Below are 71912 nucleotides of genomic sequence, written 5' to 3' on the forward strand. Positions count from 1 at the left end.
AACTTTTTCTTGTTATGATCCTTCTCCTTTCCAGAAGGCCTCTTCCTTTTCTTGTTCTTTTTCGGAGCAGCATCTTCAATGACGTTTGCCCCTTCAATCGGTGAACTCTTACGGTACCTCTTCTCAGCGATTTTGTTATCTTCCTCGATCTTGAGACGAATCACAAGATCCTCCAACTTCATTTCCTCTCTCTTGTGCTTAAGATAATTCTTGAAATCTTTCCATGAGGGCGGAAACTTCTCAATCATTGCAGCCACTTGGAACGCTTCATTCACTACCATACCTTCAGCAATAAGGTCATGGAAGATAAGTTGAAGCTCTTGAACTTGGGTTCCAACGGTTTTTCCATCCACCATTTTGTAGTCTAGGAATTTGGCAACCACAAACTTCTTCAAGCAAGCATCTTCGGTTTTGTACTTCTTTTCAAGTGCACTCCATAGTTCTTTGGAGGTCTCTACTACAGACGTTGTACAAGTCATCTTCTAAGGCACTCAAAATGTAGCCTTTGCACAAAAAATCAGCCTGTTTCCAAACCTCAGTAACCATGAACTTTTGGTTGTCAGGCATGTCGGCGGCAGGCACGGGAGGGTCCTCACTGGTGAACTTTTGCATACCAAGGGTGGTAAGCCAAAAGAACATTCTTTGCTGCCATCCTTTAAAGTTGGCACCGGTGAACTTCGTTGGTTTCTTAGCCGGTGGCACAGCGGTACGGGTTGTAGGAGTAACCGCTGGTGCAATACTCGTAGAGGGAGTTCCAGCCGCAGAGGGAGTTCCAGTCTCAATTGCCATTATTTCTTTGTCACTGTCAAATCGACAAACTGTTTTAGTTAATAAAACCAGAATGGCAATTAAATCACAAACTTAGACGATGAAGATTTTATTTCTTCAAATCGCAGTATAACTATGAACTTTGGTATTCCAACGAAGTTTTTATATCTTCGAGTCAGAATACTAATATTCATATGGAGTAGAAAACTACACAAGTTTTAATCTCCTTAAACAGAATACAGATTATAATATTATAATTAATTTCCTTAAGATTGTTGTCAAAATAATCTGTATGAGTTTAAATAAAAGTACAACACAATCTGTAAAACACTTAGTAAAAGCAGATTACAGAGAAACTGGAAAATGAACAGAAACACTGTTGGAAATATAAATAATATATTACAGAATATAATCGAGCCCACTTAGTACAAAGTGTGTCCTTAAGGAAATTATTCCCCTCACAGTACTCGAGGTTGATGGAATATCCCCTCCCAGGATAGAACGATTATCTTACCAGAATAGTAGTACTCCAAATTCTGGCAGCGGCGAACCACTCAGTGGCAGTATACCACACAGAAGAAAATTTTAAGAAGAGTAGAAGAATCGATAATTTCAGAAAATTCGTAAGTCATAATCTGAATATTAACTGGAATTTATAGCCATTAATGCACTGGTTGGGAAAAGGTTTGCAGCTTTTCAGAAAGGTTTGCAGCTTTTCAGAAAGGTTTGCAACCTTTCAGAAAATATACGTTTTAAAAATAAAACGGAGGGAAATTTAAATTAATCCGGGAAGAAACGGGTCGCAGGTCAGACACGCGGATCCGGGTCACTAACGGGTCAGGATCTAGAATTAATTAATTAATTAATTAATTAATTAATTAAATAATAATTAATTAAATTTAAAGAATTTTGGTCCAAAAAGATTATCAATCAATCAGATCATTTGACCAAATCCAAATCCAAATCCAAAGCCAAAGCCGAGCCGAGCGAGCAACGACGACGGCGCGAGGGGTCCTTGCCCCCTCAACCCTTTTAGCAACTAGAGAAGGTGTAATGTAATATATCCACCTCTTTTTTTTCCACTCTTCTTCCTATGTGGGACAGATGCTTTAACCAAAGCAAAAGGGACCTTTTACATTCCCTTCACTTTCCATCTCATCATTTCCCATTTACCAATATCAAAACCCAACATTGTTGACTTCTTTCCTTCCCGGAAGTGAGAGTCATCATGGCCATGTCAAAGAAAAGTTGAGTTTCATATGACTTGTTGTCTCCATTCTGGTTATCCACTATTACCACATCAATGATGATCACCTTTCCTCCATTCTCCTTATTTGAAATTGCTTCTTTACATTTCTTCAATATTTGATACACTCTTCGTCGCCCCAGTCATGCAATATCCACTGCTTATCATTAGTCATCAAACATATATAAACCATTAACACAAATACTTTGGTAGTTAGTGTGAAAAAAGTTATAGTGACCATATATGAAATCAATCTCTGAATAAAACAATGGTGTATATATGTATTATAAAGTTACCTTAAGCAAAATTGCATCGGCAGAAGAAATGGACTTAAACATGTCCCCTTCCACATAGATGGGATTCTGCTCCATTCACATCCTTGAATTACATGTGGCAGATCGAAGACAGTGCAATTTATTCCAGTAAATGAATCGGCAATAGCTTTACCCACAATTCCAGTGCCGCCTCCAACGTCCACGAGTGATTTCAACCCTTCGAAAATGCCCTTACAATTTTCAATCACCACACTTATAACCAAACGATCATCCCTAGCCATGGCTTCATTAAATAGACGATTAATTTTTGGTGCCTTTGCTGCATATTCAAACATGGGCTTGCCATAAGCTGTCAGAAATGGAGTACTACTGTACCCATTGTGGAACCATTGGCTGAGATAATGAAACGGATCCATTGGGATCTAGTGCTATTTGCACAAAAGGGACTAAGCTCAAAGGCTTATCTTTAAGGAGGAGACGTGACGTCGGAGTAAGTAAATAACCCTCGTCTTCTTGAGTAAAGAAGCCTGCATGAATTAGAATAGGCATGAGACAATAAACACAATCCTGACTTTTAGCGTAATTATTGCTGAAGTTGAATGTATGGTTCCATATGTGTGCCCGAGCAGCCAGTACAACTTCTCTACCTTTGTCTCCAATATCATTAGGCAATGTCATTGTGAGATTTTCTTTTTGATGCTTAAAGTTGCGCCAATGATATATATATATATATATATATATATATATATATGTATTGGATAAAATTCGTGTCCGAGCCAATTTCCACAACCGGGAGCTTAAAGGGGCCGAGAGAGCCTCCACAGCTGGCACCCACTCCCACCTACTCGGGTCATATAAATGAACCTCGATCAGAGTGCTGTGGCAGAGAAGCATGTGGGTGTATAGTCGGGTCACATCAGTCGTCCATTAGGGTTGAAAATTCTCGTTTTGGTCTCTATATAGATAGCTTATCATGTAAGCTAAGGGGATCATCACTCCATCTCTTGTAACCTATCTCCTATTTTTCTTTTTGAAGCAATACATATCCTGACTCAGTAAGGCTTAAGGCTTAACCGCTGTCTTTCAATGGTACCTAATAAACTGGCGTTAGGACTGAGAAAGGCCCCTGTTGTCCTCCAGTTGTGCCTAGTTCCGGGCCCTCTGAGCCTCTAACTTCCCCTCCAGATCGGCTTTGGTCCTTTCAGCCGCGACCTTCTCTAGGGCTTCTTCTCCAACTTAGCTTCTAGGGTCCGGATTTTCTCCGTCAGCCCAGATTCCCTCTGAACATGGCTCATGAAGTGATCCTGGTGGTCAGCCCATTTCTTCTACAGGTCGGCCAGATCGGCGTGAAACTTGACAACCTCCTCACTAAGATTTTTTCTCGCCTGCTCCGACTGAACCAACCTTGTCTCTAACTCCTCGACTGATACTAACTAGACCTCCAGGTCAGGGATACACTCCTGCAGCCTCTGGATCTCCTCTAACCTTTCACGCTCTTCGATTAGTTTGCGCTGAAGGCCTTCTATCGTCAGAAGGCTGGCCTGAAAAGAAAAATGGTACATTTAAAGTCATAAGGTGGTGTCAAAAGCTGAATAAATCCTAAAGAAGGAAAAATAGAAGTCACTACATACCTGGGCGGCCGCATGGGCACCAGTGTTCAGAAGGAAGTCAACTGACACGACGTTCATCTTCTTCATATCCTTCTCCGTGGCCAAAAGCCTCATATAACTTGTGACTCCTACCGGTAGGGAAAGCAAGTCTCACTCTTGAGAAACGGACATGGTGACTTGGCGAAAGGCTGAGGGGTTGATCACTGGGGTCGAGAAGGTATTCACCAAACCTCTTCCAAGGACTACTCGAGCATCACCGGAGCTCCTCTTACGGGCTGAGCCTTGGGGTTGAAGATTCGGCCTACTAGGAACCAATGGGGGAGGCCCCTGGGAAGATGAAGGAAGAGATGGAACAGGGTTCGAGCCCAAAGCTCCGTTTCTGGCGTTGGAGCGAAAAAAGGTGGGGGGGAGGAGGCAGACAGAGCCTGTCATCGGAGCTAATTTCATCTCCTCAAAAAGATCCTCAGTGGTGACCTCCTGAGAGGCCCTCCTTCTACGGACTAGTTCCGCGGTCGGATCCTGTTCTTCCTCGATGGCGTCAGCTTTCAAGTCTATTGCTACTAAGGGTGGCTGAGGTCCTCAAAGTTAAACTCGGACCGTCCCAGCTGGCATCAGCTTGCTTACTTCTCTTTGAGAAATGGGAGGGACCCGAAAATGCCCTCTTCGCTCGGGTTACCAGGGCATTCCATCGCCGTTGAAGTGATGCAGAAGTATCTTGTAGCACTTGTTGGACGACTACGGTCAGGTCCTCGGACACATCAGCCAAAGGACGAACGGCTTACCCCTTGGGCAGCCCGTGGTTCTTTCCCCTCCAGTTGTTCCTGTTTGAATTTTTTTTCCATACCCTGATGTTGGGGGAAGAGAAGTCAAGGATTTTTTGGACCCACCTCGGTAGATTCGATATCAAACTCAGTGTCCACGGGGCGACTGAAGAATGGGGAAGTATAAAATAAACGACCAAACATTAAAGCATAGATTGGACCTGCAGGGGGAGTTAAAAAACACTTACGTTTATGGTTCCACCGTTCAGGTATGGGAGCCTCCGGGGGCTTGACTAAATCCGCGGTGGCGCTAATGACATATCTCTCTGTCCATCCCCGATCAAAATCATCATTGATGCTCGTAATTATCACGTTCTGACCACGCCGGGACAGAAGGAGAACCCCAACCCTGAAGATCTTCGGCGAGTTGAGATGGATCGGTGAGAGAGAGTAAAATCCTCCTGAACTTGCGAAGAAAGGTACCTGAGGCACGCTCCCATTCTCCAGATCAGCGGTCCGACCTGGGCCAAACACACTTGGTATTTCCGGAAAAACTCCAAAATCAAGGGATCAATGTGGTCACTGATCCTCAAGGAGAAAGGATATGTATAAACGAAAGAATAGCCGGGTCGATAGGAAGTAATGTTCTCCTCCTTGGTCGGGATGAGCACCTCGATATCTTTTCATCCGCAGTCCCTCTTGACTTGGCTGAGGCTATCCTTGCTAATGGAGGTGCGATACACGTACGCCGGCTAGTCTCTTTCACGATCTGGTGCAGTAGAAGTACCGCGCACGGCTAGATCATTATCGGTCGACCATTTTCCGGGGATAAACATGTTTGCCTGTTTAGGGGTGGCGCTCGAAGCCGAGGCCTTCCTCTTTGACGCCTTATGTGCCGGAGGACGGTCGATTAGAACTTGTTGGATGGAGGCCTCAGAATCATTGTTTCCAGCCTCCCGGGATCGGGTGGTGGCACCCCCAGCAATAGATGAATCGAAAGACATGGTAAGCGAGGGTAAAGAAGATGATTAAGGTTTATTGATGGTATCCTAAGAAGGAAGATTGCAAGAGGTTTCTATTAAAAAAGATGGGTTCGAGAGAGAAATGACTCTTTGGAGAAGAATTGCAAGTATTTATAAAGTTGAAAGAGTAGGTGACGCGACCCTCAGTGGGGGGATGCTTTTTGGTGCGTGTTAAGTCATATCACGAAGGAAGGGTTCCGTCATCCTTGTGAAGGCGCAATCTTCCACATGAAGGCTAGACTGAGAATGGAACACGTGGCCAATAGCGTCTAATAGGAAAAGAACGCGTGCAAAGGGAAACGACGCCACCGAATGAGAGAAGAAGCGCATTAAATTCAAAATCCTGACAAGATAAGCCGCGACATTTCGAGGGTTTCCCCACGCAAAGGTTAAAACTAATGGGCTCTTCCACTTTCCCGATTCACGATTAAGGTAACCCCGGAAAGTGGGTGACTATCTATATTGGGTAAAATCAGTGTCCGAGCCAATTTCTACAACTGGGAGCTCAAAGGGGCCGAGAGAACCTCCATAGTTGGCACCCACTCCCACCTACTCGGGTCATATCAATGAACCTCGATGAGAGTGCTATGGCAGAGGAGCATGCACTACTAAAAAACTACAAACAATCGACGGACAAAAAACCGACGCACTGCGTCGGTTTGAAAAATCGACTCACTGCGTCGGTTTTTTGTATTTCTAATTTTTTTTAATTATTTTAATTAGAAAACCGACGGACAACGTCGGTTTTTTTGGCAGAATTTTAAAAATATATTTCCGCCAAAAAAAACTGACATCGCACGTCGATTTTATTTTTAAAAATAATAATTAATATAAAATCGACGGACAACATCGGTTTTATTTTTAAAAATATTTTAAATAATTTGCAATTCATTTTTTTAAAAAAATAATAATAAACAATTTTTTTTTAAAGAAACCGACGGACAGGGTTGGTTTCTTTTTTTTTTTGGGTCAAAATCTGGTCAACAGGCGGAAAAAATTGACGGACAGGGTCGGTTTTGTCCGTCGGTTTTTTTTTTTTTTTTTTTAAAATGGGAAGACGGTTTTTATTCCCATTTCTTCTCCTCTTCCCAAACAAAACTCCCCATTCCCCTAAAACCCTACCCGCCGCCCCCTCCCCTCCACCCAGCCCCGCCGCCTGCTTAGCCCGCCCCTACCTACCCCAGACCCGTTTTTAACTTAATAAATTGAGGTTAGTTTCTTTTAAACTAAGGCTTTTAAAATTATTTCATTTTAGTTTTATTTGTAGATTTTAGGCCTAATGTTAGTCTATTTAGCTTTGGTAAACATCATTTGCAATGTTATTAATGTTGAATTTGTGAAAAAATGTAAACTTTATTTGACTAGTTTACTTGTCATTTTTTTTTACTTGAGATTGTGCTATATTTTATATTATTTGTCAATGTATTTGTGTTAGCTTAGTTATCATTGTTTGTAATATTATTGATGTTGAATATGTGCAAAAATGTATACTTTAATTATTTGACTAGTTTTTTTTTTTTTTTTGGTTGGATTGTGCTTTTTGTTAGAATCCATAAGTTATTAGAATTGTTATTGATCATTCCAAATTAGAATTGGTTGAGATTGTGATTTTCAAAGTTAGAATTGTTAAGTTATAGTATTTCTATAACCTCAATACTAAAATGTAGACTTTATTTCTCTAGATTTACTTTTCAATTTTTAGAATTGGTTGAGATTGTGATTTTCAAAGTTAGAATTATTAAGTTATAATATTTCTATAACCTCAAAACTAAAATGTAGACTTTATTTGACTTGATTTACGTTTCAATTTTTAGAATTAAAATTAGAATCCATAAGTTATTAAAGTTAGAATTGTTATTGAGAATTCAAAGTTAGAATTGGTTGGGATTGTGCTTTTCAAAGTTATATTAAAGTTAGAATCCACAAGTTATTAAAGTTAGAATTGTTATTGAGAATTCAAAGTTAGAAGTAATTGGGATTGTGTTTTCTTCAGTTATATTTTAAGTTAGAATTCTTAAGTTATAATATATTTCTATAACCTCAATAATTTGTGGGTATATTTTTGTAGATAGATCGTACGTGGATGTATAATATGAATAATAGTAATCGTGTGGGTGTACATGATGAATTTGTTGAAGGTGTTGATGGGTTTATCACACATGCAATGAAACTTCACCCTTTTCAAAATGGAGGGGTAATTAGGTGTCCTTGTTCTCATTGCCGGTGTATGAAGTATTTGAAACCGGAAGCGGTTAGGGTTCATTTATATAGTCGTGGGTTTAAGCAGAAATATTATGTTTGGACTGATCATGGAGAGACTGATGGGGTCAATGGTATATTTTATAATATGGTTGTTGGTGAAAGTAGTGTGTCGCAGGAATATAGTCATGTCCAATATGATAGAGTTAATGATATGGTTAATGATGCTTTTGGCGTACAGTTTGGGTTTGAACCTAAGTAAAATTTTGAGGAACCTCCTAATGAAGAAGCAATACGCTTCTATCAAGAATTAGAAGAGACTAGTTGTCCACTTTGGGTAGGGAGTCAGTATTCTAAGTTATCTGTTGCAGTTAGAATGATTAACATCAAATCAGATTGGACTGTTACTGAAGCTGCTATGGACTCAATGATTAAGCTTGTAGGGGAACTAGTTAGTCCGGAATTCGACATACCTAAGAGTTACTATGAAGCAAAGAGATTGGTTTCCAAATTAGGATTGTCGTATGATAGAATTCATTGTTGTCCAAACGGTTGTATGTTTTTCTATAAGCAAAATGCTGATTTAAATGAATGTAAAATATATGGACATGCGCGTTATAAGCGGACACCTAGAGAGAAGATGGTTCCAATTAAGGCAATGCATTATTTACCTATTATACCTAGGTTAAAGAGGTTGTTTGCATCGCCGAGTTCTGCTCCTCACATGAGATGGCACAGCGAAAATAGAAGGCCACCTGGTGTTATGTGTCATCCATCAGATGGAGAAGCATGGAAACATTTTGATAAAACTTATCCTGATTTTGCTAGTGAACCAAGAAACATTCGTTTGGGTTTGTGTGCGGATGGTTTCACACCATACTCTGTTTCGGCTGCACCCTATTCTTGTTGGCCTGTATTTCTTACTCCATATAATCTACCGCTTGAGATGTGTATGACAAGTCCCTATATATTCCTAAATTGTGTTATCCCTGGTCTTCGTAATCCAAAAGTTTTGATTGATGTCTATCTACAACCTTTGATTGATGAGTTAAAACAATTGTGGTGTGAATCGTCAACATAACGTAATTGAATTCAAACACACAAGACAATACAATCGCTATGATCCCTTTATAATTGCACAAAATGCTAAGCAAGTGTATTATCCTCCATATCCTTTGCATAGGGATAAGGCTGATTGGTGGGTGTTTACAAAGACTAAGCCTGTGGGGAGTATTAAGGTCGATAATGCATTAGATGTGGCGTATCAAAATGATGTACCAGTTGTTCATTAAACGGTTGACACAGAGTTAGAAAATAGTTTGGAACATCCTCAACACATATTAGAAGAAGTTGATGAAGATGATGTAACTATCATAGAAAATGTTGAGGAAGAATCGACCGATGGACCTGAAACAAGCGATGAGGAAGAATCATCTGATGAAAATGAAACAAGCGAGGATGAGTGGGAGGATGACTAGTTGCATGTTAGTTTATTCTATACTTGATAATAACACAATTTTATACTTGTTAAATTTTTATTCTAATGTTACTTACTTTCTGTATGCAGATGTCATCAGGTGGTAGTGATCAAGGTAGAGGTAGAAGTAGAGGTAGAGGTAGAGCTGGAGGTACTAGTAAGAGAAAAGATAAGAGACCTATAGATCCTACAACTACTAGTAGTCAGTCCATTCCTTCCGCTCCACATATGCAGTCTACTCCACCTCTTTTTTTTTATGCCCGGCTCATCTATGCAGGCCCAGTCTGGTCAGTGGGTCTTTCAGCCGACACCACCTCAGCCGGCATCATTTACCCATCCTACTTTTATACCTACACCTATGTATTTCCCACCACGTGGCAGATCTCCTAACACATCGGCCACTTTGTCTCTTTCTCCTTCTCCAAGTGGTACACCTCCCAGTGTATCTAATTTGCGCCTTAGAGATAGCAGCTCTGAGCCTGAGTCACTACCATCCAGCCAGTCTCAGACCCATCTTCGTCCTCCTGCACCTGCACCGGCCGATCCTATACAGGCACCGGTATATCATGGTTTACAGCCGCGAGATAAAGATACGATCGGTCGGATTTTCATCGTGCCTGAGTGTCATGCCTCAAAACCCACCCTAGACGTGACCGGCATCCGACGTCATGAACAACATCGGAAGAACCTAAACAACACAACAATAATACTTGAACCCGCCAGGTTCAACATTCGCCTCCAACAGTTTATAAATTAAATGTAACAAATCGTGAATACATAAACTAAATCAGCGGAAGTCTTTAATATCATAAAAGTTAATCAAAACGTGACAACGCCCAAGAGTTAACAAAACTCAACAACTACCCACAAGAATGTATACTATGGAGCTTCTAGGATAAAGAGGTAATAGTTTGACTCATCAGGACGCAGCCCAAAAACTAATAATAAATGAACAAAATAATAGGGTGCCCCACGAATGAACGTGTGGGCTCACCAAATCAGCAACAACAGCAAGTCCTTCCTAAGCGCCTGAAGTATCAAGAACCTGCTCTCCTCCGTTACCTAACATACCATCAAAAACAACAATGGTATGCCTGAGTACTTCGTACTCAGTGAGTGCCTCGGGGACAATAAGTAATATAAAAATAAAATATAATAATACATAAAAAAATCAGTTCTGAAAAGATAGTATAAAAACTGTCATTCCACTTTATGATTCTTAATATCGTTTGTTGAACAGTTTATAAAGCCATTCCAAAATCCCGGTTTCAATTATTCTTTAAATCGATCAGGCATAAATATCAGTTCCATAATAAAGATGGATATCACAATCGCCCATATAGGCCCAACTCAATATCAACAACATTGCGTAATACACCGGAATATGGATTCACGGTGGCTACTCTTCCTCCCGAATAGCAAGGCACACTGTGCAATTCACCGGAATATGGATTCACGGTGGCTACTCTTCCTCCCGAATAGCAAGAAAATTAATACACCCCAGGTAGCGAACCCGGAAGTGGCCACTCTTCCCCCCGAATGGCAAGGAAATTAATACACTAAGATCCATAGTGGCTACTCTTCATCCCGAATAGCAAGGCAAACACAACAACAAAGTCCATGGCATAGAAGCCGATTCACAATTTGTCTCAAAGTAGTCACACCATCAATAACATTAAAGTTCATTATGTCATATCGAAAGAATAAGTCATTCCAATCAAAGTTTTGAAAACGTATAACTTCTTTACAAAAGATTTCCATGTCCCAATTCATCAATGAGAGTGTCATCACCAACTCTTAACCATCATTATTAAGCATCTCTCATAGATGAAAACATTCATAATATCTTATACATATATAGGGTTTGTTACAATCTAGGTTTAATGTGGATTTGTCCCCTCACATACATTAACCGCCATTTAGACATGAATTAGAGTTCAAGAAACATGAAAATATTACTTTTACTTTCATTCATTAAAGAATCTCGAATAAAATTTATACTTCCGACAATAGTTTCAAAAGTGATTTTCATTCAAAATATGTTTTCACAAGAGAGACATACAAATCACCTTTATAGTCAAAAATGATTTTTAAAAGAGACATACCTTAATTTGTTAAACAAGGTTTAACAAATCACTTTTCTAATGAAGAACACCCAAACCCTAGCTTGAATCACTTTGGGAAGAATTATGTTGCAAATCCTAGGTTTTGGTCACAAAAATCATGTTAAGAATCATGGGTTTGATGTTAGAAAGGGATTAGAAACTTGAATTCAACCTAGAATCATGATAAAACTTACCTTGTAGGGTTCTTGAGGCTTGGGACTTGTTCTTCCTGACTTTAGGGCAATTTTTCGTGAATGGGGTGTTGGGGAAATAAACCCCAAATCTTAAATATAACTTAAAACACGTAAACCCGACTTTTTGACCCGAACCCGACCTGTTTCGCGATGGGTCTGCGATGTGGGGCCATCGCGCAACAGTCTGCAGGTCAATACTCAGACTTGCATGATCGGCCCGCGATGCGGGTCCATCGCACGCGCCCCCACGCGCCTGAAGAAGCGACATATGTCGGTTCTGCACAGTATTCGGTAAAATGGACATAACTTCTTGTACGTAACTTTTCTTGGTCTGGGCGACCTACCGTTGGAAAGCTATTTCAAAGATCTACAAATTTTATGAAGAAAGTTTTTCCAAATTTGCAACAAATTTTCATGAAAATCGGCCAGAAAACAGACCTACCAAAACTTAGGCGAATTTAAGAGGCCTTAAGAACTTCACTAGTTGGTTTGACTTCAAAACGACCATCTTCCACCCGAATTCATCAAGAATGGATTCATATAGATATAATATCATCTTAATACTAGATTTTTACACATTCACACCTAGTTCAAGTTTACGAGGTGTTACACTGAGGGAGCTGGGTAAGATTATCTTTTATTAAGTTTTCCTAAAGTTGTTTTCATCTTAATCTTATATACGTTAAATTTTTTAACTGCAGGTTCTATCCAGATCACGAAACTACAAAAGCCTTGCTGGACGTTGTTCGGAGGCTTTATGGCGATCAGTTTTATACTTCATGGGGTGAAATCCCATATGATACTCGACAGGCTATGTTTAGAGAGTTTAACATATGCATCTTATTATACATTTCATAACTTGAATTTACTTTTATATAAATCATCTAACATTAGCTATTTGATTTGCGGATGTATTGTACATGGGATCCAATGGACAATGATAGGGTTGCTGCAAACTTTGAGAGGAAGGGGAGTGCAAGGTTGTCTGATTGGTTTTCGAGGGCTAGAAGGTATATGAGGATGCCTCAATGGCTAAACGCTGAACAGTGGGAGAAACTTAAGGCATATTGGCGAACTCCTGAGTTTATCGCCAAGTTTGAGCAGGAAAAGGCTGCCCGTGCATCCCAGAAAGGTGGCTCTTTGCACACTGCGGGTGCAAGAAGTCAGGGGCATGTGGCTAGGACAATGGTAAGTAATATTTTTAAAGTTACCTACGATCAATATATATTGAGTTATTAATTTTATCTTTAACTTTTTTTTTTTTTGCAGAAAAAAGCTACGGGACAGATACCGACTCAGGATCAGCTATTCCTAAAGACCCACACAAAAAAAAAAGCAGGAGTCGGATCCGACTGTATGGGTTGAGGACAGGGCTCGTAATTCCTATGTAAGTGATAATTTTATTATTTAAGTAATTATATATAAGTTTAATTATGATATATTCGTTATATACTAAGTTTCATTTTTTAATATACATATGCAATTTATGGATGATGTGAACCAGTACAACCAAACTCAGCCTGAGCAGCCGAGCCGTCCTCCACCAGAATTAGAGATAGATTTTTTGTGTAGAGCAGTTGGGGAAGTACAAAAGGGTAGAGCGTACGGTCTAGGCCCAAGGAACAACTTAAGTCGCCTTCGGTCAGGATTGCGAGATGAAGGGTCTTCTCGACAAGCCGAGGGAGTTAATGGTGTTCAGGTCGCAGCTATGGCGCAACAAATTGTTGAACTTAATAGGAAATTAGCTGAGACTGAGGCAAAAAGAGTTGAGGAAAGTAACTCTATGAAAGCGAACCTTGAATCGCTCATGGCACAAGTTAAAAGCTACATTGCATGTGGACAATTTGGTGTGCCCCCTCCCCCCCCCCCCCCCCCCCCCCCCGCCGACCCAGAAGATGATGATTACGTAGCCCGGACACCGGATGATCAGTTGTAGTAGTTTGGATTTAATAATGGACTTATGTTTTATGGATTTATGTTAAAACTAGTTAATGGTACTTTTGGTTGGACATTTAAATATTTTTGAACTTTGAAGGTCTATTTAGATCGTATTTGATGTGTTTAGATAGTGTTTGATGTGTTTTATTATTACTTAGGGTGATTTTATGTGTTGTAGCTCTTTTAGAATTGATTTGGAGCATTTTAATGCTACTTTTGAGCAGCTTTTGGTACTAGTTTTGGTGCTGGTTTTTGTGCAGGTGTGGCTGCAGAAAATGCAGCAATTACATGTAGGAAATTTTCCAGAAAATCGACGCCGTCCATCGGCTTTATGGAAATTAATTTTGGAAATTTTCTAGAAAACCGACGGAAAACCGACTCAATCCATCGATTTTCTGGAAATTAATTCTTAAAATTTATGAAAAAACCGATGCACTGTGTCGGTTTTTTATATAAAATAAAAAAAATTAAATAAAAAACAGACGCAGTGCGTTGGTTTTTTCATAAAATTTATATTGTTTTTATATAAGAAAAAAAATCAGAAAATTAAAAAACCGACTCAGTCCTTCGGTTTTTTTAATTTTTTTAATTTTTTTAAATTATTGGATAAAACCCGACGGACCACGTAAGCGACGCAGTCCGTCGCAAAAAACCATCGTGGTCCGTCGGTTTTCAAAAAGTGAGGCTATGTAAACCGACGGACCATAAAGGGTCAGTTTCCCATCGGTTTCATTGAAAAAAACGACGCGGTCCGTCGGTTTTCGTCGTCGATTTTTGCCAGTTTTTTAGTAGTGATGTGGGTGTACAGTGGGGTCACATCAATCTTCTGTTCGGGTTGAAAAATCTCATTTTGGTTTCTATATGGATAGCTTATCACGTAAGCTAAGAGGATCATCACTCCATCTCTTGTAACCTATCTTCTATTTTTCTCTCTGAAGCAATACATATCCGGACTCATCATTTACCTTTGAACATATATTTATCTTGCTTATTTTTACCATTTCTTAAGCTCCATTCGTTCAATCTAACTCTGGCAATCACAAACACTGACCCCGAAAGAAGAGTTTCCGGGATTGAGAGGACCCTCTTAATTAAATGAGGTCTATATTTATTCATAAGACGACAATACAAGTTCTTATATTCGAATTTCCTCAATTAACGTGGCGGTATTTAAATGGACATGAAGTCTACTGATTTTTTTTTTTAATTATAGTCTAAAACAGTCATAGATATTTTTACATTTAAAAAAATTAACATTTAAAGTTACTTATTTTAAAATAAAAAAAGTATGATATTCTTTTTTGGACAAATTATTAAAGGAAATATCTTGAGACAAAAAGCGGTACTTGCTAAAGTAGAGGTCACGTACAGTTTGTCCTGTTTCATTTTACAGTCTCTATGGACTGTATCGACATGGACTAATCCTTCTTCATCGTTTAGTCTGCCATTTCACATGCTCCTTTAGAAATATGGACTCTGGAAGGGTAATTCTGTATTTGGTTGAGAATGATGCAATTTTAGCGGTTGACAATGCATTCTACTGTAGGTCTCATACAAAATTTTGGTTTGCTTCATAATTTGCCCTTCTATACTTTTGTGTTTACTGCACAGCATCACCTATATCAGATTCCCATCCCTAAAACTTGGCATTGCACATTTGTCATGAGTGCACTTTAGGAATATGGGCTCTGGAAGGATACATAGGCCTTACCCAAAAAAAAAAAAAACTTAATTTAAACATTTTATAGTAGGACTTAACCTATTGAACACCTGAAATATATTTAATTGTGCTTATTGTACACATCACTAACATGACACAGTACGTGTGTCACACTAATTTTAAGCGCGCGACTTCTTCTCCTCTTCTTCATCTCCAGCAGACCAGCACCATCTTTGGTGGTAAGGTATATGCATGGCTGAAAAGTGTTCTTTTCAGATTTCTTTAATTTGAATTTCAAATCTTTAAGTGGTCGATTGGTACGTGGGATAAGATGGGATATCCCAGAATTAAGTTTGGGATTAACTTAATACTGTGTTTGGTTGACGGTATAAATTTATCGCTGTGATTTCTCTCTTGATCTCTTTCCTCCTTCCGAGAAATCATTCTAAAAAAAGATTACAATCGATGACACTTTTTTTTTGTTCTGGCAGCTTGGCATCTGAGTTAGTTGATTCTTTTCAGGCAGTAGGGGTGCTGGTGGGTTAGGGGCTTCTTTGGGTGGTGGGTTTTTGATGAGGTGTCAAAAGCTTATTGGTTGATTCTGGAAGTGAAACTCATGGATTTTAGAATTTTTTATGACTCCAAAAAATATGTATGATAAGTTTAGAGAACCGCATATGTACTCAACTAGTTGAATATGTACATGGTTACATATATTTGATTGTGCGACGAGGAATCATGACCAGTTTCATCTCTAATAATATGGTTCCATATCGACATTGCAATGCCAGTATGCAAGGGCGGATTTAGTCTCACCCCTTCGGCAAAAAATTATACGGTATATATAAGGTGATTTTTTTTATGTAACCACCACTGCAAGTATATGAAGACACTCGCCATAAATACTGATTCATTTATTGAGATAACATAATAATGAGATCCACCAAAAAACTCGTTAGTAGACTTCACATAGTCGTTCGATATTCACTATTCAGCCCACTCAAGGGGCCTCATCCCAATATTTGTCAAGAATTCAAAATATCTACTCCTTAAAAATTGAGTAAGATGATATACTACTCCTATTTGTGTTCTTAAGAACGGGAAACAGAAAAATGTCAAGAGCAACAAATTTTACACCTAATTAAGACTCGTTGGGATTCGAACCCTTTACACCTAATTCAACTCAATTCATGAATTCAATTTTCTCTTTAATTACTTTGTTGTCTCAGAGACTATCAGACTAAATGGACCCTAGATCTGTTAAGGGCGAGAATTACAGGCTACAGCAGAAGACAAGAAAAACAGTAAAAAACGAGATTTTGACAAATTGGAAAGTCTCGGCCAATTTACTTGTCGGACATCCTAAAATATCATACCAGAGCTTTATTTGAAGCACAGAAGCTAGCTTCAATTTGTTTACTAGTTGGCCAGTTTATGGCAGTGCATAATCATATCAGAATTTGGCTCTGCAGCGCCGTTTGCTGTTTTGCCATTAATAGTTAAGACTTGGGACAACTTATAAGGAGGCATCCAGAGAAATGACTTGGGACAACTTATATATCTTCCCGGTCTTCTATTGTATTTTGAACTTGAGTAGATTTAAGGATAAACCTCAATAATAGATCGCAACCCCAATATAGGAATTATCTTATAGTCGCTAAAGCCGGCATCAGAGAAGAGTTTTGCCCAATCTTCTTGACTTCTTTCTTTTCCGGAAGCGACAGCCATCATGAGCATGTCGATGGAAAGTTGGGTCAGCTCGTATGACTTGTGGTCTCCTTTCTGTAGGTTATGATCCATCAATACCATGTCAATGATGATTAGCCTTCCTCCATTCTCCTTACTTGGAATTGCTTCTTTACATTTCTTCAATATTTTGATACAATCTTCGTCGCTCCAGTCATGTAATATCCACTACTTGTCATTCATCAAACATAAATCATTAACATATATACAAGTACGTTTATTACTATAGTGAGAAAAGTTCAGTAACTATACATGAAACTACAAAGCTACCTTTAGTAAAATTGCATCGGCAGAAGGAATGGACTTAAACATATCTCCGGCGACATAGCTCAGGTTCTTGCTCCCTTCACATCCTTCAATTACATGGGGCAGATCGAAAACAATGCAGGCTATTTCAGGAAATGCGTGAGCAATAGCTTTAGCGACGGTTCCAGTGCCGCCTCCAACGTCCACTAATGAGTTCAATCCTTCAAAAACTCCCTTACCATTTTTAATCAACACACTCATGACCAATCGGGCATCACTAGCCATGGCTTCATTAAATAAATGGTTAAACCTAGATTCAACCCCTGCATATTCGAAAAACGGCTTGCCATGAGCCGTCTCGAACGGAGTCGAGTCACTATTCTTGAACCATTCGCTGAGTGAGTGCGATGAATCCATTATAATTGGATCTAATTGCATTTGCACAAAAGGGACCAAACTCAAAGGCTCGTCTTTAAGGAGGAGACGTGAAGTCGGAGTAAGTAAATAACCTTCTTCATCGTTAATCTTGGTTTGAATAAAGAAGCCTCCATGGACTAGAATACTCATGAGACGGTAAATACATTCCTGCCCTTTGGCTTTGTTGATTGGGAGGGCATTCACCAAATCGGAGAGCATCATTGGTCGGCCATGGCTATGGATGATATCTGGAATTCCAAGTTGAATTGCACATTTGAGAGACATGGAGCTGATGTAGTTGAATGTATGGTTCCATATATGTGCTTGAGCAGCCAGTACTTCTCTAGCTTCATCTCCAATATTATCATACGATGCCATTGTGAGATATTATCTTTGAGTTGCTTAGGGTTATGATGATGATCCAGGTGTGCATATATATTGATAAGAAGAAGGGATGATAGACCCATCTTAATCAGATCAAGAGGTCTCTAAGAAGATATGATACAGTGTGTATATATATTCTTTTAAAATTACTATTATAGGCAAAATACATAGCTTCGCTGGCGTGAGTGTGATTTACCCCCAAAAATAGGGCTGGCATAAATTACCGAAAATCGAATTACCGAACCGAACCGAGAATTTCGGTAATTTGGTATTCGGTAATTCGGTATTCGGTACGGTATTCGAGAATAAAATTTCAAAATTATAGTATTCGGGTTCGGGATCGGTAAGAGACATTAGTACCGTTCGGTATTCGATAATTTCCCGAATACCGAATTATTCACACTAATGTGTTTACTATATCTCTGTACTTCTGGTTGTGACAATGTGTTGTCCTCCATTTGAATGATTTTCATATCCAGTTGCTGTGGAGATCTTTATCTTTTTCCTCCCGTCCCCTGCCCTTCTTTTTCACTTTGTTTTCCCCTCTGTTCTGCTTGTCCCGAAACTGTGCTTCTTCAATTTGAATATAAAAGCACGTTTCTGTAGTAGAATATGCTTCGTCGTTGAATTTCAAATATGCTGGAATGTAAAGAGTTGTTTAGAAGTATACAAATCTGTTTCAATTATATTGTACCTCAACTTTTGTGTACTTTGTTTCCTTAAATGGTAAATCCCGAATACCGTATCGAAATTTACCGAACCGAAGTTTGATTTACCGAACCGAACCGAACTTTTTCGATTTGGTATTTGGTATCTACTGTCAATTACCGAATTTCAAATTACCGAACCCTGTTACACCCCGGAAAAATTTTGCGTTACCAAAAAACTGTAGACGGCTTACAATGGGCCAAAGGGCCAATACAGCGCGAACGCGCTGAACAAAAATCTGAAAATCAATTTCAGAATGAAGGTTGTGTTATAAGAAGGTAATAATGGCATATATATGACATTTGGAGACCATATGGTGTAAATTAGTTAATATGTTAATTGACGAAAAGCCATCGTTGCTGCAAGCTAAGTGGGGCCCACATGTCAAAGTTTTATAAAGGACATATGAAGATACATACGAGTAGTATATGGAAAGTTGAGCAAGTCCTAAGAAGGACCCATAAGCCAAAAAATGGGCATAAGCCCTCCAAAAGGACGATTTAAGGAAACGTTTTCGGATGATCTGACTTGAAAGGGCAAAAAGGGCATTATAAGTTTGGAATTTGGGAAAACCCCCAGAAATAAAAGTTGTAGATAATTGAAAGATATTTCTAACCATAGGTCGTGGGCCCTCATACGATATCGGGATCAAGAGTTATGACCGTTTTACTGAACGAACATCCAGTCAGAAAATTTAACCCTGCGCGAACGCGCCTAAAGGGGGCGCGAACGCGCAGAAGGAATTTATTTAACCCTGCGCGATCGCGCCAGAAGGCAGCGCGAACGCGCAGAGCATTTTTCCAGTCGTTTCTGGCAGCTTCTAAACATCATAAAAAGGGGGAAACCCCCCTCATTTTCAGATCAACACACGAAAAACACACCCCAAAACTCTCCAAAAAATCTGGAGAGTTCTCCCCAACTCCCCAAACCAAATTTTGCCCAAACCAGGTATAAAATTCCAGATTTCAGTCCGGGTAGCGTATAATTATTGGTGCAGAATCGTATAACAGTGTGTGGTGGCCTAAATTTAGCGTGGAAAAGTGGAGATTAAGCAATATTAAAGGGAGAAAGGTATGAATCTCTTGCTATTTGTGCTAATACCGGTTTATTTACGAAGAATACGCGATTAAATAATTGTATACTGAGTTAATTAGTTATGAAAGTTGGAAAACAGCGTTTGGGCTGTTTTATGAGATATTTTGGAGTTGAAAACATTATAATTGATGTTGGTATTGTTGTTGTTGCTGTTGGCTGCTGAATTAAAAATTTGGGCTAGGCATATAAACAGGGGAGATGCTGCCCGATTTTCGGCAGAATATAAAATAGTATAATTTGAATTATGGTACAAGTGTATGATGAAAAGGCTAACATTAGTGTGAATTATCTTAAATGTAGACTTACAAGCTTGGACACATAAGCGTAGCTAATAGGACGTGGAACAGGTATGTTAAGGCTCGTCCCTTTTCTTTCAAAGGCATGATCCCCAAGTCGTAATGTCTCAAATGTCTTTTTTTATATATCTTCTTTACTTGAAAAAGCTATAAGTCTATGACTCCAATGTATAAGTCTTTTCCTAAAAGTTCATAATTGTTTTTCTTTAAAATGCCCATATTTTTCGAAAACCAAGTTTTAAGAGATAGGAAGCTCTTATGACTAAGCTGATGAATATGATCTTATAATGACAACGATGAAGTCAAATATGAGAAAATGACTATGATAGATATGTTGACGATATGTTCCTACCATGAATATGACAATATGAAAACGTTAAACTATTTCTTGATATCTCAACTCTATTGTGGATAATGACTACTTTAAAGGTTCCAAGTATATGAAACGATGCCTTATGATCCGGTTCTATGTTTTTTTTATGATGACACTCTTCATTGGTAGTCTCGCCTTATATTAATTGTCCCTTCAAGGTGAGACACGACGCCCACGGCTATTCCATAATATAATCGGAGGTTACCGACCTTACGTCACCCCGATGGACTTATAGCATTTCTTGGGCTCTCCTGCATGCTGCTCACATGATATATGTCTATGGTATATGTATATGTATATGTATATGTATATGTATATGGGTAAAAGGGCCAGAGCGCTATAGACGCTGACATATGTACATGATACACGTATATGTAAATGGGAAAAAGGGGCCAGAGCGCTATAAACGCTGATATATGAACATGATACATGTATATGTATATGGGGTAAGGGAAAAGGTAAGGCGCTATAGACGCACAGCCACCTGATCAGTTGGAGTATGATACATGATATCGTCCCGCGCCCGGACGCGGGATATATGGGCGAGCCGACGTATTTCGGCGCTATGACATGATATGATATGAAATGATATGATATGATATGATATGATATGCTATGATATGATATGACCAGATAAGTATGCATGGCATCCGCCTAAGCGGCACTCATATGTACAGGTTACTCTTTTATCTTATGACATGTTCTATGTTCCATACAGTTATTATTCATGTCTTACATACTCATTACATTGCTCGTACTGACCCCCTCTTTCTTTGGGGGCTGCGTTTCATGCCGCGCAGGTACACCCAGATGAGTTGAAGCTAATATAGAAGATATTCCAGCAGAGTTGGCAAGCTCCACTTGATCCTGGAGTGCTACCGAGTCAGAGTACATGTGCTACGATGTCTGATAAATGTTAGAGACTTTGCAGACAGAGTCGTGGGTATAGGATGTCGATATTGTGAGCGGATCCACTAACCTATGTGTCATTTTATGTGATGCTATAAAGTCCATATGATCACAGATTATATTGATTGAGTACGATGAAAAAAAAATTGAAAGCTTTACTATGTTTTCCACTCCTTATTAATGCAAGAGTCTAAGGAAATTAAGTACGTAATAAGAGTCAGCGGGTTCGCTCGGCTCCGAGTATGGGGTCGGGTGCCCATCACACCCTAGTAAAGTCGGGGTGTGACAAACCCGAACTTTGAAAATACCGAACCGAATACCGAACGCTCACCCCTACCCAAAAAACGCAAGTTGAACTATAATAGACAAAATACATAGCTTAGCTAGTGTCACGACCCAACCCCGTAGGCCGTGACTAGTGCCAGAGTTGGGCACCCTAACACACTTATCCAGATCGAATCACATACAGATAACATACACGGGCACAAATATCACACGCTGCCCCAAATCATATCAAACTGGCTTAGACATATTTCAAACGCAACCATATATATATATATATATATATATATATATATATATATATATATATATATATATCAAAAGCCGACAAGGCTATCAAATGGCGCAACGGCCCAAAGCATATACGAATGCAAGCCGACAAGGCTGCTATGGCGAATAGGGTCATACAAACACACCTGTACAGAAGTAGGCACAACCCACAAATACGTCTACAGACCTCTAAACAGACCAACAGATACATATGGCGGGACAGGGCCCCGCCGTACCCCTGAATCAAATATATACATATGCAACGAACGAGGATATATACCAAAATGTAGGCTCCGAAATGATAGGAGCACTCCAAACAGCAGAAGGGGGTGTCCTAAACTGGTGGATCACCAAACTGTGCGTCTGTACCTGCGGGCATGAAACGCAGCCCCCGAAGAAAGGGGGTCAGTACGAAATATGTACTGAGTATGCAAAGCAGAAGCTACAGAAACAAATCTGAGGCATAAACAAAATAGTAGTACAGAAAATAAGTACAAATCCAATATATCAAAATGTTTAATTTAAAAAAAATATAAGTCATGCATAGGGTACAGAAGAATATGGTCGCCCGCCCGTCAATGGCGCCATAACACAGCATAACACCAGAAAGGTTTCAAATCTCCGTATCCCCGTCACATATCATAACGCAGCATAGTGCCGTACACAACATATCACCAAAATAAGTGGAACCTGGCCCTCCAACGAGTGGCTCGATAAATCATAAACACAGCATACCACCGGAGTATATCATAGTGCGCACGACAACAGAACCGGCCCGGGAACCGGCGAAAGATATAGCAGAGCGCACGAGCGGAGTCATGAGTAACCATATGCATAAAATCATTAACATAGACTCAAATATAAGTAATTGACCATACTTGACTTCGAAATGATAATCATACCAAATTCTTTCAAAAGTCGTCCGAATTACATAAAGGAAAGTCGCGGGACCCACAGACGGGTATTGACCCGAGTCGGGCCCGCCTATGAAAAACATACTTATCGTACGCCATACAAATTCCTACAAAATATCGGAACAATCCGAGCCTTTCTGTGAAAGATACGATATTCATAGTTGCGGAATTTCTTTAAAACAACCTTTTTGTACAAAGTTTGGAAACCAATTCTTTGGAAGACATAATGGTTCATATTTCATCACATCATACATAAGAATGCCAAGAACATATATATAAGGATCATATCGTACTCGGATTTCGAATTTAGAATTTCCTCGAGGCTCGTGATATAGCCTATTGAAAACTAAGGCATGCCAAAAGAATGAAGGATGGAGCTTTACATACCTCGTACGCACTCCAAGCTAGCCAATCTAAAGTTAATCCCAATCTACGCCTCAGGCTCCCCAAGGTCTACAAATACGCCAATGAATATCAAACATTAGCCATAGGTACTTAAGCCATTTATTCCAAGCTAATTCTAAATTCTACAGAAATTTGGGCAGCATTTCCCCTGTAAATAGGCCACCCCGAAAATTTAACTCGGCCAAAATCAACAACACAACAACAATAACCAACCTAGCAACATCAATGACCAACCCGAAAAGCGATATAACATTAATAACTCTCCTTTGCATCATTCGACAACATTCATAATATTCGATTCGACGGCTTACATTCAAGCCACATTATCGCTCATACATTCAATTATCAACCCAAATCCTTTCCAACAATATTCAAGAGCACTTTTAACAATTTACATAATAATTCCAACAATTCAACAATTTGCTCTAATTTGGCCGAAAAACAGTTCCCCAAACCCGAGACCCCACTGTGCACACTCCTCATTTCCAAGTCATGATTTGTATCAACAATCCACACTATAACAATATCACTCTCCTAAATATACAAATTACATCAAATGCACAATAAGCCTCAAATCAGCCCATACAATTACAACACCATTCTTGAGTCGTTAAGCGCTCAATTCCAAACTAGATGTTATATCCTGTATTTTCGTACGTCGGAAAGCGTGCGAGTTAAATGATATTAGTAACGGACACGAGGTTATCCCCCAAGCTTATAGGTGGTTAAATTGGTACACATGTACCGTAAGGATTTGAGGTTAAACAAATCGAAGAAAATAAGTTTCGTCGAGGTTTGAAAATTTATTTAAATAAAGATAGAAATTATTTTCTCATAAAAACAAAAGGTATCTTTTACCGTTTTGAGAATTAAAATATTCGTACTCTTGATATTAGTTGGAAAAAAAAATCAGTTGTGATAAAATATATATACACTTCCAAAGTATGGTAAACATTTATTTGCCTAAGTGTTTTATTTTAACGTTGTAAATTTATTATTATTTTTTTCCAAGAATATAAGTTGCTGTCAAATTCTACTTCAAATTATAGTAACCATTTATGAGCATTTCATAAAGTATTAAAATAATATCTAACCACATCAATACTGGCCATGTGGTAGAAAGGACAAAAGAACACTCTCCAATGTCATTAACTTTTGTCATGTGTTTTCACGTGATTTTGTCTACAGATATATACAAGGAGTTACCTACCATATTAAGTAATTAATGTAGAAATGAGTTAACCTTGTAGCTAAGTAATAAAAGTGCCTTTTTATTTGAGAGTTCACTGCCTCATCAAGGCCATATACGGACAACCTTCCATGAGACACTAAAAACATTTTCTTCAATATTAAGATGGGTGTAGCGTTTTTGCTCTAGCTATTGGTAGCCAAGATTTCTCTCCTCTTCTTCAAGAGCTTCAAAGCAAGGTGAACCGTACTCTATAATGAAGTAAAATATCGGGGAAGCTTTTACGAAGGTGACCCAAGTATGATCCTTAGTCTGCGACCTTCTACGAGCTCGTATGAGCAATAAAACGTCTACGAGCTCATATGAGCAATAAAAGGTATGTATTTGTTAAGAACTCACGGGACGGTGATCGGAAGCCGTGAGTTTAAGTCATAGTAATTGTATAAATATGTTATGGGTTGGAGTAGATTGTTTGACTCCTACGTGATGAAACAGATTGCAATATATCAAAAAAATAATGAATGAACGTGGGTACATCAATGTTATTAAAATTTTGTTTCGGGTTAGGCGAGTTGTATAAAGAAAATGCTGCCCAAATTTTTGTAGACAAGTATTGGGTTGAGATTAAATTCCTAAAGCCTAATAATTAATATTTGGTAAATGTGACCAATTGTAGATTTTGGAGGAAACAGGACTTGAATTTGGATAGGCGTAAAAGGCAAATAAGGTATGTAAAGCTCAAACCTTTCTTCTTTTGGCATGCCTTAGTCATACATAGGTTATATCACGAGCCTCGAGGAAATTCTAAATTCGCAATCCGAGTACGTTATGACTCTTATATATTTCTTGGCACTCGTATGTTTGATTATGACTCTTATATATTTCTTGGCACTCGTATGTTTGATGTGATGAAATATGAATCCTTATGTCTTCGAAATAATTGATTTCCAAATGTTTCACAAAAAGTTTTGTTTTAAAGAATTTCGTAATTTCGGACGTCGTATCTTTCTCATAAAGGCTCGGATTGCTTCGATATCTTCGTAGGAGTTTGTATGGCATATGATGAGTATGTTCTCCATAGGCGGGCCCGGCTCGGCTCGATACCGGCCGTAGGTCCCGCGACTTTCCTTTATGTGATTCGGAAGACTTTTGAAAGAATTTGGTATGACTATTATTTCGATTTTCAAGTATGGTTATTTTACTTATATTTGAGCCCATGATAATGATTTTGTGCATATGGTTACTCACGACTCTGCTCGTGCGTTCTGTTATATCTTTCGCCGGATCCCGGGCCGGTTCTGTTGTCGTGCGCACTTTGATATATTCCGGTGTTATGTTGTGTTGATGGTTCACCGAGCCACTCGCTAGAGGGCCGGGTTCCACTTATATTTGGTGTTATGCTGTGTATGGCGTTATGCTGTGTTATGATGTGTGACGGGGATACGGAGATTTGAACCTTCTGGTGTTATGCTGTGTTATGGCGCCATCGACGGGCGGGCGACCATATTCTTTGTGCCCTATGCATGACTTATATTTTGAGAGTAAACATTTTGATATTTTGGGTTTGCACTTATGTTCTGTACTTCTATTTCGTTTATGCCTCAGATTTGTTTTCTGTATCTTCTGCTTTGCATACTCAGTACATATTTCGTACTGACCCCCTTTCTTCGGGGGGCTGCGTTTCATGCCCGCAGGTGCAGACGCACAGTTTGGTGATCTAGCCGTTTAGGACACCCTCTTCTGCTGTTTGGAGTGCTCCTCTTATTCCGGAGCCTGCATTTTGGTATATATCTTCGTTCGCTACATATGTATGTACTTGTTCAGGGGTACGGCGGGGCCCTGTCCCGCCATATGATTCGGTTGGTTTGTTTAGAGGTCTGTAGACGTATATGTGGGTTGTGCCTACTTTTGTATAGGTGTGTTTGTATGATCTCACTCGCCATAGCAGCCTTGTCGGCGTGCGTTTGTATATGTTTTGGGCCGTTGCGCCATTTGATAGCCTTGTCGGCTTCTGATATATATGTAGATATATGGTTGTGTTTGAAATGTGTCTGAGACAGTTTGATATAATTTGAGGCAGCGTGTGATATTTGTGCCCGTATACGCTATCTGTATGTGATTCGGATTTGATGAGTGTGTTCGGGTGCCCAGTTCGGGCACTAGTCACGGCCTACGGGGTTGGGTCGTGACACTAGAATTCATAACGACAACAACTAAAACGCTAAGCGATATTAATGCGTTCTTCGGCATATAGCAAGACCAACACTCGGCTACCCTACACATATACATGTATTGGTGATTCTTAGCCATCCTACACACTACAACAATCAAACATGCTACAAGAATTAATCCATCAACTCAATTACAACACCCATTTACACGGCTCACACACCATACACACGGCTCAACTTCAACATACCATATTTCATGATTTTCATCCATATTAACATACTACAATATGCATAAAACATTTATAACACATAAAACATGATCAAAACTCACCTTTCTTCTTCAATCCTAACCACCTCAATAGGTTAGGGTTTGCGATCCACTAAACGAAAGACTTGATTGCTCCAATAACACTTCCACGCTACTTAGGGACCTCCAAATAGTGGGTTTGCACCAAGGAATAAAAGGCTAGAATTGGAGTTGGTTTTTCCCTCTCTTGGCCGAGAGTTTGGGGTTTGTTGGTTCTCCAATTTCTTGATATTTTGCTAAGTGTAAATGAAAGAAGATGACTTGAAAGTCATCTTTTAAGTCCCACACAATTTTCTCCATGTGTCCTTGGGCCCACACATGTGTTGGACCAATTAAAATTGGCCACAACAATGTGTGGGGACCACTTCAATCCACACGGCCACAAGGCCTTATTTGGCAAGATTTTCAATTCCAATTATATAAATTTTGGTCCCAAATTTTCCTAAGTGTTCAAAGTCAACAATTTCATATACAACTTATGTCTCCAAAATAAAATCAAAAGTCAAAAGTCCCGACTTCAATCCCGGAATAGTCTTGGCCCTAACTTATCATAGTTAATCCGGGTTGTCCCAATGTATAAAAATACGGGATATAACAGCTAACATGAGCTTGATTTAACCAAAAAAAAAAAGGCAAGTTGGCAATCACTTTTGGTGTTTGACGTTTTAAATGAATGTCCCGTGTTTGAGATTCAAACCGTTTTTCTTTTACCGTATTAAACATTGGCCCATTCATCAGTTGGATGTCAAAAATGCATTTCTTCATGGCGAGCTCAAGGAGACGGTTTATATGCATCAGCCTATGGGTTTTAGAGACCCATCTCGTCCCGATTATGTATGTTTGTTGCGCAAGTCCTTATATGGGCTTAAACAGACACCGAGAGCTTGGTATAAAAGATTTGCTGACTTTGTTTCTTCCATTGGTTTTGCTAATAGCAGGTCTGACCACTCCTTGTTCATCTATCGCAAAGGGCACCACTTGGCTTACATTTTTACTATATGTGGATGATATTATTCTTACTGCTTCTTCAGATGCTCTCCGCTGTTCTATTATGGGCCTTCTTGGCTCAGAATTTGCTATGAAGGACTTAGGTCCTTTGAACTATTTTCTTGGCATTGCGGTGACCCGTCACAAGGGTGGTATGTTTCTATCGCAACGAAGTTATGCTACGGACATTATTGAACGTGCAGGAATGTCCTCGTGTAAGCCTTCTTCCACTCCGGTTGACACTAAACCAAAGGTCAGTGCCTCTTCTGGCGATCTGTGTGACGATCCCACTCATTTCCGGAGCCTTGCAGGTGCTCTTCAGTATCTTACCTTCACCAGACCGGATATTTCTTATGCCGTACAGCAGATTTGTCTTCATATGCATGCTCCACGAGATACGCATATGCTTGCTCTTAAGCGAATTATTCGGTATATTCAGGGTACTCTTGATCATGGTTTGCGTCTCTACTCATCTTCAGTTACTGATTTGGTTTCATACACTGATGCTGATTGGGGGGATGTCCAGACACCAGACGCTCGACGTCAGGTTATTGCGTGTTTTTGGGAGATAATTTGATATTCTGGTCATCTAAGCGCCAACCTACTATTTCCCGCTCTAGTGCGGAAGCAGAATATAGGGGGGTTGCTAATGTTGTCTCTGAATCATGTTGGATACGTAACCTCCTCTTGGAACTACATTGTCCGATCCCTAAGGCTACTTTAGTTTATTGTGATAATGTCAGTGTCATTTACCTGTCAGGAAATCCAGTCCAACATCAGCGCACCAAGCACATTGAGATGGATATACATTTTGTTCGTGAAAAGGTGGCGCGCGGCCACGTCCGTGTCCTTCATGTTCCGTCCCGATATCAGCTCGCCGATATTTTCACTAAAGGACTGCCACAGGTCTTATTTGAGGATTTTTGGGACAGTCTCAGCTTTCGTAAATCTTCCGTTTCGACTGCGGGGGTGTGATAAATAGTGTAAATATGTAGTAAAAGAATATTTTGTAAATCTTCTATTTTAGATTAGTATAGTTTGTATCCTAATAGGACATTGTAACTGTGGTATATTTATCAACTCAATCAATGAGAATAATCACGGAATTAATCTCTTTCAATTAACAATAGCTTGGTAAGCTAAAGGAGGAAAATACGTTGGACCATATTGGCCATATGTGGTGCCCGGATTCATATTGGTAAGCACATTTTGGGTTGAAAAACTAGTAGAAAATGTCGGGTTTGTCCAAGAAGTTAGAATCGAAGGAAAATTGGTTGTCCTAACAAGATTAGTGAGGGATATTGGAGCTGGTGGGTAAAAAGACCATTGAGAATATTGAACTGTGGGTCTTGAAAAAGGATTCACTTGATTAAAAGGGGCTGGAGGTAAAGCCATACCTCTACCAGTAGTGAAAGGAACAGGGGTTACCGGTGAGAGAGTTGCTCTGTAGTTTCCACCCACAGATGAATCTCCTCTTTCGCTGGGAGAGTTTCCAATAGCTAAAGCTGCACGAGATCTCTCTGAGGCTACTGTATCTAACCTCCTTTCAGACTCTATTTGGCTCAACAAAACATCAAGACAACGATTGTTTTCATCGTGTTTCTTCGAGGTTTTAACATTCAACCGTTGCTGATTTGATTCTAACAACTCCATTCTTTTCATTGAGTCATTTATGAAAGCTTATAACTGGTTTTCGATTTTTTCCCACCCCCCATCAGGTGTTTTGTCTTTCTGCGATTCCACCATGGAAAGCCTGAGCTCTGGATACCAATTGTAGCGTGATAGCTACTGGACGAGATTAGTAAACGTAAAAAAGAAAAACAATAAACTTAAAATAAAGTTTTCATTATCCAAAAGTGCTCGTAAAATGACTCCTACAAGATATTTTAATATCCTAAATTCCTATCCTACCAGCTGGATAGTGTAACCTACCAATAGAAATTAGACAACTACAAAAAAGGAAATAACGGATAAGGTCCAAAAATACTCCTGAACTATTGAAAAGGGCTTATAAATACCCTTCTTTCACCTTTTGGTCTAAAAATACCCTTCTATCCACCTTTTAGGTCTAAAAATACCCTTAAGGTTTGTTTTTGGCTCAAATATACCCCTCAAACTAACAAGTTAAAATTAACTCTTTTAAAAAGCCAAATGGCAATTTGTAATTGGTCAATAATAAAATTCCGTAATTTAAAAAAAAAAATCCAAATTTTAAAAAAAAAAATTGCCAATAATAAATTTCCAGTAATTTAAAATTCCAGATTTAAAAAAAAATTGCCAATAATAAAATTCCGTAATTTACATATTTTTAAAAAAAAAAATTGTGTGGAAACTTAAAAATTAAAAACTAAAAAATTTTAAAATATGAACGAAACTGTTTTTTTTTTTTTTTTTGCATTTCGTGAATTAATCAACGAAATATGTTTTTTTTTGCATTTCGTGTATTAAAAAACGAAATAGGATAAAAAAAAATTATTTTCGTTCATATAAAAACGAAATTGGGAAATTGGACAAAATATATTTTCCAATTTTGTTTTCATATGAACAAAATTAATTTTTTTATCCTATTTCATTTTTCAATACACGAAATGCAAAAAAAAATTATAATTTCCTATTTCGTTTTTTTATTCACGAAATGCAAAAAAAAAACATATTTCGTTGATTAATTCACAAAATGCAAAAAAAAAATCAGTTTTGTTCATATTTTTTAATTTTTAAATTAAATAATATATGTGTCCAATCACAAAATGTCATTTGGCTTTTTAAAAGAGTTAACTTTAACTTTGTTAGTTTGAGGGGTATATTTGAGCCAAAAACAAACCTTAAGGGTATTTTTAGACCAAAAGGTGGAAGGAGGGTATTTATGAGCCTTTTTCAATAGTTCAGGGGTATTTTTGGACCTTTTCCGCAAGGAAAATAACAAGACACATGTTAGCCAATTACATAGGCCACCACACTTACGATGTTAATAATGAAACTTAATAGACAACGAGAACTTGAACCCAATTTCTTTCTTCATATGTTTCAGTGACTCAGCTGATCCTTTGATCTGTATGCCAATTTTATTATATCACCCCTAATTATTGGTTGATCATATAATGATATACTTTAAAAATTGTGCAGTCACTAATAATTCTTCGAGTTTACAACTCAATAATTAATAATTAGGATAAAATGGGTATGTGATGATAAATTATCTCTTGATTTTCCAAACTAGACAAGTAAAAGTGGACATCTATTTTTAGTACACAGGCAAGAAAAAATGAATAGAGGAAGTATATACTAATGGACAACTGAAAAGCCACCATCAGTTTTCAAGTTCTTAGATCGTGCCTTCTCCTCTCAATCACCAAAGTTGAGGCTATTTGTTTTACTAGAGCCTCTGAAGATATGGGCTTGGGTGATTGTAGATTTGATGGAAGGTAATTAGTTTTATTTAATTTTATGATTTAGACGAGGTTTGTTTTGATTCCTTCTCTTCTTTAAAGTCTATTTTGTTAATTGATATTTTATGATTTCTATTTTTTATCTGTTATGGGGTAGTGAATTTTTTCTATATTTTGTTTATTTTAAGCAGAGGTGGTGAAGCAGCATCATTGGAGTTTTTAAGGGAGATTGGTAACAGGAGTATTTTGTGTTCTATTATGTTGCAAAACAAGTTCATTCTTTCATCTCACATTACTCTAACACTAATTTGTTTCTCAATTACACTTAGTATTTTAGTGAAGTAAGGATTTTGATATGGAAAAGAAAAAGAAAATACAGATATTGAGATGTATCTCTTCGAAAGGTGATATAACTAAATCAAACTGATTTATTTTGTATACTCCCTGCATCCCAAATTAACTTTCATTTTAGCTCAAAAAATTTGTCCCAAAATAATTATCGCTTTACGAATTCAAAACTAAAACTGCTCATTGTTATCAAGTATACCTTTACGATTAAAGAAGAAGGAATAATACTTAAGAGGAAACAACCAATCTACTTCTATTAGATAGGATAACTTAATAGACTATACCTTGTATTGATTGTTTTCTTAATAAACGTAAAAAGAGCTAAAAAGACAGATACAATTCGACAGAGGGAGTATCTATGAAGTTGAGGTTAGTTTTTGCCTATAAGTAGTACTTTCATAAAAGTCAATGCTCTTCCAAAGTCCAAAAATATTTGAATTTGATATTTTCTCCTTTATTTATTGAGTTTCATTAAATTCTGTAACAACTTTATAAATTCATTGTTTATAAATTACAATATCAAGTATCAAATATTGTATATATTAATGGAGAATTGAAAATCCACCATCAGCTTTCAAGTTTTTAGATCGTGTCAGGGGCGGAGCCTGGTGGTGGCTGGGGGTTCACCCGAGCCCCCTTCGGCGAAAAATTATCTTGTATGTACAATATTAAAATTATTTTTTATGTATATATAGTAGATGTTGAACCCACTAGACTTCTTCTTTTGTTTACTCCTTTATATTTTTGAATCGCCTTAGTGAAAATCCTGACTCCGCCATTCATCCTGTCTTCTCCTCTTCATCCTTTTATCTCACAAAGCTCAAGTGATGCCAATTTGTTTCTCTAGTATTCTTAATATTTTTGTAAGTATGAGTTTTGTTATAAAAAAAAAAGAGAGAGAGAGAGAGAGAGAGATATTAACATGTATGTCTTTGAAAGTTGATATAACTAAATCAGACTGGTCTATTCTATATATCTATGAAGTTGAGGTTAAATTTTCCCTATGAGTAGTACTTTCTTAAAAGTCAGTGCTCTTCCAAATTGCTTTTACTCAGGGAGTAATTTGGTTATATATAATTGTACTTGTAGGGAAGCAACTCCTCTCCGATACTAAATCCGTCCAGTTTGTCCAGTACTTGCTAATTTTATTACATTTGTCCACTTTGGGATCTAAGGGTCAGGCCTCATTTGTTTCCAATAAAATTAAGACGTCTAAATTTGAATACATCTCTGAATATTAAGATGTGTATTAAGATTCAGATGTCTGGATCTGAATGCACATCTGAAAATTAAGATGTGGTCTTTAGATCTGAACACTGAATGATTAAGACTGTTTGTTTTCAATATCTGAATGTGCATGTGAAATTATACTATATCAAAAAAAAATTATAAAAATCTCATTTCAGTATAATAAATTTATATTGTTGATAGAAAATAATATTCGAATATTATATTTGATAAAAAATTTAAATTATCTTAAATGCAAACTAAAATTTATATATCAACATAAAAAAAAATACTACTGTGACAAGGTAACATGATTTGTTTTTTCCAGAATTCAACGTTAATTTGTTAGCAAAAAAAATCATTCAGCTAAACATAATCTCGTTCCATTTCAAACGCTCAAGTATAAGATAATTCAAATAATTAACTACATCAGATCAAATTCTAAGGTTCAAACACTAGAAGTATTTCAAATAATGAAAATATAAAACTCTCAAATATTTCCTCTTCTTTGCATTAGTTGAAGTGCAAGTTGTTCACGCATATTGTGCATTATCTGCGAATCTTCAGCTGTCCAACTGGGTCCACTTGTTTCATCCAACACTTCTTCCTGTTCTCCTTCTTCCTCGTCAAATATTAACTGAGGTGAATCATATTGATTAAACAGTTCATCATTTATACGCTCCTTCCTGATAAATTATGAATTGCAAAACATGCAACAACAACATCTCTCTGGACATCAATAGAATATGGAGGCATCTTATCCAATATCGGAAATCTTGCTTTTAGAACTCCATAAGCACGTTCAATAACATTTCTGAGTTGTGCATGAGCATGATTAAACTTTTCCTCCTTATTTATGGCCCTCCTACGCTGATAATCTCCTAACCAATATCGAACATTACGGTATGGTGCTAGAAATCCTCGAGTGTTTGGATATGCTGCATCACATAGATAGTACTTATCTGCCATTAAAATAAAAGGTTAAATGGTCATAATAAAGAGAAAGTATTGTTTCATAATATTTGAAGTTGCATCGCTTACTAGAAGGAGGAAATGGAAAGCCATTTTCTGGATTAGATATAATCTCTGTAAGAACTCGTGCATCATGTGCTACTCCTTCCCATCCAGCGTAAACATAAGTGAAGCCCATGTTAAAATCACATATACCTAATACATTCTGATAACATTTACCCTTTCCTCTTCCTCTGTAAATAATTTGTTGATTAGCGGGAACAATGGCATGTACTAATGTCCCGTCAAGTGCACCGATTGCTCCCTACAAATAAATATATAGATATATATATTAAAAATTATGAGAAATGTTTTTATAAAATTATACAATAGTAGTATAACAAAAGTACCTTAAAAATTTTACGTAGCCTTTTATGAGCACCGGGAATATCCAGATTTGGATCGAATGTTGTAGATGATATCATCTCTTTTGCAAACTTCATCATTGCTTCAAGAACCTCGTGAAAATATTTGTGAATCATTTGCGAAGAATGTTGGAATCTCCTCTTGATAACCACAAAACGCTCATTATGCCCTATAATGGATAAAAATATTGCTATCTTTTCTTCTACAGATACATATTTACTATCTGTGAGCCATCCATTATGTCTAAAATTTTGACACAACCGCACATATGCATCACGAGACATGCGCATCAACTCTAAACATTGTCGACTAGAGCCAGACAATAATTCCAATGTGTAACTTTGTCCAGATAAAGATGATGTTAAATCTTTATTTCTTTGAACATTCTTGAGTCTAAGACGTTTTCTACACCAATATAAGCTCATCAACCATAATATCTGATCTTCAGTGTCCATGTCTAAACTATTTTAACCTGGAAAATGTACAATACACGATAATAAGCATAACATGTTATATATTTGGTCAACATAAAAGTTACATAACGATAAATTATCCATAATTCTCGAGCATAACCCAAAAAAGGCATTTAAAAAATATATCACTAACCAAAATGGTTCCAACATAATATAATACCGAAAAGGTTCAATAAGCATAATAGATACTAGTAGAAAAATAATAAAGAAGGTTTCACATTATCAACGCCTAATGCATATTTTAGCTAATTAGCAAAGTTAAAGAAGTCCCTTTTGTTTCCCCAAGAGCTTAACCCAATTCTCTAACTTGTCATCCTCTAGTTTCATCCATGCTTTCCTGTAGCTCTCACTCTCACAAATTATAGCAAGAGTTGTACTGTATAATGGATCTTTCCAACCAAGTCCTTGTAATTTGTCCATACATTCTTTGACGTCAGGTCCACTACTTTTTTTAATCAATAACTCCAATGCAGTACTCATCTTCTCATCAATTTCCAAATGAGATGATGAGAGTTTTCTCTTCTTTCCCGAAGCTTTCTTTTCAACAGAAAATGAAGATTGGGATGGAGAATCTTTAGGAGCTTCATCATTTTTGTCACCAAATAGATCTTCAGCTCCACCAATCGTATCAATATCTATAGGAGTAGACGCAGAAGAGACACCAGGTCGAGGATAGGTACAACTTGGACTCCAACCATGAATTCCTGTTGCAGTAGAACCCTAAAAAAGTTTTGTGCACAGGTCTGGAAAGGGTAGAGGTGAATTCCTCAACGTCTTTGCTTTTGGATGAGCCTATATTCAAATATAAGACATCATACTCTTAATTAAACCTTCTTCTTTAAAGAAAAATAAAGAAAAAATTATCAAATAATGGACTAACCTTTATGTACTCATCCCACTCACTATTAGACATCTGAAAGGTATTGGTTGTTGGATCATAAATATTGCCAGTCTTTTTAGTTAGTGGCAACCAAGCTTGATATTTTTCTTTCAGATAATCATAATAATTCTTCATTTTCTTTTGGGGAACGCTAAAGCGATGACAAGTCTCCAGAGCTAGTTTAACCTTGTTCTATGAGTCTGGCTTCAAACTACTTCCAAGTCTCCCATTTAAGGATACTTCTTGAATACAATTTTCTAAAAATGTCTTTACTACATCCATATCTTTCCAACTCACTCTTGAATTTTCACTAGATTGTTCCATAGCTGAAATATTGAAAAATAATAAATATAACAAATGAACTAACGCAACCATAATTTACTATCATATATTTTCCAAAAGATCTTCAATAATAATTAACAATATAATAGAGTCTTATAAAGGAGAAGATAGCATGCACCAGTTGTCTCATGTATTGCCTAGTTCATAAGATCAACTTTTCCATCCAGTAGCCAAACATCAAGTATTTGACAAGGAATAACCAAACATGAACTATGACTAAACAAATTGATCTAATAAAAAATTATAATTCAACACGGTACTAATCTCAACTATGACTAAAAATTATAATTTCTATCACGGTACTAATCTCAACTATGACTAAAAATTATAATTTCTATCACGGTACTAATCTCAAATTATAATTTCTATGACGAAAAATTATAATTTCTATCATGGTACTAATCTCAACTATGACTAAAAATTATAATTCAAACACGGTACTAATCTCCTGAAAAAACTAAAATATCCCTGGAAGGAAACCACCCTTCCACAAGCAATAGGAATGGTTTTGCTAGAGAAAGAGAGTTAGATGGGCCTACCTCAGAGAAAGACCTTGTTAGAGTAGATTTAAACACAACAAAATTCAATAAAGCTGACCACACAAAGATGAAAAGTGGGGAAGCCTCACAATCTAGTAAAGTTGACTATGTAAATACGAAAAACAAGGAAAGAGAATCAATTATGTCAAAGGAGAAATTTGGGGATTCTGTAAATAATAATTGCAACATTGGGAGAGAGAAGGGAAGGCTTAATGAGTACTGCCCCAGTTCATCAAATAAATCTTTTCATCTAGTAGCAAGTTGAAAAACATCAATACATCCGAAAATATTGTGAATATAAAAGATATTAGAAAAAATACTTGTAAAGATTATGAAAACTTACCAGTTTAAGAGGGGGGGGGGGGGGGGGGGGGGAATAGTATTTTGGTTGAAGAAGCAGAGAGGGAGGCGTGGAAATTTTGCTAGAGAAAGAAGCCGTATTTTGTTAATAGCGTGTATTATTTAATGAGTCTGAATGAAATAAGACTCTTTTATGGATCTGATTTGTTCAAACCTATTCAGATCCATTAAGAGGTTTTATAAGGAAACAAAATAAATGCACTTAATGGGCTGAATCTGAATAATTAAAATTCAAACCTTAAAAACAAATGCACTTAATGGGCTGAATCTGAATGATTAAGATTCATACCTCCATTAAGTGCAAACAAATGAGGCTTCAATGTTAGTAAATTGATTAAACCCCAAACCATGGTTAAAATGAGTTGCCACTCTGGATGGTTACCAAGCTTCCGCAAAAATTGCAGGATTTCCTTCTGATTGGAAAAGATTTTCATTCCACAGATAGAATGCTTTAATTTCAAGAGAGAAACAATGCAAGAATTAACAACAATTGAAGATTAAATCATTACAAGGTACAACTACAATAAAAGATAGCAAGGAAAAAGAAAATTATTTCTTACGTTTCAAATCATGTGGCACCTTTCTAATGTCGAGAGTCAAATAAGTTTTTTTTACCCTGATTTTTTCATATTCCGTATAAATATTTTACATGTCAATTATAGTATTATTTTTTTTCCATAGTTTTCAAATATGTAAATTTTATTTTTGAATTTATGATCAAATACAAAAATTAACTCTCAAAATTCGAATTGTGTCACACAAACTGAGGTAGAGTATGAACAATTTTCTCATAACCATGAAATGAGTTTACACTTCATTTTATTACTACCGACATAGAACATCAGAGAAGTGATTTTTCTGTATAGATCCCAGAACATTATATTCATGAAATGAATATTCTTTTTCAATCAAAAGAAAATTCAGCTATATTTTCGGAAGCTGGTAATCATCTTGAATGGCAAGGCAACTGATTTTAACCATGGTTTAGGGGTTTAATTAATTAAATTAGTATTGACCCTTAGATCTCTAAGTAGATAGGTGTAATAAAATTATCAAGGTACTGGACAGACTGGACAAATCTAATACTGGAGAGGAGCTGATACCTTCTTGTAGAGGCTCTTATGTTCTCTTTTCAAAGTGTACTTATGCATGATCATTTATTGTTATTGCTTCTCTAGTTAATTTCCTTTGAGCTTCTTTGTTTCTAGGAGTGAGTCAATGACCTCTCTCAGCAAGCAATTTTCTTGTACTTTTATTTTTGTATTATTCATATTTTTTTGTATCTTTCTTCTATTGTGGTGTTATGTCAGCTTAATTTACTTACATTATGCATTTGCTTTTTTGTTTTCGGTATTATAAAAAGTCATTCCTTTCAGTGTCCTTTTTAAAGAAATTTTCGGTGAATGACTGATAGTACTCAAAGATTGATTTGAGCGGAGGCCTATCCGCAAAGGATAAAGATATCAACTAAATTTACGCTAAGATATGTCTAAAAATCAATTAATTAGTAAATATATAATTGTAGATATAGTAAAAGTGACATTGCAGTTGGGTCAAGAAACTTATTTAATTTTTTTTGTATTTTGCCATTTCTTAATTCACTTTATTCTAAAAAGTCTAAAACTGTTTGATTTTTGATACTTTTCTCCCCTATTTAGTGAGTTTCACAAAATTCTATAACAACCATATTAATTTATTGTGAATAAGTTACTCCCTCCGTTTTATAATAAGCGGTGTTCACATATTAGTCCAAAAATGAAGAAATTGTACGGTTTTCCCTTCACACGGGCTGATTTCCACCCTTCAAAATCAAACTTATGCTTAGTGGGGCATAAGTTCGCCTAAATTTTTTGAGAGCGCGTGGCATAAATTTGAAGATATTATGATGCAAAAGTATAAATTTATGCCCCCAAAAAAATTGTTTGCCTTGAGGGACAAAAATTAAAAACCAGCACAAAATAGGAACAAAGGAGCAAATGACCCGGCAAAAATTAAAGACCATCCCGTGTGAAGAACAAAAGTGCAATTTTTTAGGGTCATTTGCACGATTATCCATCAAAGGCACTGGTATTCCCTCAAATTGGTGGTCTTTAATTTTTTCTCTTCGCCTAATACCATTAGGTTTGGGATTCGATCCCCGGTTCAGTCAAAAAAAAAATCGCAAAGCAGAATTCCGTAGCAAAGTTAGGCCTATTCGAGCCAAAGATAGGCCTGAGGTAGAGTTTGCATTCAAAACTCTGCCTTGAGAAATTCCTTCTTTTTTTTTTTTACTGAATTGGGGTTTGAACCCAAAACCTCGGAGTATTAGGCCAAGAGCAAAAATTAAAGACGAGCGCCTTTAAAGGACAATCCGCACAAAAAAATGAATTTTTTGTTGATTTTTCCTCTTTTTTAACTCTTGGCCCAAATACGTTCTCTGAAGGACAACTTACATAAATAGCTACCTTTTATTGACTTCTAACTAGATATAACTATAAAATGCAAAATTACCAAGCGTAGCTACTTTTCTTTAGAAATGCGTGTATTTCTATTTTTTTGAAATATAGAGAAATACAGTGAACAGTAAACACGCTCCAGTGAAATCAGGAGCTATTTATGGAATAGATTTTTTGAAATACAGGGAAATACAAAATCGGGTTGAGTAAAAATATGCTATATTTTTTGAACAAATTCTACTTTTTCTTTTTAAATGGTAAGTTAAATTAAATCAACCATATTTCACGCATTCCATAACAGCTCACGAATCTCTCTCAACTTTTATCACAATCAAAACTTTTTGAATTAAAAAATCACTAAAGATCTGAAAACTTCCAAATATAGAAAAATATACGCTGCAATGCAATGAAATATGGCTGATTGTTTAAGAAATATAAACTTGTAGTATGCGTATATATAATGGAATACAATGAAATATATCAGAAACTATTTCATAAATTAGAAATACAAAATGCAGAATTACATTGAGATACAGTGAAATACAAAAATCGTGAAAACAAAGTGGAGCAAAAATAGGCTCTACACAAAAAAGAAGATAAATCCAGTGAAATACAGTGAAATAATACACTGAAATATACTGAAACATTTTATCAAACACTTGGTGGGCGTGAAGCTCCACAACTCTCATCAATGGTGTTTCTACAACTTCCACACTAACCACATATTCACCAAAAATCCAAGAAGAAGAAAAAGTTAACAACTTTGAGAACAATTCTCCTTTATCATGCCCAGAATTTTCTCTACCCTACAGGTGCCAACTTGAGCTTCGACTCTTTTAGTGTCTTCTCTGTAGATTGCAACATGTTGGGCTTTTAAAGCAAAATTAACATGGAGCACTTGAGCAATCTGATGCTCATGCATTGTCTCTACGTTTATCCTTGACCATTCCTCCACTACTTTTGGTACTATTTGGAATCAGCAAACTAATGGAAGGAAAAGCTTGGAATTTTGGTACTGCTTGGAATCAGCAAACTGTGATAGGGGGAGGAGAGGGAACGGAGAGAGAGAAAGAGAAGGGTGAGGGAGAAATAGATTTGAGAGGTGAGAGAAAACCAATTTAAAAGAGGAATTTGTGAAATACACGACACTAGTTATGATGTGTAATTTAAGAAAATATTTTAGTTATGAACAATAAATAAAATAAAAGGTAGTTACTATTCATAAATAGGTCTTAGAAGTAGCTATGATAAGTAAATTTTCCTTCTCTGAATCAGCTTCTAGCCCAATATCATAAATTGGCCTGTTCGCAACATGTTCTGGAAAATCAGAGAAACTTCAGTTCGTTAATAAATCAAACAAATGGAGTCATTATTACACATAGGGGTGTACAAAGAAAATTAACAAACCGCACCAAATCGATAAATCGAGAAAAAAAATCGACTAGTGATTTGGTTTGGTGTTGGAAAAAAAAAGTCAAACCGAACCAAACCAACCCGACATTACATGTATTCAACTTTTAAAATATTTTATACATAAAAATATTAATTTTAATGTAATTTAAAAAAAAAAATCTTATATTTTTCATAGTTTTTTTGTCTTTTATCATATTATTTCAAGCTTGAACATAGAATTTTGAATGTCAATACGTTTTATATCTCATGGATGTTATTAACTCAAATAAAGTCCAAACCAAAGTCAACTCAACACTAATACTAACAAAAGAAATTCAATTCTAACACTAGGAATGACAATAATGTTGGATATCTATTCTTTAGTTTTGCATAATTAGCTTAAAGTGTGAAAATACATAACTTAATCTGTTTTTCTTTGTCATGTAATTAATACTTATTAGTCATACTTATTTTATCATGACATAGTATTTTTAGATTATGGTCATTTTCTTTATGGCTTATTAATTAGCAATATTTATTTTAATCGATTTTTTTTTTTTGTTGAATATTTTAATACAATATCATCACTCATCTCATATTTTGTGTTATTTTCTTAAAAAATATCTTAATTATATAGTTGTATCTTACTAAGACTAAAGAAATATTTGAAGTAAAAGTTATATGTTTTGTATGAAGACTTTTCCGGAAAAAAATCCGAAAAATCCGAGAAAACCGAATAACCCGAGAAAAACCAAAATTGAAAAATCTGAACCAACCCGGTCCATGTACGCCCCTAATTACACATGGGGAGTTTGGCATTATTATTCGGTCTGTGTTTGCTAAATGCACAATTTAGGTCAAAAAGATGTCACTTCTTTTTAGCACTTGTGTGCACATGCCAATTCCCCCGGTGCCCCTTGTATTCTGTGTTGATTACTATCTCAGATCAGCGTACAACAGCATATTGAATTGAAACAAAAGGACAATTGAAAATTCAAAGGAAGGGAAAAAGAAGAGAGTGTGATTGACAGATGTAACCAAAAGTCCTAAACCAACATGAGATGAGAAAAATGGATACGTCAATTTAGAATAAGTTGAAGAAACTAGCTAGGCGTTTGGCCATGAAAATCAAATATTTTTCACTTTATTTTAAATTTTGAAGTTGGAGTTGAATACGGAGTTGTGTTTGGTAATAGTTTTTGTGAGGTCCAGCCCCATACCCATAATTTAAGTGAAATGTTTATTTCCTTTGACAAAATGTGTGAATGTGATCTACAGCAATTTCCTTTTGCAGATACAATCTTTGAATTGGCACAGGCCAATTAATTCCAAGAGAAAAAATTGCACACTCCATCCCTATAAATAGGGAGCTCTCTTTCAGTTTAAAGACACACCAAAAATCTCAGACAATACATCTGAGTGAGAGCAAAGTGAGGTATACCATAGACTGTGTAAGAAAATAGTCTGTGAAGAAAAATAGAGTGTGAGTGATATTGTAGTGAGGTGGGAAAATCAAAAGAGCGTTATTTCTTTTGAGGGTGTAGTGGTCTTAGGAGTATTTGTACTCGTTACTACACAGTGTAAAATTCCTTGCTATAGTGATATCAGTTGCTCCTCCTGACCGTGGTTTTTCCCTTATTCAGAAGGATTTTCACGTAAAATTCCGGTGTCATTATTGCTTCATTTTATTCTTGCTGACTTAACCATAACTTAGTGTTCCGCGTTTATCACTAATACCGTGAATATTATTTTTGCGGGTCTATTTTATTCCCAACAAGTGGTATCAGAGCCAAGGTTCTGTCTGAGTATGCTCTGTGGTTGCAGCACAGTCTGAACTTCCACATCAGAAAAGAATTACTTTGGTCTCCGAATAAATAGTATTTGTATTTGTGATAAACGATGGAAGCCAACACTAGTAGAATGGCTACTTTGAGTGGCGTAAATTATGTCATTTGGAAGGGCAAAATGGAAGATTTGCTCTATGTCAAGAATTTTCATCAACCTGTCTTTGCGACTAAAAAGCTTGATAATAAATCAGATGAAGAGTGGAATTTGTTGCATCAGCAGGTTTGCGGCTTTATTAGACAGTGGGTTGATGATAATATGTTGAACCATATTTCTGGGGAGACACATGCTCGGACCCTATGGGAGCATCTTGAAAGTTTGTATGCTCGGAAAACTGGTAACAACAAGATGTTTTTGATAAAGCAAATGCTGGGTTTAAAATTCCACGATGGTTCCGCAATGACAGATCATCTGAATATTTTTCAGGGGATCATGAACCAGTTATCTGCAATGGGCATTAATTTTGATGAAGAAATTCAAGGCTTGTTTCTACTTGGTTCCCTACCAGATTCTTGGGAAATTATTAGAACATCATTATCAAATTCTGCTCTGGATGGTGTGATCTCTATGGATCTTTCCAAGAGCAGTCTTTTAAATGAAGAGATGAAAAGAAAATCTCAAGGTTCCTCCTCATCAGATGTCTTGGTGACTGACACTAGGAGGAGAGGCAAGAATCGTGGTTCTCAAAATAAAGAACATCATAGAAGCAAATCCAGAAGCAGAATTAAAGATATTGAGTGCTATCATTACGGGAAAAAGGGCACACAAAGAAGTTCTGCCGGATTTTGAAAAAGGAGAATAGAGATAAGGAGGAAAAGAAAGAAGATGGCAATCGTGTTGCCGCTGTCACTACAGAAGATCTTGTTACTGTCCTTGATGCGGATCTGATAAATATTGTTTGTGATGAGTCAAGCTGGGTTTTGGACAGTGGTGCCGCATCTCATGTGACATCAAGGAAGGAATTTTTCTCATCCTATACTCCGGGTAACTTTGGAACTTTGAGTATGGGTAATAAGACTGTATCTAGGGTGGCTGGTGTTGGAATGATTTGTTTGGAAACTAGTATTGGAACTAAACTAGTTTTAAACAATGTAAAGCATGCACCTGATGTTCGTTTGCACTTGATATCTGTTGGTGTTTTGGATGATGAGGGATATGTCAGTACCAATGGTGCTGGAAAGTGAAAGCTCACTAAGGGTTCCATGATTGTGGCTCGTGGCGAAAAGCGTTGTGGTCTATACTGGACTACGACCTCTACCTGTGTTAATATGGTGAATGCAGTTTGAGAGCAATAACTCTTCAACGTTATGGCATAAGAGGCTTAGCCACATTAGCGAGAAATGACTAAATATTCTAGCCAAAAAGAAATTGTTGTCAAATTTCAAAAGTGCTAAATTAGAAAAGTGTGAGCACTGCTTGGCTGGAAAACAAAATAGACTTTCTTTCAAGTCTCATCTTCCTTCAAGAAAGGCAGAGTTGCTTGAGTTGGTGCATTCAGATTTATGTGTGTCACGACCCAGCTAGGGGCCGTGACGGGTACCCGGGGCTAGCCACCGAGCACCACTCGTTCTAATACTCATCTTACTCATTTAATGCCCTTTTACCAATTTTATACACGAATTGTAGGAAAATTATATTTTATATAGAAACATGAATACTTATATACATTTGCCTCTCGGCCATCAAAATAATATATACATAATAATAACATCTTGTGAGACCATCTGACCCACACTGCGTATCTACGAGCCTCTACTGACATACTAAACATAAAGACGGAACAAGACTCCGTCGTGCCCAAAATATGCATATATACCAAAAGAAGAATCATAAGCACCTCCGGACAATGGAGTGCTCTCAATCAGCTGACAGCTACTAAGGGTCTGGACCAAGCTCACCTCTCTATCTACCTGTGGGCATGAACACAGCGTCCAAAGAAAACGGACGTCAGTACGAACATTGTACTGAGTATGAGAGGCATAAATAATAAAGAAAGACAGTGTTAATATAATGTGAACATCAATATGAAACATCTGAATCTGAATGACAATCATAAAAGAAGTAATGCATGCTGTCTTACTCATACTCATCATAATTTCATATATGCATAATATGCAAGCTGCCCGTCCATATCGGAACGGTGTGATAATCAATAACATTAGCCCGCGTCCAGGCCTCCCGCGTCCGGGGTACCATCTCATGCCGCCCACTAGTGGTGTCTGCCCATGCCCAAAAGGGTTATGGTGTATCCGTATAGCTGCCCGCCTTGGCGGTGACTGCCCGGCCAACTAGACGCGGTGTAATATGATCATGACATGCTCATAAAAAAATACTTGTAATAATATGCTTATCATAATATGCTTATCATAGTACATGCATAAGACTCAAGATCAACTATACTCTGTCGGGGTGGCGTAAGGTCGTGATCCCCCGATTTCATTATGGAGTAATTATTGACATTCTGCCTCACCTTGAAGGAATTTGTACATAAGGTGAGTGTAAGAAATAAATAGCATCATTATCAATATGGCATCATCATATCATATCTCTTATCTCTTATCTTATATAGACATTTATGGACTTAGGCTTCTAGCTTTCCGGAAAATAGGAACTCATGAAGAGGAAAAGAACTTATGCTATAGGATTCATGCCATTAGAAAGAAAGGACTAGCCTCACATACCTTTGTCGTTTAGCTATGTTGTCGTTCACTTTCCCTCCCCCAATGTCACGTCGTTACCTTCACGGGAGAATTTGTATTAACATTAGTTAATCGACTATAAGAACGCGTCGTAAATTCTAGAGAAAATTGGGCGGCATTTCCCTTGTAAACTTAACAAATCCTCGAAATTCCAACTTAGCCAAACGTCAATCAAAATACCAACAACAACAATACCAACAATTTCATATCAAACTAGACTTAAATCCATTCTTAAATTACTCCCAAAACAGCCCAATATACATTCGGATGCCAATGTTTGTATACACTTCTTTATTTCCGTATATCCATAATATAACAACAGCAACTACAGCCAATCCTCCGATATTCCAGCCCTCAAAACAGTCTATAACGACCATAAAACAGTCCCCAAAATATCATCGCAAAACAACCACAAATATTATACCAAACAGCTCCAAAATATAGTCACAAAATAACCACGAAAATTACATAAAACAGCTCCAAAATATTGTCACAAAACAGCCACGAAAATTACATAAAACAGCCCGGTATACGCTTTGTATACAATATCTTTATACACTTTATTCTTCCAAATTCAAGAACAACATCAACAACAATATCAACAACCTCATATAGCAATATAAGCACCTAGAAATCTCTCAAAGTTCCAATCAAAAACAACCCTCAAGGCAGTCATATCAACCAACTAATCTATGACTTCATAACATAATTCCCTTCACTTTAAACTAGGGAATTCTCCCATGAATAACTTAATTAACAAGAATAGAGTATATTACATACCTTATTGCCCAGAATACTCAACTAAAATCCTAGCTCCAAGCTTCAATAATCAGCCACACATCAAGCACCAAATACTATAATCCTTTCTTAACTAGTTTCCAATTCCTAAGATGAAATCTTGGTTTGATTTGGAGGACTTCAACTTGAAAAATTTAGAGAGATTTTAGGAGGGTTTGGGAGGGTTTAGAGAGAGTTTAGGGTGAGAGAGAGAGAGGTAAAAATGAAGAAAAAAAATCAGATTTTTCGATTTTTACTTTCCAAATTTTTACTATTCACAGAGTACTGTTCATCCGCGTCTACTGTTCCGTGTTACTATTCATCCGTGTCTACTGTTCCCGTGTTACTGTTCATCCGCAGAATTATTTCATGGACTCAATTTTTTTTTTGAGGTGTAACAATGTGGTCCAATGAAACCAAGGACTCTGGGTGGTGCACTTTACTTTGCTACTTTTATTGATGATTGCTCAAGGAAACTTTGGGTCTACATCTTGAAGACTAAAGACCAAGTGTTGGGTGTCTTTAAGCAGTTTCAGGCTTCAGTTGAAAGAGAAACTGGAAAGAAGCTGAAGTGTAATCGTACTGATAACGGTGGTGAATATTGTGGACCGTTTGACGAATACTGCAAGCAACAGGGTATCAGACACCAGAAGACTCCTCTTAAGACTCCTCAGCTTAATGGTTTAGCAGAGAGGATGAACAGGACCTTGATGGAAAGAGTTAGATATTTGCTTTCTGAAGCAAAGTTGCCGAATTCCTTTTGGGGTGAGGCATTGTTGACCGCCGCACATGTTATTAATCTATCCCCTGCGGTTGCTTTACAAAGTGATGTTCCAAACAGAGTTTGGTATGACAAGGATGTTTCCTATGACCACTTGAAAGTGTTTTGTTTGCAAATCTTTTGTACATGTGCCTAAAGATGAGAGGTCAAAATTAACTGCCAAGACAAGGCAGTGCATCTTCATTGGTTATGGCCTTGATGAGTTTGGTTACAGGCTATATGATCCAATTGAGAAGAAGGTCGTGAGAAGTCGTGATGTTATCTTCGTGGAGGATCAAACCATTGAAGATATTAACAAAGCGGAAAAGATAAAATCTTCAAGTTCTGAAGGTTTAGTTAATCTTGATCAAGTCCCTCATACAAATGTTGATGACGTTGGTGGGCTCGATGACGATGGTGATGCCCAGAATCATGTTCCAGATCAGCATGTTGATGATGATAACGATGTTGCTATTGATGCGGTAGATGCTCCTACTCATGAAGTCGTGGATGAGTCAGATATTCCACTTAGAAGGTCTACTAGACAGCATGTTCCTTCTTCCCGTTATTCACCTAATGAGTATGTATTACTCACTGATGGGGGAGAACCCGAATGTTATGAGGAGGCCATGGAAGATGAGCACAAGGATCAATGGATTGAAGCCATGCAAGATGAGATGAAATCTCTGCATGAGAACCATATTTATGAGTTGGTGAAATTGCCTAAGGGCATGAGAGCTTTGAAGAACAAGTGGGTGTTCAAAGTTAAAGCCGAAGAACACAGCTTAAAGCCCAGATACAAAGCTAGATTGGTTGTTAAGGGATTTGGTCAAAGGAAAGGTATTGACTTTGACGAAATATTTTCTCTTGTCGTGAAAATGTCCTCCATTCGGACAGTTCTTGGTTTGACTACTAGTCTTGATTTGGAGATTGAGCAGATGGATGTGAAGACTGCTTTTCTTCACGGTGACTCAGAAGAGGAGATTTATATGGAACAACCTGAGGGCTTCAAGGCAAAAGGTAAAGAAAATCTTGTATGTAAACTTAAGAAGAGTCTATATGGATTGAAGCAAGCTCCCAGACAGTGGTACAAGAAGTTTGAATCTGTTATGGGGGAGCAAGGCTATAAGAAGACTTCTTCAGATCACTGTGTGTTTGCACAAAATTGTTTTGATAATGACTTTATCATCCTCCTGCTATATGTGGATGATATGTTGATTGTAGGCAGGAATGCTTCCAAGATTGACGAGTTGAAAAAATAGTTCAGTAAGTCTTTTGCAATGAAAGACTTGGGTCATGCTAAGCAGATTTTGGGCATGAGAATTACTCGTTCAAGAGATGAAACGAAGCTTTATTTGTCACAAAAAAAGTACATAGAACGTGTACTAGAGCACTTCAATATGAAGAGTGCTAAGTGGGTTAGCACACCTCTTTCTGATCATCTGAAATTGAGCAAAAAGATGTGCCCTACAACAACGGAGGAAAAAGAGAGAATGGCCAAGATTCCTTATTCCTCTGCCGTCGGAAGTTTGATGTATGCAATAGTATGCACTCGACCAGATATTGCTCATGCAGTCGGTGTTGTTAGCAGATTTCTCGAAAATCCAGGAAAAAAGCATTGGGCAGTTGTGAAGTGGATACTCAGGTATCTAAGACGAAGCTCAGATGAATGCTTGTGTTTTGGAGGATCAAGTCCAATCTTGAAGGGCTATACAGATTCTGATATGGCAGGTGACCTTGATAACAGAAAATCCACTACTGGATATTTGTTTACTTTTTCAGGGGGAGCTATATCATGGCAGTCGAAGTTACAGAAGTGTGTTGCACTGTCTACAACTGAAGCAGAGTATATTGCGGCTACTGAAGTTGGCAAAGAGATGATATGGCTCAAGAGATTCCTTCAAGAACTTGAATTACAGCAAATGGAGTATGTTGTCTATTATGACAGTCAGAGTACAATAGAATTGAGCAAGAACTCCATGTACCATGCGAGAACAAAGCACATCGACGTCAAATATCATTGGATTCGTGATTAGGTTGAGAACGAATTGTTCCAGGTCAAGAAGATTCACACGAGTGAAAATCCTGCAGATATGCTGACCAAGGTGATACCGAGAGACAAGTTTGAATTGTGCAAGGAACTTGTCGGTATACACTCAAACTAGAAGCCCGGTGTGCCCTCCTTCATGTGAATGGGTCTGGAGGGGGAGATTTGTGGGGTCCAGCCCCATACCCATGATATAAGTGAAATGTTTATTTCCTTTGACAAAGTGTGTGAATGTGATCTGCAGCAATTTCCTTTTGTAGATACAATCTTTGAATTGGCACAGGCCAATTAATTCCAAGAGAAAAAATTGCACACTCCATCCCTATAAATAGGGAGCTCTCTTTCAGTTTAAAGACACACCAAAAATCTCAGACAATACATCTGAGTGAGAGCAAAGTGAGGTATACCATAGACTGTGTAAGAAAATAGTCTGTGAAGAAAAATAGAGTGTGAGTGATATTGTAGTGAGGTGGGAAAATCAAAAGAGCGTTATTTCTTTTGAGGGTGTAGTGGTCTTAGGAGTATTTGTACTCGATACTACACAGTGTAAAATTCCTTGCTATAGTGATATCAGTTGCTCCTCTTGGCCGTGGTTTTTCCCTTATTCAGAAGGGTTTCCACGTAAAATTCCGGTGTCATTATTGCTTCATTTTATTCTTGCTGACTTAACCATAACTTAGTGTTCCGCGTTTATCACTAATACCGTGAATATTATTTTTGCGGGTCTATTTTATTCCCAACAGTTTTTTTGCAAAGAATATTTGGTTGTTTGAATGTGCTAAAAGTGAAAAAAGTGGAAAAAAAAAAGGTTATAGGTGTTTTTCAAATTTCAAATACAATACTTCAAGTTGTATTTGAAATTTTCATCACCAAACACTGATTTTCAAATAAATAAAAACTTCTTATGGCCAGACAGGTCTGTACAAAGTATCATTCTAGCTGAAAATGATTTTGCACCTTCTGCAAACTAAGCGGTGGAGCCATGGATCTTTGGTCGATTAGTGTTAATTAACACTCTTACGAGGAAAAATTACACGGTATCGCTAGGTATATTTATGCATATATGTTTTCACTTTTTATATTTTGATTCTCTTGAGTGAATATCTCGACTACGGAGACAAACTTTGGTGCGGTAATGATCAATGAACCTCAATTTTGTAGCTGGGGGTCGAAGTGGTTGAATGACTACATTGCTCTTTAACAAAATAAGTACTACTTATTTACATACCTTCCGTCAGAAGCAATGTGGAAACCAGGCAGCTTTTTGCTGCCTTTCCTATTTATTTATTTTTGCTGTTTTTTTAGTTCTGTTTCCTCAGACGGTGGATTTAAATTTTAAAGATTTTATATTAAATTAAAATTTGGTCGCGGCATCATAATTATTTACGGACCACGGGATGTTGCAGAAATTTCTTGGATTTCAAGTTATTCCATTCATTTTTTGTTATTCATATTATATGTAATGGAAGAGTTACTTGCTACATCGATCATGTATTAGATGTATAGATTGTTACAAGTGTCATTTGGCAAGTTACAACTAATATCTTTGGATGGGGATTACATGTCTGTTTACTTCTACTTCTTAAGAAAACCAAATAAAATTTTAAAAACAAACAACCAGGCTTGTTTAATCTTCAAAATAGTAAGAGAGTTTTTTTTTTCCTTGTTCTTTTAGAAACTACCAACATAACTTCAAATAGTGGAGTAATTATCGAAAGCGATAGTGAAACTATCTAGAGGCAACTCTTTATGTCAAATCATAAAGGTGTAACATGTTTTTCTTAATAAATACACACAATTTGCCAAGTCTAAAAGAAGACGGATTTATTTAGAAGATAGTGGCTTTATTAAAAAGACGCATGAACATGTTTGCTTCCCTTGTAATAGGCCCGAAATGAATCTGATTGTAATAAAATATGTCTCTCTGTCATTCTTAAATGTCATCCTAGTCAATAAATTAAAACTTTGAATGTTGTTTGTACATAATAAATCAATCTGTTTTTTTTTTAATTGTTTTTTGTTTTTTTGGGACTTCATTTTATCGTAGACGAGCGCATTTGCAGCTTCTTGCACACATTTTATCGTAGACGAGAGCATTTGCAGCTTCTTGCACACCAAGTTTATGATGAGAGCGTTTTCGATCGGCTGTAAGGAAAGACTTGGTATCTCCGTTGAAAAGCATTTTGTTTTCTTTAATCTATTTTATATATGCATTCCTTTTAAGATCATCAATTTTTAATCATACGTACTTTCGAATTTCAATAACCTTATATAGGAAAAATAATTAAGAATATCCCAAAGGACGGAGTGGACAAGGAAATGCTCTCTTTGTTAAATGAAGGGCTACCCTATTCTTTTCCAACTTTCAAGAAGGATACTTAATTAGAGGACATTAGTATATTGAATATGGTGTAGACAAAATTCAGCTTTAACCGATTTGAAGTGCAGGGACAAACACTTACTCACACCAAATTATATTAATTTATTATATTTAAACAAATTAATAAGGTACGGAATATATATTATTAATTAATTAAGTGAATATATATATATATATATATATATATATACAAATACATATTATATATTTATTAATTTTAGTAAATTAAAATAGAAAGATAATAAGTAAAAGACAAAAAGAAAGTGCTAGAGTTGTGCTTAGACATCTGGAGTAGGAATGACCGAATGAGACAACATGATGTCCAATATTAAGTAAATTAACCTGACTTTACTTTTATACCAAGCTCAATTTATAAGGTGAGGATTGTCCCATTTCACACTGATGTGAGACACTAATAAATTTGTGTCTTGAGAATGAAAAATATTCAACTTAAAATATATTATCTATCTCATTTTAAATTAATTGGGTCTGGAAATGAATATATAAGAGATTGCAAACAAAAGCGGAAAGAGGAAGACGAGAAATGAAACAAGGCAACCGTAAAAAAGAATTGGTTGATTGAAGATGGTAAACACGTAAAAGGGGCACGTGTCACGTCATGCCTAAGTTTCTTATCATATTGATTCATTAAGAGCATTACACGTTAGTCTGTTACAACCTCCTAACCTCATTACTATTTTGGAATTGAGATGGTGCCTCTTTTTATAGTTAACTAGATCACTTGCAAAATCTTCCACAGATTTGTATTCTGGTACACCCTTAATTTAATAATACTCTTTAAAGCCTCTTTCTTTGCACATGCACTTGCCCTTTGCTTTCAAGTGATTCAAAATTGGGTAGTACAACTTCGTTATTATAGAATTATTAGGCTACTTCTCTTTCTTTTTTTGGACCGACCTTGATGATCTCAAGACAACGTATTTAGTGTATTAGTAATAGTATTAGTTGCTGAACATGTAAATCCACAGTATTAGTTGCTGAACATGTAAATCCACCTCTTGCCCAAAAGGATTAGCTCGCCAGTCCGTAAACTGGAAAGTGGAAACTAATGCAACTTGCCCACTTACTGTATATAATTCAACACCAAAATGATGCCCAAATAAATTATAGTAGAGTAAATTACTATAATTGCTACTTGCTAGTATTGCCTTTCCACCCAACTTTTGGGCAAATTAAACTGGACATATATTCGTTGGCATGTTTATTCTGAAGTAAAATTTCTAAATGATTATTTTCAACTCTTCTAATTAAATATGGTCATTATTGTGGAGTTTCAACTTTCACAAAAGAAGCTTCAAGATCTTTTGTAGAAATTTTTACTTAGTTAAAAATTCAGAATAATGACTATTTTTCAAAAATAGGTGGCCATTAACACTATTATAATGTTAATTTTGGCATAGTCCATTAGCTCGTCTGGAAGTTTGAGCAATTTGACAACCTATATAACCCAAATTGATCCATAATTTTTTTTTTTATCAAATCATAGATTTTTTTATTTGGTTGGTTACATATAATCACAATGAAAAAAAACTGATGTTAATTTAAATTGATAATTAAACAAATTTAAAAGAAGAATAGCTTTTCGGGTGAAGTTCTATAAGCGGGCTAACTAAAAGAAAAAGGAAGAAATGGTGTATAATAAGCTGCCACTGCATTGCTGGTGCATAAATTTTGTGGTATTTTTCAATTTTTCCACATTGATTTAGTAGAGCCATGAACAATTCTATAATTTAATGAACTGCCTCATTATATAGACTTGTAAATGCGGCTCACTTTAAATAAATGTATGGAGACAGTTGGTGGTCCCTTTGAAGAATTTGCTATCCCGATTTAATAGTCTGTTTTTCTTTGATCTTGGATTGTTCCACATTTTTCTTCTTCTAGTTTCTTCAAGAAAGCAAAAATTTCCTCAATCTCTTAACTAATATATATTGCTGGACTCTTTTTTCTTCATAAAAAGGGAAAATTATGCTTTTAGTTCTTAAATATCAATAAATTTTGATTTTAGTCTTTGAGTTAAAAAAAAAAGAAAAAGATATATATCTGATCAAATACCGTTAATCTTCACTTATTTGGAATGCGTTTTTTGATCTCAGGTCATATGAATCTTTGCATATTTACAGCTTGTTTGGATGGTTGTTACCTACTGTATTGTATTGTGTTGTTAGTTTATATATGATATTTGTTTTGATTGTTACTTAAATTTTAATGTATCGTATCGTTAAATCCATTATTACGTAACGACGAAAATTCTCATTTTATGTAACGACCGATTTGCTGTTATCGTGTCGTTACCTTATTATTTTTTTCTCATTTTTATTATCTATTTTATCATTTACCCTACCTTTTTATGGTAGCTCTATCCCCTACCCTACTTTTCTTGTACGTTTATTCTTAAAATTGCTAATGTATGAGATTATGTAACGATGGAAAACGCGTATCCAAACGTTGCATCAATTAAAATAATACAATACGATGCAATACAACATAATATAATACAATACAACATAATATAATATAATAAAATGCGATACATGATGTAACAACCATCCAAACAGAGTCTTAATAAACCATGAACTGTTGCACATTTAACTGTCCATATTTTTTTTATATTGTTACTTCATAGTAAAAATTATCTAAATGATATATACATTTCTTGTATAAAGGAATATTTTATTTTTTTTATTAATTGAAGGCTATATACCTAATCGTATATCATAAGGACCAAAACTATCACTTAATAATAATTGATGGATAAAAAATTCAAAAATACTTTTATCCCTAATGTGAAGTGCTGGGCTTGTTATTTTCTTATCAAAGAATGCTCTAAAATTTATCGACTTTCTCTTTACTGATGGACACATACTTATTTAACTCAAAGAATTTTAAGTTTCCACTTTAATACCCGTTCGAATTCAAATAAAATACTTAAAATTCAGGGTAGAGACGATTGAATTGAGCAAAAAATTGAGTGGTTCAATTCAATCCATTTGGTGGATATGTTATGTTATGAAAACCATGGCTATATTGTATTGGAATACAGAAAAGTGTAAAGGATAAGAGCAATATCACTATCAGAAGGTAGAGCCATTGCCCCAAATGCCGACAAATAAGAGACAACTCTGCAACTTGGAGTCTCATACAAAAAACACGTACTCCATTGCATACTTTATCCTTTAAGGCCAACGAGCAAAACAAGAAATATAATTCAATTATACCATATTTTTGCTTTACATGCAACGGCCCTTCAAGTTCAATACTCATTCTCTTGCCCAGTTAAATCCAGAATTTTGACGTTGTGAATTTGAGTTAAAAGAGTTGAGTTTTGAATTGAAAAAATAAATAATGACAAGGAAAACTTTGCGGAAGCTTTTTAATTCTGTGCGTCCTTCTTTACTGTTTCTATATGTATATATAGCAAATGGAAATAGCCAATTATACAGCTGTAAGCTAACTATTGGCTATACTAAAGTTACCTAAATAATTATAATGAAAATAATAAAGAAACAGAAAAATCATGTGCTGTGCATTTGTGCCAGCCACTTCACTGTCATAATGTGCATTTGTGCCAGTCACTTCACTGTCATAATGTGCTGTGCATTTGTATCTAAAAAGGTGTATGGGCCACTGCATTTGTATGGACCACTTCACTGTCATAATGTGATGTGCATTTGTGTCTAAAAAGGTGTATGGACCACTGCATTTGTATGGACCACTTCACTGTCTTCTTCTTCTCTTTTTCTTTCTGTATTAGTCCCATTATTTTCTGCACCTGAGGAGGTTTCTCCGGCAACACCCCCTCAAGTGGAAGGCCGGTGAACGGACACCCAACTTGCCCAAAATGGAGCGATGGAGCGGGCCAGAAAGGGCCTTGGTAAATAGATCCGCCAACTGAGAAGAAGAAGGAACAAAACTCAAGGAAATCAAACCATCAAGCAGTTTTTCAAGAACGAAATGGCAGTCCAACTCGATGTGTTTCGTGCGTTCGTGAAAAAACTGGGTTACGAGCGATATGAATCGCTGCTTGATTGTCACAGTGAAGGGGTACCGGCAAAAGAGGAGGTGCTCCAAGATCGCCAAGAAGTCAAACAATCCAAGTGATTTCTGCAACCAAGCGACGCATAGAACGGTACTCCGCTTCAGCCGAAGAAAGAGCAAGAACGGGCTGCTTTTTTGGATTTCCAAGAAACAGGACAGCCCCCTAAACTGAGGAAAAACCGCTTACAGATCGATGAGTATCAGCACAAGCGGCCCAATTAGAGTCGCAAAAGGCAAGAATTTGAAAAGAACAATCGGGTTGTAAAAATAAACCAAGACCCGGATCCTTAGCCAAATATCGAAGAGTATGCATAGCTGCATCAAGATGTCCATTGTGGGGGGATTGCATGTATTGACTTAAGGTTTGAACTGCGTAGGAAAGATCCGGTCTTGTATTCGTCAAGAAATTCAATTTACCCAGTAACCGTCGATAAATTAGGGGATCTGCAAGTGGTGTACCCAAAGAAGAAGATAGCTTGTGGTTAGGCTCCAAAGGAGTGGAAACATGACAGCAATCAATACAATCAAATTCTTGGAGCAATTCGAGGGCAAATTTCCGTCGAGTCATCACAAGACCACCGTTCTCCTTGATTAATTCCATACCCAACAAATAGTGTGCTTCACCCAAGTCCTTGATCCAAAATTCATTGTTCAAAAACTGTTTGATGTCGAGGATTTCAGTGGTGTTGTTCCCAGAGATCAAAATGTCGTCGACATACACAGCAATTAGGGTAATCAAGCCATTAACATTTTTGAAGAAAAGAGAATAATCGTTCAAAGAAGAGGAAAAACCTCTAGTAGCAAGAGCAGATGATAGTCTAGAGTACCATTGGCGTGAAGCCTGCTTGAGTCCGTACAATGATATGCGAAGACGACAAACAAGTGAAGGAAAAGGGGATTCCAAACCAGGTGGGTATTTCATATAAACTTCTTCGTGTAAATCGCCATGTAAAAAGGCGTTATTTACGTCGAGTTGGTAAACTTGCCAACCTCTCTTTACTGCTATGGATAATAAACATCTTACAGTGGTCATCTTGACCACTGGAGAAAAAGTCTCGGTATAATCGATCCCCTCCCTTTGGGTGTCACCACGAATAACCAATCGTGCTTTGAGTCTCTCCAAACTTCCATCAGATTGTAATTTAACTTTGTAAACCCATTTGCAGGCTAAAGCTTTCTTACCATTGGGGAGATGAACAAGATCCCAAGTGTGGTTGGAAGTCAAAGCATCAAACTCTGTTTTCATAGCAGCTTTCCAGCCAGGATGCATCATAGCTTGCTGGTAAGAAGTTGGTTCAGATATTTGACATATAGAAGAAATAATAGATTGATTTTGTGAAGACATAGCAGAAAATGAAAAATGATAAAAAGGAAGTAAAAGAGGATTAGGTGAAATAACAGAAAAAGCAGAATCACAAATGTAGTCTGAGAGATACTTAGGTTGAACATGTACCCTTTGAGATCTGCGTGGAGGTTCCTCTGATGCTGTGGGTAATACTTCCACCTGTGTAGGAGTGGGAAAAGAAGAAGAGGAGGAGGTAATTATCGTGGGATCAGGAGTGCTAGACATCATAGGACTATCAGGAGGTGAGGGTGTAGTGATAGGAGAAGAATGAGGAGTTGTGGAAGGATGTGAGACTGAGTCAAGAACAGGTCCATCAGAAGAAGGAAAACATGCTGGGAATAATTTGGACATAGGAGAACCATAGGAGAAAGGAAATATTGTTTCAATAAATTTTACATTTCTGGAAATGTGTATTGTCCCATTTTGCAAATTAAGAACCTTGTATCCCTTTTGCCCAAAAGGATATCCAAGAAATACCCCTGGCAGAGCTCTAGGTGTCAATTTATCCCTTTGTCGTGCAAGAGTAGAACTAAAACAAAGACAACCAAATGGCTTTAGGTAGGAATAATCTGGTTCTTTCCCAAACAGGACTTGATGGGGTGACCTGGTTTTAAGGACTGAAGAAGGGAATCGATTAATGAGATGTGTAGCAGTAAGTATCTCTTCCCCCCAGTATTTTTTAGGAGCATGAGATTGGTAAAGTAAGGCTCTACAAGTTTCCAATAGGTGCCTATGTTTCCTCTCAACAATCCCATTTTGTTGAGGGGTTTCTACACAACATGTTTGATGAATTATGCCTTGAGAATAAAAAAATTCCTTCTGAAGCTGTCCAGTTCCTAACTCATATGCATTGTCTGACCTGATTACTTTGATTTTTGTGTGAAATTGTCTTTCAACAAGACTTAAAAATGCTTTTAAAATGGAGAAGGCATTGGATTTAGTAGCAAGTAGAAAGGTCCAAGTATTTCTGGAAAAATCATCCACTATAGTCAAAAAATATTTTTCTCCATTATAAGTGGGTGTCTTATAGGGTCCCCATGTATCTATATGTATCATCTCAAAACAATGTTTAGTAGTAATTGAACTTGTGGGAAAAGGGGGCTTGGTTTGTCTTGCCATGGGGCAAACTTCACAAGGAAATTCTTTATTGTTAGGGATGGATATAGGCAAGAATTTAATTTTTTTCATAGCATGATAAGGTAAATGTCCAAGTCTACAATGCCATAATTTGCTCAGATCAGTGATATTAGAAACAGAAACATTTTTATTCATACTTGAATCTATATCACAAACAGGACTCAAGAGGACTCGGCATGTAGCCTTTTCACAACTAGACTCTGAAAAACAAGGAGAAGAACCTAAAATTCTAGACTTATTTTTTATTGAAATACTAGAAACTGGGACAGCAGACTTGGTAGTTTTTTAATCCAAAGTAGAAGTATTTTCCCTTAGCATGTAGAGTCCTCCAGCAGCATCACCAAAAACTGGTCCCTTCCTCAAAGAAGGTTCCTGTAAAATACAACCATCTTCAGTAAATAAAAGATCAAATTTAAGTTGTCTTACTAAGAGAATCACAGAAAGAAGATTATGAGTAAAATCTGGTACATATAGTACTCCATGGAGATCTAGTTCTGGGGTCAAAACCAAACTTCCCATGGAGTAGGCTTTAACTTTATGTGAATTGGCTAGATGGACTGAAATAGGGGAAGGTAGAACTCTTATGTCATGGAGAAGATTTTTGTTAAAATTCATATGTTGTGTAGCACCAGTATCAAGAATCCAAGGAGAATTAGTTATTTTCGAAAGAAAAGAAGTGAAAAGCAAACAAGCATGATTTGTACCAGCTAGGTTAGCTGTAGCAATGGATTCAGAGTTTGATCCTTCAGATCTTCCCTGCATAGACTTAAATATATGAATTAGTTGTTCACACTGCCCTTTAGAAAAACCCTGTGCTGTTATGAGAGTAGAGATAGAAAAACATCTGGGGCTTGGCCTGCTACTGCTGCATTTGCGTGCTGTGTTTCTTGTTTCCTTTCTTTGATGATTTTGTAATGTGTAGGATAACCAATTATCCTATAGCAGGCTTCCTTAAGATGCCCAGTTTTCTTACAATACCTACAAAACAAACCATCCTTATTCCCTCCATAAACAGATGAATTTGTTTGTTTCTGATTTCCTGAGTATTTGGGGTTACTTTGTGGATTATTTTGTGGGTTCCATTTCTGTGCAGCAGTGTTTATGAAAGCAGAAGACTCTGTAATTGTAGGAGAATTAGAATGAACCTCCCTTTGACTCTCTTGGTGTAAAATGATAGAATAGGCTTGTGCAGGGGAAGGAAGAGGTTTCATCATTAGAATATTTCCCCTTACACCCATGTATACATCATTTAACCCCATAAGAAATTGGATTAACTTTTGATCTTCATAACTTTTGATATTGTGTGTTTTTGCTCCACACTTACAATCACAACTACAAATCATAAAAGTGTTTAAAACCTTTAGTTGATCCCAAATTCGTTTTATCTTTGTGAAATATCCAGCTGCATCACTGGATCCTTGACTAATGTTGTTTAATTCTCTTTGCAGCTGAAAAAGCTTAGTTCCATCAGCTTGACCATATCTTTCTTCAAGCTCATTCCATAGCTCCTCAGCAGTTTGTGAGTAAATCACACTTTCATTGATATCTCTGCTGAGTGAGTTAAGGAGCCAAGCAATGACCATATCATTCCATCTCTTCCATTATTCAAGTAAAGGTGAGTTTGAAGGTGGCATACGGCAAGCCCCATTGATGAAACCCAGTTTATTTTTTGCTGAAAGAGAGATAAGAACTCCTCTCCTCCAGTTTCCATAACTGGTTCCATCGAAGCTTACATTGATCAGATTTATGCCAGGATTATCAGAAGAAGTTAAAAAATATGGATGACATGCATCAACTTGGTGTGATGCAGTCACAGTAGGATCAATAGCACCAACAAGTGGTGGATTAATCGTGTTATCAGCAATAGTAGTATCAGCAGTATTATCATCAACATTTTCAGTTGTTGACATGATGAGTTTAAAGCAAAAGAAAAATAAGCAGAAAGTGAGTAGCAAAAGAGAACAAGCAGAAAAGAAAAACAAATTAAGCAATCTGCCTATGGAAAAGGCTCTGATACCATGAAAAAATAAATAATGACAAGGAAAACTTTGCGGAAGCTTTTCAATTCTGTGTGTCCTTCTTTACTGTTTCTACATGTATATATAGCAAATGGAAATAGCTAACTATACAGCTGTAAGCTAACTATTGGCTATAATAAAGTTACCTAAATAATTATAATGAAAATAATAAAGAAACAGAAAAATCATGTGTTGTGCATTTGTGCCAGCCACTTCATTGTCATAATGTGCATTTGTGCCAACCACTTCACTGTCATAATGTGCTGTGCATTTGTATCTAAAAAGGTGTATGGGCCACTGCATTTGTATGGACCACTTCACTGTCATAATGTGTTGTGCATTTGTGTCTAAAAAGGTGTATGGACCACTGCATTTGTATGGACCACTTCACTGTCTTCTTCTTCTCTTTTTCTTTCTGTATTAGTCCCATTATTTTCTGCACCTGAGGAGGTTTCTCCGGCAACATGAATTTGAATTAAAAGAGTTGAGTTTTGAATGTATACTAATTCTAATTTATATGCATGTTTTTGCAAATAGATAGGATTTGACGATTATAAGCTATGCTCCGCACAAATAGTAAACCCATAATACCATCATATACTTTGCAATTGTACTATTTTCAGGGGCAGTCCCTACGGTTACTTCGAAAATTGCGCTATTTCAAATTAGACCTCTACTCTTTATCTATTTCTATTACCTCCCTAAAATTCTGAAGTAACAAATTGTGTTAATATCAAGCGAGAGAGTTGAACTCCTACTTCAATAGGTAGGTTCCAATTTCAAGTAACATATTTCCTTCACTTAATTCAACACAGAATAGGGGAAAAAGGGGTAACAACTTACTCACACCGAACTCATAACTTATTGCAGTTGAGTAATTTAATAGAGTGAAGATATACATTGATTAACCATGATTAAGTGATGAGTTTGTATATTCACACAAATATCATGCATATATTAGTTTGATGTAAACACTCTGATGCGTAGTTTTTATCCCCATTGTGGGTAAGTAGTTACCGAAAAAAGGCTAACCTGTTTTAGTTGCTTTGCTTTCTTAAATCTCATTTTTCAGGTTTTTTTTTTTTTTTTTTTTGTCCTCAAATCGTCTTAGGAGTACAATACCTAACTTCTTAGTTTATCTCTGCCTATCTTCCTCTCGTAGCAATAATATGATAAGGCAACAACTAAACAAATAGTAAAACCTCCGACCTAATTTATGCGAAACGCTTTTTTTTTATTTATTCCAAAAAATAATATTGTCTTTTTATATCAAAATAATTTAACTTTAAAATTTCTATTATACTCTCAATGAGCCGCACAAATATCTAAGATTTATTTTACGCTACAAGTTTCAAAATTCTTTTTTTTTTTTGTAACTCTATGCATCATAAATTGGGGGAATAATATTTGTTTTTAGCAAATTACAACTACTTTAAGATTTTATACCATCATTATTAGTATAATCTAAGGGGTCGTTTGGTGTGAAGGATAAGCAAAAATAGTCCCGGGATAAAATTTTAATGCCTTCTTATCTCATGTTTGGTTGGAATAAAAATCAGAAATAACTAATTTCGGGATTAGTTATCCCGAGATTGTAGTCTTATTTTATCCACCTTGAGGGTGAAATAACTTATCACGAGATTAGTTATTCCGGGATAAGTTGTTTCCCAACCAAAGGAGCCCTCAAAGTCAAAAGTAATCTCATAAAATTCATATCTCATCGTACGTGTAAATATAAGTAAGACCAAGGATATAGGTTACAAAAATTTGCAAGTTTGACAGCCATCCTTGTTGAACAAAGTACAATTGACGCTGCACATAGTACCAACAGTTAGGAGCATATCTCTTGGAACCATCTTTTCCCCAACAACTAAGCCGAGCCCATTGTATATCAGAGAAACAAATTACATAAAATTATAAATGATATTGGGAAACTTTGAAAGGAGAGAAAGGGAGAGGGAGGCGCAGTTAAAAGGTAAAGAAGAAGGATAGATAATAACAACAAATACAAAAGCCAAGAACCACAGGATTAAAAAAAAAAAAAAAAAAAAGGGAAATTTGATTTCTCTTTATGTATTCCCCTCTACAAAACTTTTAAATATAAATACACCTCAACTCTCCTTTCTTCTTTGTTTTCAATTTTCATAGTTAAATTAGAGATATGATTACTGGTGCCTCCGTTTTGTTTTTATGGGTATCAGATAATCTTCTCCTCTTTTTTTTTATTTGTTTTACGCTTTTCTTCTATGTAATCAAACACTTAAAAATCATGTTAATCCTGCATAGTTCTCATAACTAACGATGATCGTGTTTGTGAATTTGAATGTTGAATATATATTTTCGAGTTATTTTTTAAGAGGCAAAAAAAGGGGATAATCGTAATTGATCGTTAATTTTTAGCTCATATAATCTGTAGAGTTCTCATATATTGATTATTGATCTTGCTAAAACCGATCAGTAATTATTTTTAGATCGGATTAATTGAAACATTAATCCATAAATCTTTGCGAGGTTTTTCCTTTTTTTTTTTTTTTTTTTTGCCCCTTAATTGAGTGATCATAGCAATGTATGTGAAATGGATAATTACATTTTTAATGTTTGGTGATTACTATGATGACTAGGATATAGGACTAATGTTTCAACATATTTTTTTTTTTTTCAGGATTTGGTTTAATATTGAGCGACGAATCATGGGAAATCGGTCTGATATATTAGAGTGGTGTAAATGTGAAGCCAATGCTTATTGTAGTACCTTGGTAGTCGTGTCGAATATAGATGCTAGATTGTTTGATGAAACATTTTTGGGAATCCCATTGATAGACAGGTAGTGTTTTTCCGGTTTGATGATGATAGTAATGTTGTAGCGTTAACGTAGTTGTACGGTTTGTTCTGATGGTATGAGAATGAACAGCTGGGAATTTCTGTAAGACAGGAGATAGAATTTAGGTAGTGTAGTAGATTAGATACATTTGACGTTTTGACGAGGGTAACGAATTTAAGTTGGGATATGGGGTTGCCTCAAGTGCCCTCCAGCAATATTGCTGAGGAAGTGGCTACATCATTGAGTACATTTGTTCAAAGTCCTGTTAGATTTGCTGGTATGAGCAGTTGTGATATGAGTGGAATGCACATAAGTTCCTTTAGCAATCGGACATCAGCGGATTTTTCATTCGTCTCGTCTAGGGATGTTTCGAGGGATGCTGATATTCTTAGTATTCATAAAGATGGTATGACAAGCATGCATAAATTGAGGATTGATTCTGCGGAAAATCATGGATTCTTCACTCATAATAATGGTGGAAGGACTAACCAGAGTCCTGCATCAAGGATTGTTGGGTTCGAATCAAAAAGTGAAATAAATAGCCATGCTAATTTGTTTGAAGCAAATCCGTCGGATAGTGTCAACTCATCTACAGGTTCATTAGTTAGGAAACGCTTGTTGTCACCTTTGAATAGCATGGTTCTTCCAGATAAATTTGCAGGTGAATCTTTGGATATTGGTGGTAGTACTGTTAGAAGTAACTCCAACTTCACGCTTGATAAATATAGTGCTCCCTCACAAGAACATAAAAAGGCTCATATAGGCAACACAAACAACTTCAGTAATAAAAATTGGTTCATGCCATCTTTCCCTAGGGGGAACTGTTGTTCGCCGAATGAAACATGTGGAGAGGTCTCCCCTTTTGTGACAGATGGTCCTTTGTTCAAATACGAGGTTCCTGAATCTGAGATTCCTTTTACTCCTCCATCCCCTGGGTTAAATTTTTGTGCACATATGATAAAAACACATTTGAAAGATGGGATAATAGACATACCCGTAGAAAATACGTTCTCGCCACTATTATCTCTTTCTCCTCTTGGACCAAAATCTCATATGAGGGTGGGACGTGCCGAAAGGTTTAGGAATTCCTGGGAGGATCATGATGACAACTACTTAACTTTGAAGGATGTGGAACACTCACTTGATCGAAGACTTTCAGACGTTTTATCTCCGCGGAAGGAAGAGGTTCACAAAACAGGAAGTGAACTTTTCCAAGATGTTGAAGTTTTTGAGATGAACTTAGAACGTTTCACACCTGAAATTAGGCGGTCCAAGGCACAAAATTCAGTTCCTACAAAGCAATGTGCAAGATTTGGTAGAAGTCTTAGTGGACTGTCTGTCAAAAGGTCCTTAGTTGGTTCATTCGAGGAGTCACTCTTATCTGGTCGTTTGGCGTCCGGTGTAGTGAGCCAGGTGGTTCTTACTGCCCCAATTATCTCTAATGATGCTCTTTATATTCTTTCAGATGTCATCCATTTTATCCTTGGTCTTCATTTGAGCATTAGTTTTCCTTGATCTCTTTGCTTAGAAATGGTTTGACAAATTGCTTTTTGTTGACAAATTATAATATACTTATGCAGAGAATTGATGGTTTTCTTGCGGTCCTTAGTATCACTGGTGGAAATTTCTCGCCACATCCTCAGAAACTTCCATTTGCTGTAACTAGTGTAGATGGTGATAACTTATTGCTGTACTACTCATCAATAGATCTTGGAAGACCAGGCAGTGGCAGTAAAGGCTCACGAATTGGGAATTCTAGCACTAATGGTTCACAAACAAACAAAGGCCGCCTACGTATACCGATGAAAGGGCGCATACAACTGGTATTCTGCTCCTATCCTCTCAGCTTGCGTGTGCATCTGTTAACATGCTTATGTCTTAAGATGCTTTACTCTAATGAGTGTAATTTTCATACAAAGGAGATAGTCGTAAAGCATATCTCTGCTCTCAGACAAAAGGAACCCATCCTTGTATTGCTAATTTGATATTGAAAAAATTGTTTGATATACTGGTTTCAGTATGAGAGAGATTGGATTTTGGACATACGAGGTGATCAATCGGGATATAAGATGTGATAAATTGCACCAACTTGTCCATAAAAAGGAAATCAAATCTTTTTGAGGAGAACTCTTAATTTGGTTGTTCATATTTCCTAAGCTAAGTAATTTTTTATGATCATCAAAAGCTTTTTATGATGTCAAGCTCATGATATGAAGCCTTTTGCAGTAGAACATGCTGGAGTGATATCTCTAAAAGTAGGTTTTACAATTAACATCATTGTATAAGAAAAAAACGAACTTTAGGGTTGATTGATTGACACCATACCGTAAGATGAAGAAACTTAGAAATTGGACGATACCTGAATCTATCATTGGTCTAAATCTCTTAGCATGTCATTCTCATTGGGAGAATAAAGAGACTGGGTGAATAGGTCTTTCCGCCTCGTTAATCACTTTGGTATGAGATACCTTCATAGTTGTTGCTTACTGTTGGAGAGTAGCTTGTTCGCTGCAAATCTGTTCTACTTTGTCTCTCTGTTGCTCTTGTTCATATAAGTACTCTCATATTTCTGGTTTTCACTTGGCTTAAAGCAGGGGGTTAGATGACTGAGATTATTCAATAGCCATATCATTTTGCCAGAGATCCTAAAGAATAATGGTATCTTATTTGTTTCAGAGAATAACAAATAGCTTTGGAGATCGATCATGAAATTGCAAGTTCGAGTCAGTCATCTAGTATTTCTCTTTGGTCATTACTTCCAGAGAAAATGAATATGATGGCAGTTCTAGAATTAACTATAGGCTATAAGTCTGAGATATGATATTTAAATGTAGAAATTTTCCTTCTTTCTGAATGCTACAGCTCTTTGTGACATCTAGTTGTAGGAAATATACATTTTTTGGTAATTTGCTCTGATTTGAACATAAATGTATCTTTTATCTTTGCAGAATTCATAATATAAAGTACAATTTTTTTTATTGCAATTGGCAGGTTCTCAGCAATCCAGAGAGGACACCTATCCACACATTCCTTTGTAGCTATGATTTGACTGACATGCCAGCTGGTACGAAGGTAGGTTCAATCTGTATTACTACTTTAAGGACATTTTTATTTTATTTTAGGGTAAACTTGAGGTGGGGAAACTATGCAAATATAATTTGGAGAGCTTCTATTTGTTTATCATAATGATGCACAATCTTTTCCTTATCGGAGAATATCTAGCATAGTCATCATTTTTATTCATTCAATTTTGTGATTGGAAAATGGTTCAAGAGGCAGTAAATCCTTGAAGCACCTGTGTATGCTGAATAAGTAATCCATTCACGAGCTTTAAATTGAGTACAGAACCATTGGGCTTTGCACTGATTTTGTGCATGTTTGATGATGAATAATGGGAAACTGATTGGTTTATATAGTAGATAGGAGGTTGTTGAGTCAAGACTCTTCTTTCATGGCTTTAAACTCTGCGACTGGCAGATAATCTGATATTCTGATGTTTGCCTAATTCCATGTTTGTTTAATGATGAGGTGTCAAAGAAAAGAGTACTGCATCTCATGTTATATGCAGCGAAGGAATACTATGGCTCAGTGTTTTATGCAGTTAACTACGATTTCAACGTGGATGGTTAGCCATGGACAAACTTCGGTGATGACTGAGGAGGAAAAGCAAATAATTGTAGTTATAGGAATGTCAGCTAGAACTTCAAGGAATATTCATAAGGCTGCATTAAGAGTTAAAAGGCAGCCGAAATTCACAGTAAAACATAAAATCAACTTATGATTCTTTATTACCATGACTTTATCAGGACAAGCAACCTTCTTTGTTTTTTTGCGAAGAAGTCAGTGGATTCTGTCAAGAATTTTTTGGGTGGAGCTTTTTAATGTTTTGTCGGAGTGAAAGCTAGGCCTTAAAGGTCCTACGCATTCAGAAGATGAGTGTTATAAAAATGCAAATGTTAAGATTGAATGTGCTGTCACACTAGATTTTACGATTGATCACAGTAATGAAGGTGTAAGCAGCAACATAGAGAGTAAAAGGAGAGAATAGATAGTTTGACCATATCCTACATAAGCCTCCAAATGCACCACTCTTTAAGTGTGCCACTACGATGATTGAAGTGTGTGAAAGAGGACGAAGTAGACCTAAAAGCACAGGGATGAAAAGTTGTTTCAAAAGTTTTACGATCTCTCAAAATCCATGCCAAATTAGCGAGAATGGAAGTAAAATCCATATAAAGTTATAAACTATATCAACTAGTTGTACCTTTACATTTGGGTTGGTGTTTGACCGGAGTTTTTATTATTACAGATTTGTATGACAGTGTTGGGGTAAGTGTGAGATTTTGTATATTTCTAATTTTAGTGAATTCTAATTCGTTTTAAAGTACAAATTATTGAGCATTGAAGTGAAAGGAGTCACTATAGAGTTGAATGGATACAGAGGATTCATATAGCAAACCACGTCCCACGACTAGTTTGGGATTGTTGGTGTGGTGGTGGTTGTTATTTTGATGCAAATTACTTGGCAGGGTCATGCTTTTGAAGAGTAAGGAGTAGGAAAGAATATGAGTTTCCCCTGAGTCTTGAAAATCCTTAATTTATGAGATCCATAATATCCTTCAAATGTTTTAAGCTTCCATGCCTTTTTGTTTCCTTGACTCATGGAAAGAAAAGACATGGAAGTTGAAACAAAATAATCGAGGATACGTAATCACACTCCTTTGGCTTAGTTTTATAGAAGAATGAATAGGTTATTACGTATCCTCGATTCAGTATAGAGGCTCTTGTGAAACAGCCAACAGGAAGTTGAAACAAAATAATTCTCTAAATATTATGCAGTTTTGCATAGCCTTATACATCTTTGTTTTCATCACTATTTGAGCTCCATTACATGAAGCATTGTTCTTCAATTCTTCAAGTAAACTACTGCAAGATGGCATCACTAGCCTTGCACTTGTTTGTCTGCAGTCCGATTGTAGCCTGTCGATTTCTTCGCTGGTCTGAATGATTAGATCGGCTGAACAACCTTTGCAAGCGGTGTTTCTGTTCACTGGACTTCAATATTTATTTTGCTGGGATTGGTATTGGATGATCTCTGCATATGCATGTGTAACAGGAAAGTAGGTGCAATTATGCGCAGCTAACACACTTTCATATATAATCTTAGTGATTACATGGGGCATTATTAAAGTGGTACTGGCATTTTGTAAATCCGCATCTGCAGTGGTGATCTCACGCAAGTTATGTGATTGCAGACATTTTTACGTCAAAAGATAAATTTGTCTATGGATAAAGCTGGAAGCAAGAGTTTAGATAGAAAGATGGATAGTGGACCAGCTTCGGTTACTAGTGTTGAGGATGACAGTTCAATTCTATATTCTACCAAACCTGCAAATAGCACTTCAAAGGTGAATGAGAGTAGTGCTAATTCTAGTGTTCTTCGTTATGCTCTACATCTCTGGTTCTTGTGCCCCTGCCCCAAGAAGAGTGCAAGAAATGGCATGGACGTTGAAGAGGGGAGACGATTCTACTTGTATAATGATATGAGAGTAGTTTTCCCTCAGCGACATTCAGATTCTGATGAAGGCAAGGTATGTCTAATACTGAGTTATCTATCCAACTGTCTACTAAAGCATTTATATTTCTCTAAAAAAGTTCAGTGATGTTGGACTATATTGATCTGATTTGCACACTGTTCAGCCTGTTGCCTCAGTATGTCGAATGGATGTTATGCAAATGGGTTGAAATTTATTAATATGAAGAAAACTATGTTGTGATTACTAGATCAAACTTGTCCAGCCATCCAACCTCTGCTTTCTTTCTCCGAAATGGAGAAGAAATCTGTGTTTTCTCCACTGGATTAAGTGGAGTTAAATCCTATGTGTGTGGGGTGAAATGCTTATGGTCATTAATATGTGAACCAGAAACTTTTATCATTTGCTTGACTTCAATCGTAGTAGTACCCACAACTTAATAGTCGTGTTGTTCATCATTCGTAAACACGTGCATATTCATCAAATCTATTTTCTCTCGTGTTGTTTGCCAACTGTGAAGGAGATGTTGTCCTTTGGATGCAGAGCTACATATTGTTTGGCACTGTAGAGGGCTGCCTTCATTTGTTATATCAGAGATGCTCAGTTAGTTCAATATGACTAATTAGAATCCATGTTTTTGGAACTGCAGTTGCATGTGGAACATCATTATCCCAGAGATCCCAAGTATTTTGACGTCAGCGACTGAGATGGTGAACTTATTCGATGTCTCACCGTCTTATTTCCTTTGTGCATAACCCCTACTTCACCTGTAAATTCTTTCCAATAAATAGTTCTAACATTGACCTGTACAGAATTGTACATAAGAATTTTCTACCATCAATGGAAAAAATAACATGGAAAGAAAAACTGATTTCTTTCCCCTTTCTACTGCTCTGAAGTGATTATGTAAATCCACTTGCGACATTGGACCTGGAAAAAATTCGTTTTATAATCATTTTTCAAAACTAATCAAAATCCAGCCACTGGAAAAAATGGAAAAAAAATCGTTTTATAATCATTTTTCAAAACTAATCAAAATCCAGCCACTTTATAATCATTTTTTTTGTGCGGATTGCCCTTCAAATGCACTGGTCTTTAATTTTTGGCCCTCAAATTTGTGGTCTTTAATTTTTATCATTTGTTTAATGCCATGAGGTTTGGAGTTTGAATCCCAGTTCAGTAAAAAAAAAAAAAATTGCAAGACAGTTTCGTAGCAAAGTGAGGCCTGTTCGGGCAAAAGTTAGGTTTTAAGGGAGAGTTTTGTAAAATTTCAATTGAGTAAAAAAAAAAAATTGTCTTAATTCAAACCTCTACCTTAAGGCAGAGTTTAGCCTTATGCCTAAAGCCAAAGCTTTGTTAAAACTCTGTCTTAAGATAGAGTTTGACTTATGTCTGAAGGCAAAACTCTGTCTTAAGTAGAGTTTGCAGTCAAACTCTACCTGATCAGGCAGAGTTTGAGTCAAAACTTTGCATTGCGTATTCAAATTTTACCTTGCGATTTTTTTTTAAAATTTTTGACTGAGCGGGGATTCGAACTCAGAACCAAGAGATTGTAACGAAAGGATAAAAAGTTAAAGACCACTAATTTGAGGGACGAAAATTAAAGACCACCCCCGAATAGGCAATCGTGTAAATTGCCCATTTATAATCAGGGGCAATTCGCGCAATTCTGCGAATTGCCCTTCTTTTGGGGTGGTCTTTAAATTTTGCCCCTCATATTTGTAATCTTTAAATTTTGCCCTTCGGCTAAAACTCATGGGTTCCAGGTTCGAACCCCCCACTCAGTCAAAAATTTTACAAAAATTCGCAAGGCAGAGTTTGAATTTCGCTATGCCCCCACCGACAGAATTTAGTTATGTTTAACCAGAAGTTTGCCGATGGGGGCAGACTTTGCTTTGAGGCATATATTAGGTAAACTTTTAGTTATGTCTTAACTAAAAGTGTGCCCCATAAGATATAACTAAAAGTATGCCCCATAAGGCGAAATTTTTTCTTAAGAAATAACTAAAGTTATGCCGGACCCGGTATCACTATGAGTTCCGCCTTATAAGACAAAGTTTATGCCTTAAGGAAAAGTTCCGCCTTAGGGGCATACTTTTAGTTATGCCTTAACTAAAAGTTTTCCCCATAAGGTATAACTAGAAGTATGCCCCATAAGGCGGAACTTTTCCTTGAGGCACAACTAAAAGTTTGCCTTATAAGGCAAAGTCTATGTCTTAAGGAAAAGTTATGTCTTATGGGGCATACTTTTAGTTATGCCTTAACTAAAAGTCTACTCCATAAGGCATAACTAGGAAAAGCCTTTTAGTTAAGGCTAAACTAAAAGTCTGCCCATAAGTATGCCGAACCCGGCATACTTATGCCAAGTCTGCCCATAAGGTATGAGTATGCCGGGTCCGGCATAACTTTGGTTATTCCTTAATAAGTGTATGTCGGACCAGCGACCCAAACCTTGCCTTGCGATTTTTTTTTTTAATTTATGCTTGAGCGGAGGTTCAAACCTAGAACCTCATAATTTCTGCGCGAAGCTCAGGATTGCAACGCGAAGGGCAAAAATTAAAGACCAGCAATATGAGGACAAAATTTAAAGACCACAAATATGAGGGGCAAAATTTAAAGACCACACCAAAAGAAGGGCAATCCGCGCAAAAAAATGTATAATCAGTTTGGACAAAAATACTTCTTATTTAATTAAGGGTACGAAATCAATTATGTGTCCTTTTAAGTGAGATCTTAATATGATTCGAGCCAAATTACTAAATGTAGCTTGCACTCTCAGCAGGGAACCAAACAGCTTTCCCAATAGAGAGCAAACATGGTATGATGCAGGCGTAAATTGGAACTTGTTAACTTAGATTTCACAAATCACTTTTCTGATACAAAAAAAAAAAAAGTGACTTTATTCACAAATTTCCAACAGTTTAATGAGTGAACTCCATGTATAAAGCAGGTGTAAATTGGCAGTAAGCTATTAAGAGGAAATAGTTGGGAAATTATAGTCATTCGCGGTCACATCAAGAACATTTATTCTTACAATTGTGTAGAAGAAGGGGGATACTATACAGGAAGACACGCTAATACAACCAAATCAAGCTTCACAATTACAAAATACTCTATAATTCTCCCTGCTCAAATGAGATACAAAGAACCAACCAACTTAATATAGCTTATAGTTCTGGACATCAACCCAGTATCTCACTTGGTCTTAGGTTCCAGCTCCTGGATTGTCTCAGGGTACAGGACTTTCCGAACGCCAGTGTAACCCAATATTTTCATGCTCAAAGCCCGAACCAGTAAGCAACAACAACCTCAAAATCAACTCAACAACGTCAAGTAGGTGACTCTGAACCAAGCTGGCAGTGTAGTGTATTATCTCTCATCGCGACAAGCGCCATTCACAATGGCCTTGGTACATTCTTCTACTTTGACCACTGGTGTCATATATTACCCACTCGAGCATGATTTATTCAATAAACCCCCAAATTAGATACCGTCAAGTTTCTTAGCAACTACATTAGATTTTATCTCTAATCAATAATCCATTTGTATAAATTGCGGAAGGCTCATATGATGGACTCCTGAGCATATAAAATAAGTTTAACTAGATATCAATAAACATGTGACCCCGGTGTATCACGATGCATTTTATAGCAAGTAGCCGGAAATGTAGCTGGAATTGAAACTTACACTAAAATCTATTACACCCACAAAAAATTTAGGTTCAATTTAATCTCCATATCTTAATTGAAAATGTAGCTGGTATGATAAAATTATTAA

General features: G+C 36.7%; 4 protein-coding genes and 1 pseudogene across 12 annotated transcripts; 1 reads left to right on the forward strand and 4 right to left on the reverse strand.

The window, feature by feature from the left end:
* The window catches only part of LOC132631300 (trans-resveratrol di-O-methyltransferase-like), a 7712-nt pseudogene extending 4745 nt beyond the window's left edge, over nt 1-2967 (reverse strand).
* Nucleotides 2968-16446: 13479 nt separating this feature from the next.
* LOC132632315 (trans-resveratrol di-O-methyltransferase-like) lies at nt 16447-20632 on the reverse strand. The gene is made up of 2 exons (XM_060348191.1): nt 17272-20632; nt 16447-17169 (listed from the first exon to the last, which is right to left on the reverse strand). The coding sequence occupies exons 1-2, from the start codon at nt 18040-18042 to the stop codon at nt 16855-16857; spliced, it is 1086 nt and encodes a 361-aa protein (XP_060204174.1). The 5' UTR covers nt 18043-20632; the 3' UTR covers nt 16447-16854.
* A 1414-nt stretch (nt 20633-22046) lies between these two features.
* Nucleotides 22047-29790, reverse strand: LOC132632316 (uncharacterized). 3 transcript variants are annotated; one of them, XR_009579311.1, is made up of 3 exons: nt 29352-29790; nt 23283-23348; nt 22047-22350 (listed from the first exon to the last, which is right to left on the reverse strand). XR_009579311.1 is itself a non-coding variant. In XM_060348192.1 (3 exons), exons 1-3 carry the CDS (start codon nt 29614-29616, stop codon nt 22225-22227), a joined length of 426 nt encoding a protein of 141 aa, XP_060204175.1. In that variant the 5' UTR covers nt 29617-29787; the 3' UTR covers nt 22047-22224. The 3 variants fall into 3 exon arrangements, 2 of the variants coding, with proteins under 2 accessions (XP_060204175.1, XP_060204176.1); XM_060348192.1 differs by having other exon boundaries at nt 29383-29787; XM_060348193.1 differs by lacking the exon at nt 22047-22350 and having other exon boundaries at nt 22556-23348; nt 29352-29787.
* A 3492-nt stretch (nt 29791-33282) lies between these two features.
* On the reverse strand, nt 33283-36991 carry LOC132632317 (uncharacterized). 5 transcript variants are annotated; one of them, XM_060348196.1, is made up of 5 exons: nt 36870-36914; nt 35646-35971; nt 34277-35557; nt 33957-34191; nt 33283-33877 (listed from the first exon to the last, which is right to left on the reverse strand). In XM_060348196.1, exons 3-5 carry the CDS (start codon nt 34745-34747, stop codon nt 33588-33590), a joined length of 996 nt encoding a protein of 331 aa, XP_060204179.1. In that variant the 5' UTR covers nt 34748-35557; nt 35646-35971; nt 36870-36914; the 3' UTR covers nt 33283-33587. The 5 variants fall into 5 exon arrangements, with proteins under 5 accessions (XP_060204179.1, XP_060204180.1, XP_060204182.1 ...); XM_060348197.1 differs by lacking the exon at nt 36870-36914 and adding an exon at nt 36527-36863; XM_060348199.1 differs by lacking the exon at nt 35646-35971 and having other exon boundaries at nt 34277-34764; nt 36870-36991.
* A 24608-nt stretch (nt 36992-61599) lies between these two features.
* On the forward strand, nt 61600-69026 carry LOC132632318 (uncharacterized). 3 transcript variants are annotated; one of them, XM_060348201.1, is made up of 6 exons: nt 61600-61755; nt 62443-64014; nt 64182-64424; nt 65593-65673; nt 67857-68192; nt 68785-69026. In XM_060348201.1, the coding sequence occupies exons 2-6, from the start codon at nt 62788-62790 to the stop codon at nt 68839-68841; spliced, it is 1944 nt and encodes a 647-aa protein (XP_060204184.1). In that variant the 5' UTR covers nt 61600-61755; nt 62443-62787; the 3' UTR covers nt 68842-69026. The 3 variants fall into 3 exon arrangements, with proteins under 3 accessions (XP_060204184.1, XP_060204185.1, XP_060204183.1); XM_060348200.1 differs by lacking the exon at nt 61600-61755 and adding an exon at nt 61803-61974; XM_060348202.1 differs by lacking the exons at nt 61600-61755; nt 67857-68192; nt 68785-69026 and adding exons at nt 61798-61974; nt 67570-67842.
* Nucleotides 69027-71912: the final 2886 nt, after the last annotated feature.

This window comes from Lycium barbarum, chromosome 3 (genome assembly GCF_019175385.1).
Source record: "Lycium barbarum isolate Lr01 chromosome 3, ASM1917538v2, whole genome shotgun sequence".
Taxonomy (NCBI): Eukaryota; Viridiplantae; Streptophyta; class Magnoliopsida; order Solanales; family Solanaceae; genus Lycium; species Lycium barbarum.

Coding starts and splice junctions, on each gene's coding strand:
- LOC132632315 (XM_060348191.1), bottom strand. CDS start 18,042: ATGGCATCGTATGATAATATTGGAGATGAAGCTAGAGAAGTACTGGCT. Junction 17,170..17,271: donor CCGATGCAATTTTACTAAAG/GTAGCTTTGTAG, acceptor AATGACAAGTAG/TGGATATTACATGACTGGAG.
- LOC132632316 (XM_060348192.1), bottom strand. CDS start 29,616: ATGAAAAGAATGGAGTTGTTAGAATCAAATCAGCAACGGTTGAATGTT. Junction 23,349..29,382: donor ACAGAGCAACTCTCTCACCG/GTAACCCCTGTT, acceptor GCGTATTTGTAG/ACCTTGGGGAGCCTGAGGCG. Junction 22,351..23,282: donor TAGCTTGGAGTGCGTACGAG/GTATGTAAAGCT, acceptor TCATGCCCGCAG/GTACAGACGCACAGTTTGGT.
- LOC132632317 (XM_060348199.1), bottom strand. CDS start 34,747: ATGGACACTGAAGATCAGATATTATGGTTGATGAGCTTATATTGGTGT. Junction 34,192..34,276: donor GGCTACGTAAAATTTTTAAG/GTACTTTTGTTA, acceptor ATTTATTTGTAG/GGAGCAATCGGTGCACTTGA. Junction 33,878..33,956: donor CTTTCCATTTCCTCCTTCTA/GTAAGCGATGCA, acceptor TTTTAATGGCAG/ATAAGTACTATCTATGTGAT.
- LOC132632318 (XM_060348201.1), top strand. CDS start 62,788: ATGGGGTTGCCTCAAGTGCCCTCCAGCAATATTGCTGAGGAAGTGGCT. Junction 64,425..65,592: donor TGAAAGGGCGCATACAACTG/GTATTCTGCTCC, acceptor TGCAATTGGCAG/GTTCTCAGCAATCCAGAGAG. Junction 68,193..68,784: donor CAGATTCTGATGAAGGCAAG/GTATGTCTAATA, acceptor TTGGAACTGCAG/TTGCATGTGGAACATCATTA.